Source organism: Pogona vitticeps, chromosome 5 (assembly GCF_051106095.1).
Source record: "Pogona vitticeps strain Pit_001003342236 chromosome 5, PviZW2.1, whole genome shotgun sequence".
Classification (NCBI taxonomy): Eukaryota; Metazoa; Chordata; class Lepidosauria; order Squamata; family Agamidae; genus Pogona; species Pogona vitticeps.
Genome location: NC_135787.1, coordinates 78,770,056 through 78,842,144, shown reverse-complemented (window position 1 = coordinate 78,842,144; position 72,089 = coordinate 78,770,056). Strand labels below are relative to the sequence as shown.

At 40.7% G+C, this 72,089-nt stretch overlaps 1 long non-coding RNA gene across 1 annotated transcript; it reads left to right on the top strand.

Moving 5' to 3' along the window:
- Window positions 1-30,263: 30,263 nt before the first annotated feature.
- On the top strand, window positions 30,264-62,048 carry LOC144589435 (uncharacterized). The gene is made up of 2 exons (XR_013545527.1): window positions 30,264-30,382; window positions 57,665-62,048. It is a non-coding gene; the product is annotated as an uncharacterized LOC144589435 (long non-coding RNA).
- Window positions 62,049-72,089: the final 10,041 nt, after the last annotated feature.

Genomic DNA, 72,089 nt, shown 5'->3' with positions numbered 1-72,089 from the left:
TCAGGCTTGTATGGCATAGTGTCCAGAGCAATTGAGGCTCAGCACCCCCAACTTTTATTTCTCTTGGCATTTGGGGAATGGGATTTAATCATTATAACAATAATTATAAGCAAGAAGAATAAGAATAAGAATTAATAAATACAAGGAATTTAATTTGTTAAGGGGCAAGATCGGAGAAGGGTCGGTGTGAGTTCATTGCAACAGCGGGCCTTTGCCCCCCCCCATATTGCATAAAGGCACCCCTCCTTCCTCCCCTTAAAAAAAGTTAATTTGGGCTACAATTTGGCAGGTTGAATTGAACAAGCTACTAGAGGGCATTTTCTAATATTTGCTTATATTTTATGGATAATTATAAATAAATAAATATATATAGATAATTAAATATATAAATAATAAATTAAAGTTGATTACTGGGCCTTAATATAGAGGTTCAGGCCTCTGCCTTGGGGTACCCAGGTCAGGGAATTTAGTCACCATGTGGGGGTGATTCATTGTAGGGGCTCGAGCCTCCTGATTTGGGGGTTTGGGTTTAGATATTCAGCACCTAATTGTTAGATATAAATATTTCATAGATAAACAAATAAAGGAGGATTAATTTATAGCTATGAGGCCTAAGAAAGGCCAGGGATGAAGCAAGAGCAAGCAGCCTGCTGTGAAGCACCCAATGCCCCAAGCTTTGCCTTCGTCATCTTCTTCTGACGAGGAGAGCTGGCCAATATGGCAGCAGTGACAAGCTAAGATTAGTGTGCTGGAGGTGGAGTGGATGTTGCAGCCTGCTCCAGCTGCAAGTGGTTCCCAGCCTCGTAGGTCAGATAGGGAGTCGAAGAGTTGTAAGAGATCAAAGCTTAAAACTGTGGCTAACAATTTGTTATTTTGTCTCACTGCACTGGAGGTGGGATGGCCAGCTGCTCCAGGGGGCAGTGGTACCAGCATCGGAGTCACAACCAGAGGCATCCCAGAGGGGAACAGCAGGAGCAGTGGGTTGTCCTTCTGATCCAGGGTTGAGACAGCAGTAAGCAGAGAAGGGGCAGTTACCAGAATACTCCAGGATTCAGCGGCAGCGGGAGTAGCAGGTGAGCTAGTGGTGGCAACAGCCACATGCAGGGCCTCAGCCTCTTGGCCTTGGCCTCACATAGGGCAAACAGGTGTATATGCACTTCTATCACAGCTACCTCCACAAGGATGGGTCCCACAATCCACTCAGGTTAGCTCTGCAGCTCATATTTTTGGAGCCTTGTGGAGCGAGGCAGTAGCAGGGAGTAAGAATGATGTGTTGCAAATTGCAGAGACAGGACATCTGGCTGGCCAATAACATTTTCATGCACATATGCAGATCCAAAGCTGATCAGGGAGGAAAGGGAGTTGACATTCCTCTTGGTAGATGCTCAGTAAAGAACATATGCCCTGTTAAAGCTGTTGTAGCCTATCTAGCACTATGTGGGGAGCAACACGGTTATTTGTTTGCCCACAGAGATGGTTTGCCATTAACCAAATACAAATTTTGGAAGCTGATTGATAGGACACTTCAGCAGGCAGGTGTTTCAAGCCTATGCTTTGGAACACATTCATTTAGAATAGGAGCAGCTTTCATGGCTGTGGCCTTTGGCTATAGCCCTGGAGCAATTAAGAAGCTGGGATGATAGGCATTGGGTTGCTTCAGTCGTTATATCCATGCTCTCCCACAGTTTTAGGTTGGTTGCTGGAATTGTTTCTTTCATTTCAGGTGTGGTGAGACTGCTGTCAAGATGGTTTGTCCTGCTCGTTGGTCACAGCTACATATTTTGGGTGGCACATTATGCAGCTGGATGATCCTGGGGAAGTAATTTAGATTTAGATGGAGCAGCTCAGTTACAATGGAATGGGCAGAGGGGCATGCTGTGGGATGTGTTCCTGCAAGCAGTGCCTCATGGCCCTCATGTTTCCCCTCCTGCTGTATTCGTGGTGCATTTAGGAGGCAACGACTTGGTTAAGCATAGTGGCAAGTTGTTGGTGATTGCTATAATACAAGATTTAAGCCTATTGAAGGCAGATCACCCAGGAATGAGCATTTTATGGTTGATGATGATACCGCTGGCAAGCTGGAGAACAGATTGCTCCCCACAGTTCATTAAACACAGCTCGTAGACTAGTTAATAGGGAAGTATATCATACAGTGTGCTTGGAACTGCCACAGGACATCCCGACATTCATTTGGACCAGCCACAGCTGTTCAAGAGTGATGGGGTGCACCTGTCAGATTTAGGAATGGAGTTCTTCCTTTGGGATCTTCAGAGAGGCCTGCATGCTGTTATAGATGAGGGGGGTGGGTAAGGGACATAGCCATGCTAGTTCCTGTGCCATGGTGAACAGTGCGGAAGGAGGTTCTGTTGGTGAGTCCCAGTGAGAACACAAGCAAGGATATAGCACATCCAAATTCCCAGCATTACAGCACGCAGGGGGGAGGATGTGCTGGGGCCACGCCCAAACCAAGGGCCACCAATGGAATTGGGAGCTTGAGACCTGGGGGTGGTCAGAACAAGGTCAGCTGGAGTTGTGCTGTCTTAGGACCACGAAGCTTTGGTTCATGGGACTTGCACATGTCCCTCACTCCTGATATTGAATGGGCTTGTCTTCAGTAAAAGAACAATCTTCTACATATCTCAATCTTGTACATATTCTCCCACAAGCAGCCTCCAGATTATGACTGCATGGACAGCCCAGCCTCAGATGGGTCAGCTACTGTGTCTACAAATACTTTCTTCACTGAAGAAAAGACTGTCCCTCATTGTAACATGTTACAAATAATACACATCTATCCTGAAGTTGTCCCCAGTGAGTTCTATGAGAGTTACTTCCCAAAAGGTGTGTACGGGATAGCAGTGGTTGCAAGGGTCAGCTCCCTGATAATGCCTGAATGTCCACTGCATCTAAAGGGAATCCTGCAAGCTCCTTCTGCGTCCCTATTTGAAAATCAATTAATGCTGTGCTCACATATGCAACAAAATTCAGCACACTTCATTCCAATAGTGTTCTCTAGAATATGTAGCAGATTTCAGCCCTAAGCTAATCATTTCCTGAAACTTATCACTGAAGCTGAAGTAAGTTGCACCTTTTACTGCTCCTTTCACAGGTCACCGGATCATGAAGGAAATTATTATTAATTCTTTAATAATAAATAAAAAGATTTTTCCCATACTGCTGTGTTTAACATTGGCTCCATCTTTACTCGCTTTCTACAAGCAGACAAATATTTTTCCCCTTCAGGCAGGCATTGTCTTAGTGATTGGCTGTCTAAGAGGGTTTTTCTAAAATAACACTACAGTGGACCCTCTACTTAAGGAATTAATCCGTATTGGAATGGTGGCTGCAAGTCGAAAAGTCTGTAAGTCGAATCTCCATTGAACTACAATGCATTGAAAATGGATTAATCCCATAACCAGTGGTTTTTATTCTATTTTTATTCCATTTTGTTTTTTTCTGGTCTGTAAGTCGATTATCTGGCTGCAAGTCGAATCTAAATTTTGCAGCCAGAGAAGTCTGTAACTCGAAAAGTCTGTAAGTCGAGCCGTCTGTAAGTCGAGGGTCCACTGTATGTTTCTCCTTTTAAAACATGTTTTACTACTGTTGTTATTTACTAGCTCCTAAAATTATTTTGGTATAATTCTTTTTATACTTTTGTAATATGTTATTCTTCTTAGCTTTTAATGATGTTTATTTTTAATATTGTAAGCAGTTATGAGACTTTTTAGAAGAAGGCAAGTTAGAAATTAGTAAATCAATAAATAATGCTAAAATATAGACACTCATTCAATAAATTACTTGGAATGGGAAAACAAACAGACAAAACCAACAGAGCAAAAAATAAAAGATTATATATTGTCTTGTTCTCATGTGAAACTTCTTCAGCATGTTGATGATCCACCATCAGAGTAACATTATGGCTGGCCTTATAAATCATTCCAATCTTGTAGAGAATTTCTGAGTCAGCACTCAATGTTCCATGAAGTACTTGTTATAGGTCTGGAGATTAGCCATGTGCTTGGGAAAATTTAAGTGGTAAAATGTGCTTGATGTGACACAGTGGGTAAATAGTTGTATAGTTGAAAACATAACCTTGACTGCAGTGCTCTGAGAAGACCCAGAAGTAACCCATTTGAAGCTCATGTCCTTTACCCTAAGAAGAAGACAAAAGAGAATAATGGGATTTAAATGGGGTGGAAAGGTGATTAATGATGTGGAAGGTACCTGAAAGTAAGGATGGGAGGATAGTTACTGTGATTTAGATCTTGCTTGGTTTGAGATACTATATATTATATTATTGAAGGAATAGGAGTCACTCTTGAAAGGCCAAAGTTTCCAGCACAAGAGTGTAGCAATCATTTTGTGCTGACAACGCAAATCAACATTTTATAAGGAAATTTAAAATAGGGGCAACCTAAACAAACAAAAACCCAGTACGTAAAAGAACAAACACTTCAGGTTTATGAATGTGGAATATTGTGCTTCTGTACCCAAGATATAAAATAGCAGGAAATGGCCTGATATTTCTGCACAATATCATGCCCATGTTGCCACTAGAAAAAGGGATGCCAAGATTTACATAGCAAAGGGCAGCCCGAATGGCAATGGCAGCAGTCATGATGACCTACAAGGTAACCTCTTCTGCTTGCCACCATTCACAAAGTGACATCAAGCAGGGGGAAATCCCAGAAGCTGACTCCTTTTTTCATCAGCTTACCACTTCTCATGCAAACACAAAGAAACTGCAGACCTGTTTTTCAACCAGTGTGAAAAGACAAGTTTTCTTTGAAGAGTAAAAACAAAACAAAAACAAAACAGGCTTGCTTTAAGCAATGGTGTGACAATCCAGGAAAGGACACATTTTGCAATGTATCTCCAGGGAATTAGCACACAATTTTGCAAGGCATATTCAAAGTATTTCTGCATTACAAAAGCATAACAGTAGTATTTTTCCCACCCATGAGCATTTTCAGTAAAATTGTCTCATGATTTCTGAGGGTTAGGGTTTTCCAAAGAAAAATCCAGAACTGCAGCAATCTGAACCTTTGAACCAGTCAATAGGAGCCAATTTAATTTTTAACTCATTCCTGACCAAACAGGGATTCATGCTTGCAAGCTTTTGCTCGTGGCTAGGAAAGGTCTTACTCTATGTGAGCAGAACTTTGGTGTCTATTTCCTGCCTAGTCTCAACAATTTCACCATTCTCCACTGCATCCATTTTTTCATTTTACATTTGTTTGGTAATTTTTAAAAACTGCAAAGATGTTATGTGCCATCATGTCAGTTTTGATGAGGAAATGCATCACCAAAACTCAGGACCACAGAGGACATTGATTTTCATAATATTGTAGTATTATCTCATTTAAGAGATCTCAGTCAAAATTTGTAAGTGAACCTTTACCTTTACCTTTACCTTTAAGTGGATGCTTTATTTGGAGAAAACATACATTTAAGGCTTGCATGTCTATTTTATTTCTACTATATAAAGAGATATACATATATTCTTTAAATGCATTGAAATTGAGGTAAAATGGATCTCGCAACACCCTAGCTTGATAACAGAGTTGAAAAAAAGAGCGTTGTCAAAAAACTTGAGTAAACAGTGTTGGTAATTAGATCATTTGCTCTTTTGCTGAGTTAACATACCTAATGTATGCCACTCTTGTGGCTTTGCTATGAATTTAGATGTCTTACAAATTATGGTTTAAAACTCTCATATGTTAATATAACTAGGGATTTGCACTGAAATATTAATTTTAATGATTGGTGATAAATATGTGGCTTAATAGCAGCTAATTAAGTATTTCTCTCTTTTAAGAAAAGAAAACTTTAACCCCATAGGAGAGAAACTGAAGAAAAATTCAGGTCACACTGTTCAAAAACATTTCTCACTCATTCTTACTTTGATATCTGAAATTCACACCTGATTATCCACAACCAGTACATTGAAAATGAATCCTTGAACTTCTTATTTGGAACACTCAAGGAATGTCCAGGTAACAGACAAGCACATTAATTTTATTTTATTTTGAAAATCATCATTATACCAGACAATCCTTAGATTACATTTATGTATGAAATATATGATAAGAAGTAAGGTAAAGGTTCGCCTTGACAAATTTTTTTTTGTCCAGTCGTGTCCGACTCTAGGGGGCGGCGCTCATCCCGCTCTTCAAGCCATAGAGCCAGCATTTGTCCAAAGACAATCTTTCCATGGTCACATGGCCAGTGTGATTTAGACACGGAACGCTGTTTACCTTCTCACCGAGATGGTACCTATTTATCTACAGTGGGGTCTTGACTTAAGAACGCCTTGAGTTAAGAACATTTTGACTTAAGAACCACTCTCATAGGAAAATATTGACTTGACTTACATACTTAGATTTGAGTTAAGAACTGAAAAAAACCCACGTGGGAGGCAGGGAAAGTGCAAAATTCGAACTTTCAGTTAACTGTTGACCAGTGACAAGGGTGCCTGTCTGCTTCCTCACTCCTCCCAGCGTTTAGAGAGTAGATTGGGAGACTGCCTGGTACTGTACTGCCTGGACTGTATTTTCCCTGCCTTCCCTGAACCTTTCTTGACCTAAGAAAAAAAGAAACAAAATATCCCCCTCTAGTGGTCGAAGGCGGAATAGCAGCTTCCCATTAGTTTCTATGGACGGAAAAGAGCAGATACGGATCAAATGGTTTTCAATGCATTCCTATGGGAAATGCAGATTTGACCTGAGAACTTTTTGACTTGAGAACCGTCTTCCAATACGGATTAAGTTCTCAAGTCAAGACCCCACTGTACTCACATCTGCATGCTTTCGAACCGCTAGGTTGGTGGGAGCTGGGACAAGCAACGGGCGCTCACTCCGTCGCATGGATTCGATCTTACGACTGCTTGGTCTTCTGACCCTGCAGCACAGGCTTCTGCGGTTTAGCCCACAGCGCCACCACGTCCCTTTATATGATAAGAATGCTTGACATATTTACAAACTACCTCATTTTTATTGAAAAACAGTGTGTTGACATACTGAAGCATCTTGTTTAAAAAGAAAATTGTCGAAGTATTTTTTTTGCTCTTGTGTAAGAGTGGAAAGACAGTGCTTCCTCTGACTATAGACAGAATAATAATCTTTTTTGCATTTTGTGCAAAGGTGTCTTTGTGTTGTGTGCAGACGAATAGCACAAAATGCAGTTTTGTATAGCGTACAACACTCTTTCATAAAATACAAGACATTTCTATACCCTGCACCCTTTTTTGTGATTTTGTAAAAAAAAAAAAAGTCTGGGCATGCAAAACTGTGAAAAACTATTGTAATTTCTTGCAGCATTCTAAATTGTTAAGTACTGTATATGAATCAGTGTTGATGCTTATCATGATCCACATCATAGGAAATATCTTGCACTCTGCAGAAGAGAGGTTACATCAAATGGGATAATTTCTTATAATATACACACTCCTAGAATCTGTTGGTTTCAAATGGTGTGATAAATTCTGCTCTTACTTAAGTGTCAGTTTGATGATCACAGCATGATAACATATCTCATTATTAGTACCATAAGCTATTTTTAGAGTCTGCTGCATTCAGTCACAGCTCTGCCAATCCACTCTGATACTGGGGATGTCAAATGAGGTGGAGGTGATTCATTTCATCAGGAAAAATAATATATTATTAATCCCTCTTTATATATTTTACATGGTGACAATTCACAGCTTTGATACCGAATGCAACGACACTTGAAGTTAAACAAAAAAATGTTTCTCAAGTGTCAGGCAAATAATTTTCTTTCATCATAAATTTTATAGCAATCCTCCCATGGGTGATTGAAACAGGATGAATAAAGGGGAGGGCAAGTCCTGATGATTTAACACAGGCTAAATTATGTTTTAACTTCAAAATGATTTTAGTGTAATATATGTTTTAATTGTTTGTAGATTTTATTAGAAGCTCAAGTACTATTCTTGGGAGAAAGAGGGATATAAATCAATTCCATGAGTGCAGGGCAAAGCTCAAATGGAGTGGATCCTTGGGTATGCAATGGGTCTTTTGATATCAAGAGTATTAGTGGTGGTGATGATGATCATGATTTGCTACAGTCCAAGCCAGCACTCCATAAGCTAACTCAAAAAATAGGGGGATTCCCCCCAATTATAACTTTGAAACTGGAACTCAGATCAGCACTAAATATGACACAAATATAGTAGATTGGTTTTCAAGTTATGATTTCTTAAAAGTAAAGCTATTTTAGCCCTCTGTGCAGACACCAGAAACCTTTTCTGTCTGCAAATGTAAAACATATTAAATACATTGGAAAGGCCAAACCAGCTTATCTAGAAAATAGAATGGTTATTCTACCCCCTTTTCTTCATTGGAAGGAATCCAGGCATCTGGGGCTTTAATACTGACTTTGAAAATACCCATTTCAAAGCAAGAAAAAGATTGAATTTCTGGCTTACTTTTTGTCAGGACCAAATCTCCCTAAGGGGTATGGGTCATTCAGTCAGGGAATTCCTCAGCCACAAATCTACCACCTTTACGCTTGGGCAACTCCTCAACCTCCAGAAGTGTGTAGCCTTTGCACCTAGAATAAGCCTTACCTTAAAAGAAGACTTTGCTTTTACTCAATAGTTTGCAAGTACAGAGACATTGGCTTTGTAGTTCTAAGAACTCAAAACAACTCAGTTAATTAGGACTTCTCTGTCAGCTAGTCAATGCCCATTACCACTCCTCTGGATTTAGCCAAACCCTGCTTATCCAAGAGATGATCCTTGTTGAAGGTTTTTATTATTTTTATTTAAAAAATATATAATTTCACGGAAACAGTTTGCTTTTGCTCAAGCATAGCCTAAAGAATATGTTCAAAAGAATACACAGTTAAATACAACAACTAATTCCCATTAAAATAACAAACACTAAACTGGGCTAAGGTGGGCTAGCCCTACCTCTTTCTTTCCATTACTTACATTCTCCTTCTCCTCCAAACTACATACTCAAACCACCAAGTTCACTCCCACTCCATCATCATGGATCTAGAATCGAATAAGAATCTCTCCCACATAACCCATTGTCCATTTTATACATTCTCTGGACCTCCTTCTTCTTCACCATAAACCAATCAACTTAAAGAGGTGTAACTGTCCACTCCACCCACCATTCTCATGAAGATGCATGTGGTTTATCTTCATTCCAGTAAAGAATTTGTTGGGTCTTCATGCTCTCTGTGCCTCTTCATCCTTGTATGCTTATCAGGATTCACGCTGTACCAGGCTGGCTATAAATTAAGAAAAACAACCTCTCTGCTTTTTTCACATTCCCATATCTTCCTTTCATTTTTAAAGCCTAACAGATTCCATTTTCTCTCCCTTTCATTGACTACAATTCCCACTCTCCTTTAATCTCTGACTACAAGTCCTATTCTCCTTCAATCCCATGACACTTTTAAACATAAATATTCTGCATAGTAACCTCTTCTGCTCACTACCATTCAAACTTGTTGAAATACAGCCTTAACAATTGTTTTGTGTTTGGGTGAGAAATGGTTAACTGATGAAAAAAGGAGTCAATTTTTTGGGTTTGTGTGTATGTTGTGTCACTTTGTGAATGGTAGTGAGCAGAAGGCCATCTCCTGTAGGCCACCTTGACTGCTACCATTGGTCTTTTCAACATTCAGGCTGCCATTTGCTATCTAAAGCTTGCATCGCCTTTCCTACTGGCAACATGGGCACAATATTGTGCAACAGTATCAGGCCATTTCCTGGCATTTTGAATCATGTGTACAGAAGCATAGTATCTCACATCCATAAATTTTATATTGTTGCAGGCAATAGCCTATGCAAGTAACAGATATTTGGATCTGCAAAACAACAACAAAAAAGCAATGTTGAAAGATGAAGCCATAACAAAGTTTTGTTAATTGCATTAGGGACATGCAGCAGTGATAACAAATGTGCAGTGGCTTTACTTTGCAATTAGCAACATGACATCACTAAACCAAGTGAAGATATTGTATGATGTATGACATAAGAAAACAGAGGTGTGCTTCCCGCATGAGAATACAAATCTTAGCTTATTTAATTCTAGCATGTGAAAATATTTTAAAAATATGTGCATATATCAGAATCTTGCTGGGCAAGCCTGTGACAGTTTTAAGGCATTCTTCATATTTAGAGGCTATGACTTTGGACAAATCATACAATTTCCTCTCACAAACTCCCACTTTTTTCTTTTTCCTTTCAAAGGAAAAAAAAACGTCCTGTTAATGTTAAAAATTAATAAAATACAATTTTATTCGGTGGGAAGAAAACAAATGTTGCTCATGATAAAGCCACTGCAGAGCCATGCTTCAGCAGCACGGCTTGCCTTTGCCTTCCTCCACAGATGAGATAAGAACTCACAGTCTTGTATGAGTAACTTGAGGGAAAGGAGGGAAAGGTAGGTGATTTAAGGGCTGTTTTCCCCTTCCTCTTCCTCTTCCTTTGAAGGCATTGAGAAAAAAGTAGGTCTGCTTATCGAACAGCATCATTGCTGAGGCTCAAGTGTTAACTGTTCCTGGAGAAAGGGAGGGTAGCATCAGCTTCCTCCCAGAACTATATTTATTTATTCATTCATTTATTTATTGTTCAAATATTTTAGATTAATTAAATCGTGTTTTGGGAGGACTGTGAAGCACGAACGGGGCTAATAATAATAATAATAATAATAATAATAATAATAATAATAATAATAATAATAATAATAATAATAATAATAATAATAATAATAGAAGAAGAAGAAGAAGAAGAAGAAGAAGAAGAAGAAGAAGAAGAAGAAGAAGAAGTTAATAAAATCATAGGCTGGGGTCGTGGTGCTGGTTGTAGATTTCGGGACCTTAATGGCAGAGGCTTGGCTCTAGCCTTTTTGAGCAACAGTTCAGTGTGAGTGGACTTAGCATGACTCCCAGGCCTTGAGCATTATTAATTTCAATTTATTAAAAAAACTTGCTTCTATTTGTTCACAGCGGCCTTGAGTGTGGGCCTGCAGTGGGCCAAATTGACAGTGAGGCCCATACTATACAGGGCCTAGCAGCTACAATAGGACTGCAAATATATATATATCAATTAATAAATTGAAATTAAATTATATAACAATTCAAATTATATGACTATACACAACTATAATAAATTAATTTTGGTATTAATAGTAATTAATTGATTGATAAACAATGAATAAAGTTGATTAACTTAATTTATATAATAAATAACAATAAAGTTGATTGCATTAGTTTAGTAAATTGATAAATAATTTTAATTAGGAACATGAGTGATTAAGACAATTGATTAATTGGGTAGCGAAAATCAGTCAAGAATTTGAATAACTCGGGTTCTAAATCTTTAGTAAACAACTAGGACCTTCTTTCTTGCTGGTGTCAAGTGGATTGGTAGGCAATTAGGAGGTGCTAATTTAAGGAACCAGCTCATAGCGATCATACTTAATTAAAGAACAATAATCATTATACTGTACTGATAGGAATCATCATCTGACTTGGCTACTGTACTTCTGAGGCAATTATGAGCACTTACCCACTGGGAATTTTATGTTCACAATGGCATAGCAGAAGGATCAGGACAAGAAGGGGAAATAGCTGGCCAAGAAAAGGCCAGCTCCCCACATGTTGCCTTCACAATCCTCTTCCGATGAGGAATCCTGGCCAGTATGGCAGGAACTGCAGGAAAAAAATTCTTCATTAGAAGCTGAATGGCTGGTGGGACAAGCTCCAAAGCCATGCAAGGTCCAGCCATGCAGTTCAGCCAGGGATGCCAAGGGCCACCATAGGGCCAAACGTAAGCCAATAGCCAACGATCTAATGGCTAGATTTGCTGTTCTTGAGGCAGAGCAGCTACCCGAGGTGACCACCAGATGCAATGCAGACAGGGCTTCTTCGACACCACAATCTCAGTGTACGGAGAAGGGTAGAAGGTCGTCAACTCCTGTGATGCTTGAAACAGTGACCGTGAACCAGGAGGTGCAAGCGAAAACCAATGAAGACGGCCCTGACAGGCTATACGCTGGGGAAGGACCAAGTATGCCAATGACTTTGTTAGAGCAACAAGTGGAGAGGACATCCAGAAAGGTTGCAGATGGGGTAACAGTAATGGCATCACAGCAGGGAACATTAACCCCAATCACAGCAGCGACCAGTAGATCAGCATGTGTCATGAGTTCTGCCGAAGAAGATCTGGATCAGTGTTTCTAAGATTGCTTGAAGCGTGGATTTTGTTTTGTCCCAAAAATTCTCTTGTAGCATTATATCCCAGATATCAAACAATTGTATTCCAAGTAAAAATTGTCCAGTTGCTTCATAGTAATCAGTCCAATTCCATCAATACTTGCTTCCATAGGTCCCTTTCAGTAGATTGGTCATCTTTAGGGTTAAACTTAAAATCTCACCAGTTCTGGGCTTTTTGCCAATGCTGTAGATAGTTATAGTCAAAACATATCCCGTATAACTCCAGAGTTGTTAGCTAATAAGAGAAAGATTTCTTAAGTTTCTAATGCCAAAACATACCCAGCTTCCTTCCTTGAAGCACAATTAAATATCTAATTAGTGTCCAATATATTTTCTTTGCATCTCTTTGTGTCTCTTCCTCTTTCTAGATCCACTGCTGCTCCGTGAGTGTTGAGGGCTAGATACACTGTTTCTGTTATCGGGAACTGTTTTGTCCAGGTATAGTCATAAAGCCATATAATTATAAAATATTTCTCACCCAATGATAGCGGACAATGTTAATTAAGCTGCTTTATTGCTTCTCAATTACCAGCTGCTAACAACTTGCAAGCAAGCTTTCCAGCTGCTTGTTTCCACCCGCTGGTTGATTGAGAAGTTTCCCAGATCAAAAGGGGGTAACCACTGTCCCCCCCATGATCAACAGGCTTCTCCCCATTTCACCACCTCTTCAGGGTCATTTTAATCCTGGGGGGGGGGGTCCCAAACAGGTCAGAAATCAGCCCAGGGGATGGAGCTCCATCCTCCTGTTGCTGTCTCATTGCAGTGTCAAGCTGCATCTCAAATATTTATCCTTTTTATTTGTCCCTTCATTAGGCCCATAGACAAGGTAGGCTGCTGGAATGGCAATTCTGGCAACCTAGTTTGCTGTCTCTACCTATGGCCCTGCTGAACAGCTGATCAGCATGCACAGAGGCAGAGAGAGCAGGCTAGGAACAGTTCTGGCCTGCTCTGTCTGCCTTTGCTCATGCTGATCAGCTGTTCGGCATGTACAGAGTCAGAGAGAACTCGCTAGCCTGCCAGAACACGAGTTTCCATTCTGGCAGCCTAGTTTCTGTTCCACTAGCAGTGGTGGCAGAGGCAGGACAAGGTAAGGAGGCAAAGGGTGGGTGGGAAGGAGGTGGAGGGGCATGTGGGAGGGCAATGGCAAGGGGTGGAGGGGCCAGTGGGGGCTTAGATTTTTTTTTAAAGACAGCCATGGGCTGCTTTAAAAACCCCCAGCAAGCAACAAACAGACAAATCAATTTGTGGTTCATCGGAAAAACTGGGGAAATTTGTGGTTCATGGTTCATCAACCTTGATGAACAATGAACCATGATGAACCATCATTTTGGCAGTTTGTCCCCATCTCTAATTAGCACCCAAAACTATCTAGGCATTCAAACAAACAGTCTGCTATAACAGAAACAGCAGAAACAAAACGAACATTCTTAGCCAACATGTCTTGCTATAGTTACTGTAAGCCATTTAAAGATCTATTTGCAAGGAGGTGACACTGTATTTTTGCTTAATAAATAAATAATAAACACACTGGATAGGGTGTGTGAAGTCTGTCTGATTGAAGAAATCTGTACCACCTTCAGTTTTAATAAAATTTTCCAGCCCTTTTCTATTTCATGTGTCCTTGGAAAAACTTCATAGGTTGCCAGATCTCAAGGCACCAGCTGAAGTCTCAAGATGCCACTATACTTCTCCAGATCTCCAGGTAGAAATCTGGAAAAGTAAAGCTTAGGGTTAAGTTTGTTTTGCATATAAGGTGTCTTAAAAAGAGTTGGCAAAATGCAGCCTTCCAGAATTTGCAGCTCCCATCAGTTGCAACAAAAATGGCCAATGGAGGAAGTACTGGGAATTGCAGCCCAACAACATCTGGAGAGATTGTTCCCACCCAATTTAATAACATGGCTACATTATAACGTTACTTTTTTTCTTCTCTTTTCTTCTTTTTGGTTGTCATTGTTTGTTTGTTTCTAAGCCACCTAGAGTGGCCACTCGACTAGATAGACAGGGTATAAATGCAATCAATCAATCAATCAATCAATCAATCAATAAAATAAATTTTCTTCTCTGTAATACTTGTAAATACTTTCCTAATGAACAGGATAAAAACAAACCAACATTTACTTATATGGAAAACTCAAACTATCTGCATGGAAGCTCTGTTTTTATTAATAACCAGTAAATTGTTTAGCTGTTACATTTTGTACCTATCTCTCTTCTTAGATTCAGGATGGTTAGTAACAACTTTGTAGTCATTGTTGTTACTATTACCCTAAGAACTGTGTGTCCCAAACATTACATGTTCTAAGGGTTAATTTCTGGCCTGATATGCATCCAATGAACTTGAATTTTGGTTTCCCCCATGCATAGATTGCTATGGCTTTCTAAGCTGTCTCTCATGTGTTTCAGCCCATAGTGTTAGGTGAAATTCCAAGCTAATACCAATAAGTGGAAAAGAATGTGTAATTTTAAATTATGCCTCTTATCTCTTTAAGTGTCAGCAGAGACATTTGTTTTCTGTTCTGCTAAATGAATCTGCAGACTGTGAATGCAAGCATATGCTGAAAAGCACAGTTAATACACTTCCTTTTTCTTTCTTTGACATATCAATCCTCTCTATCTCTGCTGCTGAAGCAAAACAAATCTTCCAAAATAAAATGATCAGCACCAGAATGTCTAGGAGGGATGTGAATAAGGATGTGAACAAGGACTGTCTTCATTATGAATAATGATCTATGAAGAGTAGACCGATGTTCAAGAGAAGGCAAACCTGTCTCACTTGAAAGGGAAGGGATACTGAATGCATTGCCAGCAGGCACAAAAAGGCCCCTGATGTTGTCAGAGATGGTAGTTATAATAACATAAGGAAATAGATGCAGGAAATGTTGGGAAATAGGATGTTGGGAAGCAAGCCAGAAATTAGATTTAACCAATTGTTGGTATATATTAATTTTTCAACTTTTTAAAAATGTGGGTTTTTTTGTAGTATTTGTATGATACTTGATAGAATAGCCTTGGTGAATGTTTTACATTAAAATCTAATACTTATAATGCTGTACCCTGGACTGTCAGAAAGACAAATAAATGAGTGCTAGATGAAATCAAGCCTGAACTTCTATTTGGAGACAAAAAAAAATTGAAACTAAGGCACTTTGGCCACTTCATGAGATGGCTGGATTCTCTGGGGTGAAAAAGACAATAATGCTAGGAAGGGTTGAAGGCAGCAAGAAAAGTGGAAAAAACAAATACAAGTTGGACTGACACCCTAAAGGAATCTACAGGCTTGTGCCTATGCGAACTGAAAAGGGCAGCTGAATACAGGACATTTTGGAGATTGCTCATCCATACGGTTGCCGAAACTTGGAAGCAATTTGACAGCACATAACAACAATATGATGCAAAACTAATCTCAAAAGAAAAAAAAAGAATAAAGATAATTATTTAAGAACATTTAAAGCAGCACACTTTTTAAAAGGTCAGCTTTCAAATCTTACTCCTTCACATATGTGTTACACATTTTTCTGAACTGGATTATTTGGTTACATTGTGGCCTGTGTATAGTGTTAGGTTGTAAGCATTCTTCCAAGAGACAGGTATGAGCAAAAGGGAGGAGGAAGAAGAGATAGGGGGTGAAGACTTTTAAAAACTCATGAGAGGGGGTAAAATAATATAAAAGAGGAATGATGTGTTTTAATGTAGGGAATATTGACAGTTTTTATATTTCAGCTTCTTGAATGTTAATTGTTGCTTATTAATTGATCTGAATACAGTTCAGAATAATTTAGTCCTTCCTAAATCTGTTTGAGAATAGATTACAGACTATGCTAGTTTTCATGAAATCATCATTAAGATGCTGTTTTATATCATTTAGATACTGGAGCTACTAGAGAGACATAAGATGTTATTTAGCACAGGCAGCAAAAAGTGACAGATGTTCTTAAGACACTTGCAATGTAACAAGCTTTCTGTAAGTAATTTGAATAATTGCTGAAGCAGGTCTTAGCAAGTGATGCCAGAAAATTATATGAGTCTGACCAGAGACATAAGATATCTTTGTGGCTAAGTTGCTGGATCAATGGAGTTTTCTATTCATTTGTTCCCATAGATAGTAAAAGTTTTAACCTCTTAGTGCTGCTGATTATTTGTGGTCCAGGCTGGAAGGCAGCAACTACAGGTGGGCAGAAATAATCACATGAACGCACAAATGTTTGAAGTAAAGCAGCCACAACTTTATTGATAAAAACTGTGCCAATTTGAAGCACAGGTCAGGTCAGATGGGTGGTGGGTAGGGTTAGGCAAGTGATCTTCCTTGGTGATTCCCTTTAAGCGGTGGAACAAAGGGCCATTGCATGGCCCAGCTAAGGAGACCATGAACTCTCCACTCTGGAAGTGCCAGAAACGTCCATGTGGTTAACCCTAGGTTGGAGTTAACCTGGTTCTAACCAGTTAGCATATGGGTTCACAGCTTCAAAATGACAGATCCGAGTGAGTAACCACCTTCCCACCCAGGTCCAACACTGCTTGCCACCAATTTCTTCATAATCCTCCTCATAATGCTCACCATTGCCAAATCTTTTGGCAACTCCCCCCACCCCCATTTTGCTGACCAGTCTGACCACCAGACAGAAGCCCTTTGGAATAGTGTCTGTAACTGAAGCAGATCCCCTCTTGATGCATGGAAGATGCTCAATCCCTTTTTTCCCATAAAGTTTTTTTCTTCCAACTGTATGTATGATCAGGATTATCAAAAACAGTGCCCAAAGGAGGTGGAGCAGGGAAGTCAGGTTGCTGCTTCCAAGTAGGCATCTGCCGGGAAATACGGGGCTTTGAAGTGCTGAAACCTGTTCAGGTGAGAAAGAAACTGGAAAAAACCACCATAGGTAGCATAGCAGGGCAACAAGGATGATCAGAGGGCTGGAAACCAAGGCCTGTGAAGAAAGACTGAAAGAACTGGACATGTTTATCCTTGAGAAAAGAAGACTGAGGTGGAGATATAACAGCACTTTTCAAATACTTGAAAAATTATCATACATGGGGGGGCAGGATCTGTTCTTGATCATTCAAGAGTGCAGGACCTGTAACAGTTACAGGAAGTGAGATTTAGGTTGAATATCAGGAAAAACATATTACAGCTTGTGCTGTAAATATGAGAACCTCTGTCATAAAACATGAATGGCGGAGTAAAATGAATGTTAATTAGATAGGCTACAGTATTTACAGTCATTGATGAACCTCACCACCACCATGAGCTTTCCTTTGTAATCAGTTGCAATGGTGTGTGAGGAGACCACAAGAGCAGAGTAAAGAATCTGTTTTACATATTCCCAAAGGCTTTCACGGCCGGGATCTGACGGTTCTTTTAGGTTTTTCGGGCTGTTTGGCCGTGTTCTGGAGGTTTTTCTTCCTAACATTTCACCAGTCTCTATGGCCGGCATCTTCAGAGGACAGGGGCTAGAACTCTAGAACATCTTCAGGGGACAGCAGCTAGAACACAGACAGAGTTCTAGCTCCTGTCCTCTGAAGATGTCGGCCACAGAGACTGGTGAAATGTAAGGAAGAAAAACCTCCAAAACATGGACGAACAGCCTGAAAACCTACAACAAGTAATTATTTTACTTTTAAGTTTCTAAAGTGGATCTGTTAAGGTGTGTGTGTGTGGGGGGGGGGAAATATCTTGGAGATACAGTACAGTATATTATTTATAGTGTTATATCTAGTAGTGCCCTAAAAAGCCTTGGCTTGTAATGAGTCCATTGATGTGTGTGTGTGGCATGCGTATATATTTTATCTCAGCTGTTGTTCTCTGGATTCTTGTCCTATAGTTTCTTTTTTCTAGGATGGCTATTTACATATCTGTGGAATGTCCTGGTAAATTAAAATGATATGAAACAGGTTTCCATGTTGGCATTCCTAGACACCACTGTAAAACTACAACATGGACACCTCATCACAACACTGCATCAAAAACCCACTGATTGATACACCTATTTGCATCCTTCCAGCTTCCATCTTGAACACAGAGCAAAATCCATTTTTTTTTGCAGTCAGGCTGTCAGATGCAATCACATCTGCTCAGAGTCACAAGATAGAGACTCCAAATTTAAAGATTTACAAAGTGCTACAATACCCACTCAATATGATTAAGGAATGCATTAATAAAGTAAGATAAATACCCAGAAGTAACCTATTACAGGACAGATCCAGAAGGGAAAATAATTAAAAACCACTAGTTGTCACTTTCAGTCCACAACTGACTCACGTGCATCATAAGTGAGCTCCAACCCATCCTCAACAAGAACAATTCACTCTCCCAAGCCCTTCGTGGCAGACATATACTGACCTATAGACAACATTCCAACCTCAAATGACTGTACAATGGACTATTGATTGATTGATTGATTGATCGATCGATCAATTGATCCATCCATCCATTCATTCATTCAAATTATTTTTACCCTGCCTTTGTCCTTGAAAAGGACCCAAGGCAGCTTACAAGAATGAAAGACAATATTTAAAGTTGAAAACAGTAAATTCAACGGTGGTTAACATATTTAAAAGACAATATTTAAAACTACAAACAATGAATAAAGAGTCATCTTGCATCATTAACAGGCAATAGTAAGGCAAATACCAATAAGTAAATAAAAATTAAAACATGCCACTCTGAGAAATGGAAAAACAAACAAAAAAAACCCACAAAAAAAAAAATGGAACGCACAAGTAGTACTAAAAATTCAATCAAAGCAATAATGCATAGCAATCTATCTAAAAAAAAAACACACATAGGTAGCTGGTTACTGAGAGAAGGCTTGTCTGAAAAGAAAGGTCTTTGCCTGCTGCTGGAAAGATAGCAAAGATGAGGCCTGTCTGGCTTCCTGTGGGAGGCAGTTCTAATGTCTAGGAGAAGCAACAAAGACCCTCTCCTATTTCTCTATCAAACACACATGTGACGGGACTGAGAGCAAGGCCTCTACTGATGATCTTAGCACCTGAGCCAGCTCATAGTAGGAGATATGATCTTTGAGCTAGCTTGGACAGCCGTTTAGGGCTTTATACTGTAGATTAAAAACATTTGACCAAACTCCAGGAGGCAGTAGAAGACAGGAGGGTCTGGTGGGCTCTCGTCCATGGAGTCACGAAGAGTTGAACATGACTTAACGACTAAACAACAACAACAAAAGATTAAAAACAGCACTTTGAATTGTGCCCAGTAACTGGTTGGCAGCCAGTGGAGCTGCTGTAAGAGGGGGGGGGGGGGTTATGTGATTCTTGTAACCAGCCCCAGTCAGCAATCTGGCTAATGCACAACACTGACACAGATGGGAATGAGACCCTCCTACAAACCCAGATGCCAGCTCTGCTTCCATATCTGTTCAGGCAACACAATTACTGCACGTAACAATGTCACACAAAATGAAAGGTAATTTTGCCTGTTCCTTTACCACTATTATTTATGCCATCTTTTGCTAACAATGCCTATCTGCACCCTACATAGGACAAACAGGACAATCCCTATGCAAATGAATTAATGGTCAAAATTAGATCTGAGGCAAAGTATGGATTAACCTAAGTATTGGGAATGTGATGGGTTTTCATTGCCTGAATGTGGAATGGCTCTCCTCCAGCCTTCAAGAGCCCTCCTGGTCAGGAATGACCTTCAGGAGTCCTGACCCCTGTGCAGCTTGCTAAAAAATGAAATGGCTGCCATGTGTGCTGTTGTACCCCTTGGGGCCCGACATTTGTCCTGCAAAGCAGCCATGTAATAAAGGATCTCATTTCTCATGCAGGCCAGCACCCAGATATCTCCACCCCCAAAATGGCTCTATCAAATTCAAGGCAATTCCTCCTGGCTGTCCTGTATGTCCTAAGTGTGGCAGGTGTGACTAGTTTCAATACTCCCTGAATTATGACTCCTCTGCAAGATCCTACAGCTCTGTCAGGAATCAGTCCAATATCCTCTGAGCCTGAATAAGGAGAAAGAGGAGAAAGAGATGTTAACCTTGAGACAGTTAAGTTCCTGACCATCCTCACAGGCCTCTTAGACTGTGATGTCTGTTGTCCTGACCACCACCATGGCGTCACACATAAATCTGATTTTTAAATCCTTTAGGATGTCCCTTCAAATGCACACCATTACCAATATAGGGAAGAATTTGAGAAATGTGAGATCCCTGAAAATTGCTCCCTGCATCCAGTGTCATGGATACCTCTCCATGCACCAATTCCTCCCCCCAGTAATCATGAAACCAGCAGTGTAAGCTGCAGCTGATTGGACCTTCAGTGTGTCCCCGTAGTCCATAATGGTCTGTCAAGCAGATATGCTGTTGTGCTGTTCTAAGGATTTGACCCAGACCTTCAAATCTTGTTTAATCCCCTTAGTGGTGTGCATACAATGATGGCACACCCATATTCCCAATGTAGCCCAGCTGAGCCTTACACAGAAGTGGTGACTCCCTGCTTGGAGCCACCACTCTGCAAGCAAAATTAAGAATGGACTCAGTCTCCTTAAAGGTGTACTTCTTCAGCTGTTCAAAACTCTCCCTAAGGGTCACCATCTTTTCCTTTGGCAGTACTGTTGTACTTGCCACAGTGTCAAGATGTATTCTCAGCTATATAGGCAAGTAGTCAGTCCTTCCATATTTTCTTCCGCCAATGGGATGCCCAGTTTCCCCGTGAAAGACTTGAATAATTGCAGCTCACCTACACATGCAATGAACCTGCTAGCATCAGTACAGTATATGAAAGTCATACAAACAGTTCATGACATGAGGGGAAGCCATCCGGTCCTTTATGACCCATTCAATGAAACTGCTGCATGTCTCAAACGTTGCACAAAAACCTTAGCAACCCATGACTGTAGCCTTATTGTACCACTGTTTGCTATTAAATTTGAAGCCCAGCAGGTGAAAATCTTGTGAGTGGACAGCGGAGCTGGAAAGCCAACTGTATGTCACATTTTGCCATAGTGTTGCTGATTTATTTACATACAAATCAACACATTTGTACTCTTACTCAAGCTCCCGACTTATCCAATTGCACATAAATTACTTTATTAGATAGTCTATAGGAATGTGGAAACAAATGTATAAATCTTTATCTGATTCACTCTTTTATTGCTCACTTTAACATCAGAGTAAGAAGAGACAGGCCATGCAGAAAGTCTTTCCCCTTCCCAATTTTCTGACAGTTATTCTTTTAGGATCAATTTACGCTGAACCATTTAGCATCCTCCCTATAAAGCTGTGCAAATTGCATACTTAAATGATAATGTCACCCGACACCTGATTAGTATTCTTGGTTTTTAACTGGCTGCCCACTCTATATATTGTGTTCTGAGTAGCTAGGAATAAAAAGTAGAAACAGTATGGCAAGAAGGGGCATATATGGACAGCATATTCTGTATATTGTGTGTCTCTTATATGACTCCAGCATGTTACCCATATATTTTGGATGAAGGCACAATGAAACACACTGCTTTCACTATTTGTCTCATAGTTGGACAGGGAAGGAATAAGAAGAGAGAGTGTGGGGTTTTTCAAAGGGAAAAATACATTTCAAAGTATGAATGAAACCAAATATTTTAAAAAAAATTTTACATGCTTCAGCCTACTGCTTTATTCTACATCTGCAAGAGTTTATTCAGTGCAAAATAGCTATTTGTCCTGGAAATTTAGTTGTCTTTGGCTTCCTTTGTCCATAGTTCCTGGCTTCAGAAGTGATTGCCCAGTAACAAAATCCCAATACATACTCCCTCCTCAAAAATCACAAATGCCAGCCAAGACTATGTCATGACAGCTGTCTAATCATCTGTCTATAAATCTATCACAGTACTTACTTGCTACCTTTTTGTCCCTCCTTTCCTTCTGGGAACTCAAGTTAGTGTCCGTGGTCATCTTCTGCCCAATAACCTGTTGTGCCTAACCCAGTGGAATTCATGACCATGCCCAATTCTCAATCCTGATCTCGCATGTCATGTCCAGCAATTTGGCCACTACACCACATGGGATGCAGTGCCAGAAGTAATGTGGTTCTCCATACTGATTGCAGAGGTGCATTATTGCCTCCATGCCCTGTGGATGGATTTTTTATAGACCCCAGATCCATCATTGCAGGAGACAGGATTATATGTTAGTGTTCTTTAAGTCTTTGGTTCAATTACCTTTTCAGATGTGAATTGAGTATTCATTTGTATCCACTGCTCAGCTACATCCCCTCTGTAATTTGGAGATATTAACCTAAAGCTGAAGCACTTCCAATGGATACACACTTGCAACTGGATGAGCATCCACATTCACACTGCAATGTTTATATGGGACTGGCCAAACTTCTTATTCAGCAGTAGCCTTTGCTGCAGACATTGCAATGTTCCTGTTAAATTCTCACTGCATTTCCCCCCCCCTCCTTCATAGATTTCACAGTGTTTCAGCAAAGTGAAGAGGTGACAGCTCACAACCTCTGATCAGTCAATCTCCAATTTAAAGATGTGTACCGTTGGCAGACAAAATGAATTCCAATTCATTAGTTGCTTGATAAGTGTTCAATTTTTCTCAGCTTGTATCTAAATAGAATGCCGGTCATAGCGTAGTGTCTCTCCTCTTTCTCATTAGTATTTCCATTTGCAATTTACCTTCTGTGCAACACCATATGTTTTATACATTGCTGTGTTAGCCTTGATGCTCCAGCCTCTGGAGTGTACTAATAATGTAGCCTAGAGGTGCTGGATATGATAGTGGCTTGATTAGTAAATATGATCATGTGAAAAAGCTACTTGGATTTTAAAAATGCACACCCACAAAACTGAGAGCTGCTTTTGAAGGTAATAGTTGCACTTGCCTCAGTATGATTGATCTCACTCATCCTGCTTGTCTATTGGGGTGTAAGAGTGAAGTATTTGATGTTCAAAATGTGCCCGTCCAGCAATTTCCAAGCAAGCCTCTTGATATTTGCTGTGCGTAATGATGTACTTGTTCTCTAGTAATTCCATTTTCCCTGCTTGATAAAATGTTTGAAGTTTCCAATAGTCCATGTCATTATTGCTTTTTTGCTATTCCAGGGAACAGTGACCTTGATAATTGTGTTTCTTTCTGCTGTCCCCCACCTCCATAAAAATGGGTTCACAAAGTTCTGAATATTTCAGCACCAGTCAGATCTCTTTTTAAAAAGAAAACTGACATTGCTGTTAGTCATAGTGTGGTGTCGTACGTCATTATTACCTTCAGTTTTACAAGGGATATAAACAGCTTTTACACATAGAGATTTCCTTTGTTCCAGTGATGATATTTGACTTTTTCCTAAAGTGAAACTCATAAGCAATAGGAGGGAGTTCTTTCTTAGGCAGAACAACACAAAACAAGCAAGCAAACAAAAACAAATGAAGGCAAACATATTTTTAATAAGATTAGTGACATTTCTTAAATCCCACATACTTGTATGAACCTGACAACATGAACCTGACACAACTCCGGGAGGCAGTAGAAGACAGGAGGGCCTGGCGTGCTCTGGTCCATGGGGTCACGAAGAGTCGGACACGACTAAACGACTAAACAAAAAAACATACTTGTAGGTTTAAAAAGAGAGATTTGATAAAACAAATATTGATTTCAGATAAAATGAAATTTGAAGCAAAGTAGAAGCTTTTGTCCTCAGAAAAAAACATTAGAGAGCCTTTGAAGAAACCAGGGAACAGCAATAGGACTCGTGAAATTTTTGAACTGGTGTAAATGTAAATAGTTCAAACATGATTACTTCAGTCCTGGTGTCTGCCACTTTCAAATGTTTCCACTGAGTTCAATGAGGAAGTGTTTTGAGCTTCTAGAATGCTTTGAAACTCCAAAAGTATGCCATGAGGATACGGCTATTTCACTTGCAGAAAAGACTCTTTTTTTTCCAAAAAAGGATTTTATTAATTAATAATCTCTAACATACAAGCAGCCATAAAACACTAAAAGAAAAAAAAAGGCAAATAGAAAAAAGACAAAAGTGGAGAGACAAGAAAAAGAACAAAAACCATACTACATATATAGGAAAGAAAAACCTAACTAACCCCTCTATTTGAAATGCCCCCACCCCCCTTTGGAGTCAACGATTCCAGCCTCGTTAGCCCCCTATTCTCCCTATATCTGTTTACAGTATATATTAAATTAATTCATACATATATCATAGATTTCAGCCTAAACTCCTGTCTTCTTCTGGGCCCAAGAATATATTAGTCCCCAGCTTTGTTTTACATAGTCTCTTGGCTTTCCCGTAGTGCTTCTGATAGAGTGTCCAACTCTGCCATGTCCCATAGCTTCTTTAGCAGCTCTTCCATCGTCAGAACCTCTTCTGTTTTCCATTTCTGGGCCCAGAGTAATCTAGCTGCTGTGAGTATATACATAAGACAATGCTTCAATTTATTATCATTTACTCCTGAAATGACATTCAATAATGCCATTTCAGGTTTTAGCTCTAACTTCTGCTGTGTAATTTCTTTTGCTAGATCCCATACCTGTGTCCAATAAATTTTGACCTTTTCACATGACCACCACATATGATAGTAAGTTCCTACATTTTTTCTGCATTTCCAACATATGTTACTGTTACCCTCTGAGTAACTTAGAGGTGTATAGTGCCATCGGTAAAACATTTTGAGTATGTTTTCTCTTAGATTTGCTGGTTTCAAAATCTTATAGCTTTCTTTCCACTTGCAGAAAAGACTCTTGACTCCAAGCAGACAAGTAAGAATATCTGGTGTTCTCATTCAGAACTAAAATCACCTAATATGTACGCAGGATTATAAACGCAGGCACTTTTGTGTGAATTAATTAATTAATTAATTAATTAATTAATTAATTAATTAATTAATTAATTAATTAATTAATTAATTAATTAATTAATTAATTAATTAATTAATAGAGTAATTAATTAATAGAGTAATTAATTAATTAATTAATTAATAGAGTAATTAATTAATTAATTAATTAATTAATTAATTAATTAATTAATTAATTAATTAATTAATTAATTAATTAATTAATTAATTAATCTTTTGTAGGCTGCCTTTCTCCTGTTGAAAGGAAACAAAGTCACTCACAATGCTAAAATAGGTAAACCTAAAACCACAATAAATTACTGATTTAAAAGTAGTAATCAGTAATTACTGGTTAAAAAGCAGTACGACTATGGAACCAGTTACCTTCAGTGAGTGCTCCAACACTGGAGGCATTCAACAAAAACTTAGATAATCACTTGGCAGGTATGCCTCGATTATATTCCTACATTGAGCAGGGAGTTCGACTTGATGGCCTTGTAGGCCCCTTCCAACTTCACTTTTCTATGATTCTATGAAACCACATGTCCAACTGAAAATTTCTTATGTAATTTAAAAACTTTTAAGACTATAAAATCGTACTCTAAAAAGTAAGAAGCCAGCATTCAGGACTCAATTATAGTTATTAAAAGTTATTAAAAGCCTGCCTGTGGAGGTCAGACTTCAAATGTCAGCAGAAGGATTAAAAGTAGGGAGCTAACCTAAGCTCCTGGGCGATAGCTTTCCACCATCTGGGAGCAGCCATAGAGAAGGCCCTTGCTCATGTCCCCATCAAATGTGCCTGGTATATCTTTATCCTTTCTGAAGCCTCATCATTTTTAACAGTTATGCAGCAAGGAGTTGTTATATGGTCCTTTCCATATTAGTTAACTATAATTATTACCTCTTTATTTAGGCCAATGAAGGTGAAGGATAATTTGATCTGGTTCCCTTTTAAAAATAACTTATCAAATTATCAAATGTGGGAGACAGCAAAATAACAAAATTGTCTATTCATAGTTCATGCTGAGGACACTGAAAATGGGAGTTGAGGTGTCCCAGAAGCAACTGCAGGGAAACAAGATGGGTTGAATCAATTTATGCAAAAGCTGTATGAATAGGGTTACACCTGGTCCAACCATCCTCGCCCATGGGAAAGTTATGAGTAGAGATGGGGACAAATATAAAAATGGATCATTTTTTCCCAATGAATATAACTAATTCGCCATATATTTGGTTGTTGTGGGTTTTTCGGGCTCTTTGGCCATGTTCTGAAGGTTGTTCTTCCTAACATTTTGCCAGTCTCTGAGGTCAGCATCTTCAAAGGACAGCACTCTGTGCTCTGGTGTAGTTGGCTTGGGAGTGGAGTATTTATGGCTGTGTGATGGGCTTTTGTCTTTTTCTGTAGATGGGTGATTAGTGTGTCTTGTTGTGGGTATATTGTTGTGATAAGAAGGAGAGATTATTTGTCACTGTGGTTGATGGGTGTCATTAGCTGGTCTTTTGTGTGCAGTGATCCCCGGTCCTTGTGGCTGGGTAGAGTTTGTTGACCTTTTGCACGCTGTATTTTTGAGAGCTGGGAGCCAAGTTTTGTTGAGTTTCAAACTTTCCTCTTTTTTGTTGAAGTTTTGCTGGTGCTTGTGGATTTCAATGGCCTCCCTGTGAAGTCTGACGTAATGATTGCTGGTGTTGTCCAGTATATCGATATTTTGAAATAGAATTTCATGTCCAGTTTGTTTTAGGGCATGTTCAGCTACTGCAGATTTTTCTGGTTGTTTTAGTCGGCAGTGCCCCCAATGCCTATGAAGACACAGTGAGTAAAATCTATTCATTTCTTAATTTAGAGAAAGAAGAAAGTGAGAAAGAGAGATTGAAAATAGTGTGGGAACAAGATATTGGAAAAAGAATAAATGAAGAAGATTGGAGGAAGATATGGAAAATGAGGGTTTTAAGATTTATGTCGGTAAGAATAAAGGAAAATTTCTTTAAACTTAGTTTAAGATGGTATTTAACACTGGTAAAATTAAACAGAATTAATACTAATCACCTGAATGTCTGCTGGAAATGTGAGAAAGAAGTTGGTACATACTTTCATATGTGGTAGGAATGTGAAAAGGTACAAAGATTTTGGAAACAAATCTTCAAAGTATTAAGCTATATGTGTGGAAAAGATATAGAAGGTAAGGCTGAGATTGCTCTGTTATCAATATATGAGAACGTGGAATATGATGAAATGACTAAAGAATTGATAACTAATCTAATAACAGCAGCTAGATTGATTATAGCTAGACAATGGAAATTAAAGACTGAATTACAAATTGAAGAATGGTATAAAGAAATATGGAATGTAGCAATAAATGATAAACTAACTTGTAATTTAAAGATTAAGAAAGGAGAGTTGAAAAAGGACAATTTTTATGTAATATGGGGCAAATTTCTGGAATATGTGTTAATAAGGGGGAAAGGGAGAGCTCCAAATCAAGAATCTATGCAGTTCTGGAGAAGAGGACAATAGAAGATTCAAACTGCTGAGCAATCTGATCAACAAGCCCAGTGGCTCAGCGGTTTAACCCACAGCACCATGGTCTACTTTTCTACCATGCTCCTCAGTGCCCGATGCGGCCATGGTCTATTTTGCTGCCATGTGCCTCAGTGCCCGATGGGGCCAAAAAGCCTACTTTGCTGCCAACTGCCTCAGCGCTCGATGTGGCCATGGTCTACTTTGCTGCCAAGTGTCTCAGTGCCTGATGGGGCCAAAAAGTCTACTTTGCTGCCAAATACCTCATTGCCTCCTGGGGGCAAACTCTACTTCACTGGGAAATGTGATGTTGCTGAAGACAAATTCAATGCCTCATGCCCCTGTGTGCCTGCCAGAGACGAACCAAGCTACATCAGTGCCAAAGATCTCTCATTCTCCTGGGGCCAAATAGAACAATGCCATGGACTTCTACAAACTTGGCGGGCATGTTCAGGAAAGACATAGAAAGCTTTGACGTGATTCCGGATTCTCTAAGTACCTGGAGGAGCTTTCCTGGGGTCATCCTCCTTGTGACTATATAATTCTGGAGCCCCATACCCAATGTTAACCAAACATTCTGGACTTGTAGAAAACCATCTGAGGAAGCTTCCCTGTAAATTTTATATCTCTAGGTGCTTGGGGGCCAGTTTTATAGCCTTTCAAATTGAAAATGAATTGACAAATCGATTCATCTATTTGTTGGAGAATATTCATAAATTTGTATTCATTGGTTCATTAACCTTGATGAATCATGAACTAAAGAAAATTGCCATGTTTTTGATTCATCCCCATCCCTAGTTATGAGGAATAATAACAGAGGATTGTCTGGGTTCCTTGCTTGCCTCCCTCCCACACCATTTCTAGCTGTATCCACTCAGTAACTCTACTGTCTACTGTATGTGTTGGGGACACACGTGTGATACTCAGTCCCATTAAAGCTGATTGCCCTTGCTCCAGTCTTTGCAACGGAAAGCACAGGGGAAAAACACATGAAAATGCCATATTTTCTCAACATTACTCTTCCTTGTGAAAAAGTTGAATGGATTGAAAATATTGCATTTATATATATTGATGCATAAATGCTGGTAAGGTCACACCTGGAGTATTGTGTACAGAGTGGTCCTCACCGACCAGATAGGTGGGGTATAAATTAAATAAATAAATAAATAAAATAAAGTTCTGTTTGCTGCACCTCAAAAAAGACATCATGGAAATGGAAAAGGTGCAGAAGAGAGCAACTAAAATGATGACTGGGCTGGGGCACCTCCCTTATGAGGAAAGGCTACAGCCTTTGGGGCTCTTTAGTCTAGAGAACAGGCGCCTGAGGAGGGACATGACTGAGACTGTAGTGTTCACCCTTTGTTAGGTATAAGTCATGTATTATTCATGTCTATGCTAATGTGGTTGAGAGGTGGAGCCGAAAGAGGGTTAAAAGGCGGCGCCTGAGAGAAGGAGAGTCAGTCAGGAGTGAGTCAGAATGAGTTGGTGAGAGAGAGTCAGAGAGAGAGAAAGAGTCAGAAGAGATAGAGATAAAGTTAGAGACTGGTTAAGATAGATAGAAAAGGTGGAACAGTATGTCAAAAATAGTATGTACATCTGAAGAACTTCAGTGATTAATAAATTTGGCTTCACTTTAAAAAATAAGTTTTGTTTGCATTCACAATACAAGTGTCTGATCAAACATCATTTATTTTGTGGCTTGAGGTAATCCACTGGTGGCAGTGAAAACACGACTGGAACCTTTGTGAGGGCACAAAATTTAGGTGCCTCAAGGAGGTGAACAACACAGAGACGTATATAATTATGCAGGGGATGTATAAAGTGGATAGAGGGAAGCTCATTTCCTTCTCATGCAATGCCAGAACAGAAAAAAGAAAATATTTCTTTACCCGGCATGTTGTTAGTCTGTGGAACTCCTTGCCACAGAATGTGGTGATGACATCTGGCCTAGATGCCTTTAAGAGGGGACTGGACAGATTTCTGGAGGAAAAATCCATCACAGTTACAGGTAGAGATGGGGATGACTCACCATTTTGGCGAGTTGTCCTGCTTTGTGAGTCGTCAAAATATGACAACTCACAAAGCACAAATTTATTTGTCCATTCATAGAGGGTTACTAAAAAAAACCTGCCTCTTTTTTTATTCTCCAGAAAACAAACAATATATCAAAGTAGTGACAAATATGCCTCATAGTAGCATGACAACAGTTTCGCAGTATGTATTGCTGAATATCATCACAACTGTAATCAATAATGGCATTCTGTTACTTTTGAATTTTGGATAATGAATAACAATAAGTAGTACATATTAATACAAATAATCAATCTTACAAAGTAGTGAGCTCACAGAATCTAGAGTTAATCTGAAGTTCCAAGATGGAGACTGTAAACTTAAAGAATCAATATAAGTTATACTGGTATCAGATTTTGCTTCAGCAAATATAGAATCAATTGTCTTTCTCCACCCCTGTAGACAAAGGGCAAACAGTCATTCTTTTGGCCTTGTGTACTGTCCGAAATCAATCACCAGCTTTTCCAGTATAGGGACCACCATGCCCTCCAGCACCTCTGTTTCCAGCTAAAAAACAGGAGTCATGTACCTCAACAAAAGGCAGTGGAGAGTATACTGTATGACCATCTGCCCTTTGTCTATATAAATGGAGTTAGGGAATTTTTTAGGTACTAGAAGACTCTTTGTTTTTTTACCCAAAGAGAGCTCCTGTAAACTTCAATTGCTGCAAGGCAGACAGAAGGTCAGCCTGCAAGATCCCTCACAATACAGGAGAGAGGAATAAAATTCCCCGTATCAAATTTGTATTTGGCAAACAGGTAAGTGGAGTGAAATCCTATACATGTTGACTTAGAAATAAGTTTTATTGTCTACAGCCAGGCTTACTTTATGGAAAGTGTACTCAGGATTATAAACTAAGGCACTGTACAGCTTGGGCACCACATAACCTTATCACTGTTTAAGGTAGTGGAATTTGAAAGACAAATATGAAACACCATTCTGGGCTTGGAACCATTCTTTTGATAGTATGTTTAGATCTACATTTTATTTTGCATAAACTTTAAAGAAATCCCTTGGAAAATGAAAATCTATCTGAGGAAACAGAAATAATATATTCTCTGTTTAGAGTTTGGCATTTGTTTGTGTGTGCATATGTGTACATGTATGTGTGCATGTTTGTGTGTATATGCAGATATCTGTGTGTCAAAGGAAAAAAAGTTAGCATTTTTCAAAAGGGCCATTTGTGGATACAATAAATGTAGAACCATGACAATTACATCTTTCATACCCTTCATTTTTGTTTCAGTACAGTATATATATCCACAGATAATACAAGTCATTGTTTCTTTTGTTCATTATGCAACTTTATGTTCTGTACAAATTGGTTCAGAACAAAAGAACAATTAATAAAATACAATATGTTTTCAAAAACAAAAGTAATATTTTCAGAATATTTCTAATGAACCTCTCCCCTTCATACCTTGGAATGGGTACAAAAAATGTTCAGGGTGGTTATGCTCAGGATGCTCCATTCTATTACCTCCCTTATTTAGCTTCAAAAAATTATTCACCCCACCGAATGAGTCAGTCAGCTTTCCATGTTTTGCCCCCCCCCCCGCTTAAGTTGTGAATGTGTGTGAAGGAGTGCATTTTTATGCATTATTTCAGATCTAGCAGTTTCCCTAAGTCTTCCAAAATCTTCCAAAAAGAAGATTATCTTCTTTTTGATGGCTGGTGCCATTTTGGCTACTTGAACATCATCTCCAGGATTTTTGTGTAGGATAACAGATACAATAGAACATAGCACAGCAGCAGCTCTCTGCACGAAAGAAAGATTAACATCTTGAGAGAATTAAAAGGACTTGAACCATCTGTGGTATAAGATCTATTCTCTCATTGGATAAAATCCAGTTGTAACTGAAGTTTTGCCATTGAATCAGTGGAACTTCTGGAGTAGCTGATTCACCAAATCCTCACTGATTCAATGGGCCTACTCTACATGCAATTTAAGTCATTATCTATTTCAGTGGTTCTTAACCTTTGTTACTCGGATGCTTTTGAACTGCAACTCCCAGAAACCCCAGTCAGCACAGCTGGTGGTGAAGGCTTCTGGGAGCTGCAGTCCAAAATTCCTGAGTAACTCAAGGTTAAGAACCAGTGATCTATTTCATTATCTGTTCATCACATGTAGAGGGGAGAAGTGCAGCCCCAATCCTCCTTCATAACTTCCATCCTCCTCCTAACCCACAATGAGAGCCCGCATAGAAAGCAGAGCTCTCCCTCTTCAGACACATTATTCTTCATCCTGTAGGGCAGTGATGGCAGAGGAGGGGGAGGTGTTAGTGCTATCCCTACTATGTGTGGCAAGTATACATAGACACATGATGCATGACCAGACCCATGGTTAGGTTGAGAATGTTTCATCAGGTACATGGCAAACCTTTGAAAACATTGCAGTCTGGATGGGTTGTATTGATGCAAAGATGCAGATCACAATGTACATGCAATGCACCACTGTAGTTTCTAAGGCATAATGAATGCATGGAAATGCTATTTATATGTTCCAGCCTGTGTAGCTGGACTTTGTTATTGTTGTTTAGTTGTTAAGTTGTGCCTGACTCCATGGACCAGAGCACGCCAGGCCCTCCTGTCTTCCACTGCCTCCCAGAGTTGGGTCAAATTCACATTGGTAACTTCAATGACATTGTCCAACCATCTCATCCTCTGTCATCCCCTTCTCTTCTTGCCCTCACACTTTCCCAACATCAGGGTCTTTTCCAGGGAAGCTTCTCTTCTCATGAGATGGCCAAAGTACTGAAGCCTCAGCTTCAGGATCTGCCCTTCCAGTGAGCACTCAGGGTTGATTTCCTTTAGAATGGATAGGTTTGTTCAGGTCCCCTTCCAGGGGACTCTCAAGAGCCTCCTCCAGCACCACAATTCAAAGGCATCAGTTCTTTGGCGGTCAGCCCTCTCCATGGTCCAGTTCTCACTACCATACAGTACATCACTACAGGAAAAACCATAGCTTTGACTATGCAGACTTTTGTCAGCAAGGTGATGTCTCTGCTTTTTAAGATGCTATCTAGGTTTGTCATCGCTTTCCTCCCAAGAAGCAGGCATCTTTTAATTTTATGGCTGCTGTCACCATCTGCAGTGATCATGAAGCCCAAGAAAGAAAAAGCTGTCACTGCCTCCACATCTTCCCCTTCTATTTGTCATGAAGTGATGGGACCAGTGGCCATGATCTTAGTTTTTTTGATGTTGTGCTTCAGACCATTTTTTGCGCTCTCCTCTTTCACCCTCATTAAGAGGTTCTTTAATTCCTCCTCACTTTCTGCCATCAGAGTGGTATCATCTGCATATCGGAGGTTGTTGATATTTTTTCTGGCAATCAATTCCAGTTTGGGATTCCTCCAGTCCGGCCTTTCGCATGATGTATTCTGCATATAAGTTAAATAAGCTGGGGGACAATATACAGCCTTGCCGTACTCCTTTCCCAATTTTGAACCAATCAGTTGTTCCATATCCAGTTCTACAGTAACTGTTGCTTCCTGTCCCACGTATAGATTTCTCAGGAGATATATAAGAGGGTCAGGCACTCCCATTTCTTTAAGGACTTGCCATAGTTTGCTGTGGTCCACACAGTCAAAGGCAGTAGCTGGACGTAGGGCTGGCCAAAGACATTTTGTTGCCTGAAACAGAGAAGCAAATAGACCCCTCCTCCAGTTAAAGTGCATAGTATCAAAGCCAAGTAAGATATTTTGGCACAGAGGCAGACAAATCCCTCAAACACCATTTCTAGCAGTACTTATGCACTGATAGCAAATTAAATTATTCACAACTTGCTTCCTCTTCATGACTGCCTAAATTTTGTTTATGATATGGTTACTTCACTCTGTCTAATAGTAGAGCTGCCCTTGAAATAACTAGGAAGAGGAAACTAACCTCCTTCCTAAATGGCATTGCTCTGTCTGCTGCTTTTGCATGTTTTTAAGAGGGGAATTATTGTTGCCTTCAAATTTCTGTTTCAGCGAGCACATTCCTTGACTACAAGTAGCCCAAAAGGGGGGTGGTGGGGATTTAATGTAAATAAAATGTCACTCTAGGTTTTCTGTTGGCATATGCAGAAATTTAGTTAAGAAAGAATTCAAAAAATGAATTCAGACAAGGCTGGCTACATTTGATGTTGAGCCACTGTAAGGAAAATGAGGATTTTATTCTTTCTCTCCATGCTCACTTTTAACATGTTTTCAGCAAGCTTTCAAAGTCTCACTGATCTTTATTTATTTTGAAAGAACTGATGAGACGAAGTCAAAACCTCCCTAGAAAGAAACATAATATTTGCCTTACCATTACAAGAGAGAACAGAGATGCCATATAATTTGAAGCAAGAGCTTCAGGTACGTAGGTCTGAGCATTAACAAGACTTGAACACAGAAGGCTGCAGCCACTGCTGCTCTATTCTATGCAAAACCTTCCTGAACACTATACAGTCATATATAAGACAGGTCTATTTGGAACTCTTAATAGAAAACAAACAAACATAATATGATGGGTGTTGTTGTTGTTCATTTTATGCATCATTTGAAAATAGATTGTTAATTAGTTAATAAGCTACATTTACATTAATGTGGTCCTTAAGGCAGCAGTCAAGCGAGCTTGGTTTGCCACTAGCGGAAGAGAAGGCAGAAGGACCGGCTACGTCCCTCACCTTACTCGGGATCAAACTGGATACGAGGCAGCAAAGTTCAAAGCTGCCTCATAATAAATTGACGGATCTTGGGCCAGAGTGACCAACTTGTTAGAGAGGAAAAAAGTAACTCTTAAGGAGTTACAAGAGGGCATTTAAAATTCATGTGTAAGGTAGTAACATCGGGCCGGGCCTTCTTAAGGCCGCTCTGTAGTGCCATGTCAGGCCTTAAACAGCCTAAGCACAAAACTAGAGTAACTAGGGGCATGAAGGAGGATCTTAAGGTGTGGCAACAATTCCCTGAGAGATCCTATGGGGTCTCTTTTTGGAAATGGGAAATTAGCTCAGGAGCAGATTTTTGGGTGAATTCCGATGCCGCCAGGGCATTTGGATTTGGAATTTACTTTCGTGGCAGATGGTGTGCCAGTACATGGCCCAAGGAATAGCACAATGAAGACATCATGAGAAAATTTTTGGAGTTTTTCCAATTGTAGGAGCCCTTTGGCTCTGGGCCAAAGAATGGTATAATGCACTAGTCTGTTTTTGGTGTGACAACTGTAGCGAACAGCCCTGCCCTCACCTGTTTGTCATCGCAGAACATTGAAGAAGGAGCCAATGAGTGGACGGAAGGCAGAGCCAAGGTGGGAGGGAGCTGGGTATAAAGACTGGTGGAGATATTCTGAGAGAGAAACTGCGTGTAACTTGAAAGTAATTAGAGAGTGAGTTAGAGATCCGTAAGAATATAAATTGGAATAGAGGGTTAAAAGAGTTTTGAAGTTGTATCTGAATAGATTCAAACATAAGTGACTGGCAGCCTGTGATTGATCTAATGAATATTTATCATCTAATAACTTCCCTGATCAAATAAAAGCCTTAAGTTTTTAACAGCACACTTGTCTCTATACGTGATTGATATTAATATCTGGTGGCAGCGAAGAAGGAAGAAGAGCGAGAACCTCGTGAAGGCCTGGGGGGATAGGGACTTCAGAGGAGATCACAACAACAACCAAGTGGTTGTCTACATCATCAACAACATTACATCACATTCAGAGAGGGTAATGGACTTGGTTAGGGCTTTTAATTTATGAGCATTGCAATTTAACATGATGGTGCATGCCCGACATGTCCCTGATATCAACAATAGGTTAGCTGATGCTCTCTCACACCAACAGATCGCGCGCTTCAGGGAGCTAGCCCCAGAAGCCAAGGAACTGTTAGAAGTTCTTCTAGCAGAGGTCTGGCAGATTGGCGTGAAGAAACATTGAGAGCAATAGGTCTGTCAGGACACCCATATCTCCAGCTCTTCTTGGATGCTTATGAGAGCAATGGGTGGTATTATGTAAGGACCAATATGAGGTCGCATTATTTGAAGTTGCTGCCCTAGTAGCCTTTTTTGGTGTACTTAGAATTAGAGAGTTAGCAGTAATGGGAAAGGCAGACACCTCTCAAATTGCCTTACAGCAGAGAGATGTTACAATTCAGGATAATCATTGGAAAATTAAAATCAGGCAATCCAAGGCAGATTAGACAGGTAAAGGCAAACTATTGATACTGGGGCAATGCAGCATCAGGCACATTTGTCCAGTGAAGGCCACAATGGCTTTCATGGAAATTAGGGGTCAAGGCTTAGGGTAATTTTTCCAGCATGCTGATGGGTCACAGTTGACCAAATATCAGTTCTGGAAACTTAATGACATGGCGCTAGATAGAATAGGAGTGAAGGATGTGAGATTTGTCACACATTCCTTTAGAATAGGAGTGGCATTGACAGCAGCAGCCCTAGGTTACTGTACAGACCAAATTACGCAGTTGGGGTGATGGTCTTCAAAGGTACATTAGGCCTTTACCTGATGTGTAGTTAGGGGCCATTTATGTCGTTTCAGGTGCCATGAATGTCGAAGGTCGAAGGCATGTGATGATCATCGGCCACAGCTTTGTTTATTGGGCAGCACGTTATGCTGCTTCTTCCCCGTGGGGGAATGCATCTTACTCGTGGGGGAATGATTTAGGGCTTGGTGTCCATGCGTATATTAGAGGAGAGGCATGCATGGCATGCAATTGATACAGCTTGGCAGGATGACAGCCTTCAACTAAGCTCCACCTGATGTTTTGGTAATTTATCTGGGAGGCAATTATCTACCTAGATCACCAGGTAAGGCATTGATCCTGGACATTCTGAGAGACTTTAGGAGGTTGAATGCCAGGTATCTGGCGATGCGGACTGTGTGGTCCACAATCATTCTGTGGTTAGCTTGGTGAGGCGCCCAGAATATTGTCAATTTTAACAAGGCTGGGCGGGGCATTAACACGGATGTTTGTAGAGATGTCTGCAGCAGTGGCTTCAGATCCGTGATTAATCACCATAGGATCCAAATTAACAAGACTGAATATTTTTGTAGTGATGGTGTCCACCTGTCTGATGCAGGTTCGGACATATTTTAGAAGACATCAAAGGGGGCCTGCTTTCCGCGCTTACTCTGTGGTGGGCATGGGACATAGCAAGGCTAGTCCCTATGCCGTGGCGGGTAGTGCAGAAAAACAGGTAGTATTGGTGTGTCTGATCTCCCAGCTCTGCGGATCGTGTGATTATAGGACCAGTGTGGGGAAGATACGCTGGGCCACTTCTGGACCAACAGTCATCAATTAAAGATGTCTTGAGGTCTGGGGTGTTTATTAGCAGCCGACCGGGTTCCTGCTGTCTCTAAGACCACTGGAACCTGGGGTTGGGGAATATGATTTAATAAACTGTGGCCCATATTTAATCTATATTACTGTCTTGCATCATTATTCCAGGACTGGGTGGGCAAATGTATGTCAGAGATAGAGTGTCGGGAAATTCTTCAACTGCTGATTCTGTGTGATTGTCACAGCAGGAGCTTTTCCCACCTCACACAATTTGCAAATTAGTTTGCTTTCTTTTGTTGTTAGTTTTCATACTTAATTTACAAGTCTAATTCACCAGACACAAAAGACTACCTTAAACACTTCTCAGGAATGCTAGTGTGATCTGACCTGCAAAGATAGTTTATCTGTAACATATAACTTGATTCTAAACTGGAATAGAAATGAGAAGGATTTAATTGGGTAAGATTCTCAATGGATACATCATTTGCACACTTCCACAGTTGTGAGGTAAAACACATCTTATGTTGGAAATGTATACACAGGTGAGGCTTGCCGTGCATTTCACAGAACACAGCAAAGCATGTGGGACTTTTTACTAATTGTTCATTCAAGGCATGTTTTAGCAAGTGGAAAAGTGTGCACAGAAATGTATAAATTGGGACAAATGTTAAAACATGAACATTGAGAAAAAAGTGTATGGGCTATATGTACAAATTTGCATGCAGAAAACTAAAGCAAGGTTTTTCAGCCCAGTATGAACAACAGTTGGGATAAGAGTGCACATGAGATACACAGGAAGAAAACAAATTTGAGGCAGAGAGTTTTTCATAAACCAATGTTGGAATAGATTTAGCCTTGCAGAACAATCCATATTGCAATTGCTTTTTAAAAACAGGCCTTTAGAAAACATGATTCATAGAGCTGTGTGATCTTACATCCCAGGTTTTTTTAAAGGTACTCAGGAATTCTAGCCAAATTTCTAGCAGAAAAAGTATAATGTTCAATCACATCAATTCTGCATTCACAGTTGTTAATCACATCTGCTTAGAGGAGTTTTTGCACTTTTGAATCAAAGGGGAAAATGCTGTTCAGCCTACAATTAAAAATATACAGTACATGAACTGTGTTTACCCTTATCAATACATGTGACTTCTTTACTTGCCGCATAATATTCCTTTAAATACATCTCCTAATTGATCGTGATGATTGGGGGGGGAACAACGCTAAATATCTACTGATACTAATTAAAATATTTCATTGTCATACGATAATACACTATTAGTACCATCTCCAAAACATGGTTTGTACATTCTTTGATTCTTGAATATGTAATAGCTATACAACTGCATTGGGAGTACCTGAAGCCCTGCATTTTCAACTGCATTTCTGATTTCAGTTACAATGCTTGCCTTTCCTCGTGACCTTGAAACAGCCAATTTGTTTCACTTATTTTACCTTCCCCACTCCTGCTTTACTCCTGCCAAGGCAGGGGTGGAGAGAAGGCACAGTTCTGGCAGCTTGCCTGCAGCTCTGCCATTGCACCCACATCAAGGGTACAAGGACAGAGCAGCCTTTAAACCCCTGAGGTGAAATGAATGCCTGTTGATATCTCGGTGTGCCCAGCCCGAAGCTGACCTATGATACCCAGCAACTTCTCTGCCAATCAGATCCTGGCAATGTATTCTAAAATAATTCTGTGGGTGAGGTTGATGTACTGGAGCTTTTATATTGTGCCTAAGATCATAGGTACATGCTGAGGCTGCATTACACTTTCTTCATTTGTGTTTTGCCAAAGATTTGAGACCTTTAGTACAAACCTGTTCATACAAGAATTGGTGAGGATTTTCCCTGGTTGACTAGATTGAATGCATTTAGCAACTTAAATGACAAGGTTACTAAATTATGTGAAATACTATTCCTTTTTTATTCATTTATTATTTTAGCCCTATTCAAGAATGGATGTGGAGAATTCTAGAATGACTCCCTTCTTCATACATGCAGGAATGTCTGAATATGTCTATTCATGTTTTGGATCCAACAACGAAAGAACAAATGGGGTGTCTCCCCTATGTGAAATATCTGTAGGAATAGTGAGAAAAGTCAAAAGGAAGATGTGAAATGTTGGAATAAAGTCATGCATGCTTCCAGATAATGGGATGGGTGAGCATGGAGGCCTACCCACACAACTTCCCTCTGGTCTCCCCTCCCAGAGAAGCAATGGTTCTTTTTTGATGGTATTTTCCCAGACTGCTAACATTTTTATTTCATGGTGGAAGAGGTGAAGCCTATTTAATAATGTGTTCTATGCATTTATTTAATTGTGTTTGCTGCCCTTCTTATATTGATGATCTTATATTGACGATCCCCCTCTCAAAATATTTAGTTATAATCCTATACAACACTCAGCTGTTATTTCTCTAAGTTCCATTGAATAAAATTTAAGGTTGATTCCGAAGGGCTCTTTTCAGGCAAAACATATATAAACATTTTAAACATTAAAAATATTAGATTTCTGTGATGCAGGAAGAAAGAGGGATCTGTACCATGTCTTTTGTATTTAATGGTATCTTTCTGCATCCAGTAATGATCATAGCTGTTCTAATTAATCTACCTGTCATGGCACATATTCACATAGTCTGTATGAGAAAACCTTTGCCACAAGGCTTTTTCTTTTTCTTCTTCTTCTTCTTCTTTAACGTATTTATTCTCTCTATCTCACTTTTCTCCATTTAGTTAGGTTGTGAACTATCTTGTGATTTAATTGAAAGGATCCTAATTAATCTGCAAACAAAAATGGGAAGAGCTGGAGTAGGTGTGCCCCAAAACACCAGAGGAAGGTTTGTTAAAATGCAGCTTTATTGAATACCTTCACCAGGTGTCTAAAAATGGAAGCAGTTCACTAAATGAACATCACAGCTGATACCAAATGTGAAGTAACTAAGAACATTAATGAGGTTAAGAACAAAGAAAAGAATAAAATAAGACTTGTGGTATCTATCTATCTATCTATCTATCTATCTATCTATCTATCTATCTATCTATCTATCTATCTATCTATCTATCTATCTATCTATCTATCTATCTATCTATCTATCTATCTATCTATCTGTCTGTCTGTCTGTCTGTCTGTCTGTCTGTCTGTCTATCTATCTATCTATCTATTTACTTACTTACTTTACTTACTTACTTACTTACTTACTTACTTACTTACTGTATTAAAAAAATCTCTAGAACTAATGGAAATTATATTTTTGGAGAAATACTTTACCCTAAACATTATAGCAAAGTCACAGCTTAATCATATTAATATTTTGAGATGCTTTTGGTCCCTTCTTGGGAGAAATGCATCATCATCATCATTGGGTCACACCATTCACAATGATAAATTTCAGCCATTTGCTGTATTCTTAAGTCTGCTTGTTTTCTAAAGAGATCAAGGGGATCAATAGGAATGAAATAGGATTATTCATATTTATCCTCAAAAGCTGTCCTACGGTGCTGAGCTACCACTTCTTTCCCCTAACAGGTCTCTTTAAATGTTTTAGTGTCATGGGAGGGAGGAATACCATGTAGAAGTTGTCTTTGATGCATGCCATTGCTGGGATGATGCTGTGATCTTCCTTCACTTTCTCCTTCTTCATTCATTCAAGCTATTTCTTCTATTTATTTGTTTGATTGATTGATTTATGTGCCACCCTTTCACATACAAACTCAAGTTTTCTCTTCGATAGCCTATGTAGGAGCACTTGGAGCCACCGCTCAGCAGTAATAATGCATTTTGCCTTCCAGCTCTGAAAAGAGTAGGCTGTTTTGGGAATACATAATTTATGCATTTTGGAGAGGGTCCATATGGCTGGCGTGTGCCCCAGAAAAAGGTAATGAAATGTAAATGGCATTTCTTTACATTCAAGCAAGAAGTGCGTGACCTAATCCTTGCTTCACTTGCATGGCAGGGAAGACTGATACTTTGATTTTTATGAGCACTGGAAATGACATCTGGATCCCCCCCCTTCCCAGGAAACCGAGCTTTTGAATGACAGGATGAATAGCACTCTGCAACACAATCTTTTCCTGTTTAATGCAACCTGAGCCTATCTGCATCCTGAAAGTAGTTTGATTTTTCTTCCCTTTTTCGTCTCTGTGCAGTGCAATTGGACACAAAACTAGCTCTCCTGGGATGCCATCTTTCCTGAAACTGTACAGAACACTGATTGAACTGCTGAGTCAGTCTGTAATCAATCTTACATCCTACTGATATCCTTTGCTATTTTCTCTTTGATCACAGCCTAATGGAAAATAGAGCACGTTAAGGAATAATGAAGTTTTCTCTAATTGTATCTATGCTGAAAGAACTCTAGGATAACTTTGTGTTGTATTTGATCAAACAGTTGGATGTGAATTCATATTTAGGAGTCAGATATTACTGTATTTTGCAATCTTTGCCCACACATAATTGGACTGCACTGTTTGGAGCATTTCTGACTTCTGGAGGAGGTTCTCTGAACATTTGCCATACACTCTCCCTGTGAATCTCTGGCCTGTGGACCTCCTCTGGGCTTCTACCATCTTATAGGACTAGGGCCTCCCTGTAGTCAGCTGCCTCCACCTTCCCCTCTTATTGACACTTGCCAGCTGACCGAGTGAGGAGAAAAGGACTTTATAAGCGGAGCTTCCTTGAGGGAAGACCCACCACCAAAGAAAGCAAAACCAAAGGGGAAGACATGGGGGTCAGATGTTTTGCCCAAAGTGACTAATTTTTTTATTTGCCTGCCTGATATTGTTTGTTTTGTGTAAAGGTCACAGCCAGAAGAGGAATAGTCTAATGAGTAAAAGGAGTGGTGAATGACTCTATGCAGCAGAGTAGGATCTCAGCATGTTTAAAGGAAGCAGTAATAAGACCATTATTGAAGACTGGATCCCATTTTACTGGACAACTATTGGCCAGTCTCAGATATTTAATTTCTGGACAGGTTACTAGAATCTATGGTGGATTCTCAGATCGAAGAATTCCTGGAGATTATCTAAACCCATTTCAGTCAGGTTTCAGGCAGGCCTGGCTAAGAGATAGAGACTGCTTTTGTCACCTTGTTTTGTTTATCTAAGAGGTTATGTATATTTCTCCATTGTATGCATTGCACTCACTCAGACTTTTCCTGCACCATTTCATGAGGTCAAAAACAAAATGTTTTTGGCAGAGGACTGCAGCAATATCCCAGCTTTTCTTGCTTCTGTCTTCTCTCAGCCACAACAGTACAAATTATGTGCCCATCTTCTGGGATTCACTAGCACTACATGAGAAAAGTTGATGTCTGAATTTTTGTGTAGTTTATGTACTTAAACTTCCATTTTAAAAAGCCAGAAATTAAATTCTTCAAAAAAAAAAAAACTTCAAGCCAGCCACCTGGGTTTGAGCCCAGGTTGTGAGCAGAGTTTTGGCTGCAGTACTGCAGTTTAACCACTGCATTATGAGGTTCTTATACTCTCTGTTGAAAAACAGTCTTTGTATTTTGGTGAAACCTGGTTAATTGGTGAAAAAATGAGTCAGCTTCTGGGATTTCTCCTTGCTTGTTGTCACTCTGTTGATGATAATGAGCGCAAGTGGGTGTCCTCTAGATTATCTTGACTGCTGCCACTGGTTTTGTCAACATTTAGGCTGCCCTTTGCTATGTAGAGCTTGGAATCATTTTTTTTTCCTGCTGACCATGCAGGCACGATATTGTGCACCTGGCAATCATGGATACAGAAGCCACAATGGGTGTTTGTTTGTTGTTGGGTGGTTTTTGTTTTTGAAAAACTGGGGGGGAAGAATGTGTCATTTTCAAAAGAGAGAAGAAAGCTTCCGGCACTGAGTGAGTGGAGGAGTGGTTTATAAGATAGTGGAGGGGGCTGAAGTATCACCAGGAAAAGAAAGACAAGGAAACAATATAATAGAGCTGAGAGAGAGAAGAGGAAAAAACAGGGAAAGAGACAAGGCATGGAGAGAGAACAAAGTGGTTTCTGATGTAGGTAAAGGTGGTTGAATGGGTACTGGGTTGAAGGGAGAAGAAAATTCGATGCTGTGGAAGAGATTGTACCAGATAGTTGTTCTGCATATTTGTACTAATATGCATATTTAAATGAATGTCTCTGTGCAGTTTTTCTGTGAAACTTTAGGTGCATGTGGACACAGGATAGAATGAATACATGAATTAAAACATGTGAAATGGCATGGACAGCCAGCTGGAACTTATTCATGATAGCAAATTCTTTTCTTCCAATAATGTAAGAGGGCAATTAGGCTGTAACCTGGACTTGATATTGGATAGTGAGCTTATAGCTGAACAGTGTGTGAAGATTATCTGTACCCCAATTCTGTACCCCAAAGCAAAAAAGAACGGGTAGCTTCACACAGACGTCAGTGTATTCTATGTTCCACAACAGGTCCTAAGGAAAATTTGGTGTTAGATGCTCCAGGTGCTCTTAATGTCGAACATAATTAGGTGAAAATTATGTGATATATTTAATACTTGTACTTTGGTGCTTCTTAAATGAGTGAAGAAATACTGTATGGCCCAGTGATGTTTTGAGGCATCTGAGATACTATAATAAGCAAATATTTCAGAACAATGGTAAATTATCAACAATTAATGTTGATTTTTGCATATGATGGCATCACCAACACTTCCTCCTAATACTACTAAGATATGATGATGATGATGATGATGATGATGATGATGATGATGATGATGATGATGATGATGATCATAATCATCATCATCATCATCATAATCATAATGGGTAGTGTGGGCGGCATATAAGTTAAATAAAAATAAATGAATAAATAAATAAATAATAAACAGGAAGGCTTTATGTAGCGAAACATATAGAAAGCTTTCTCATGAATTTCCTCCATAATCCTTGGTGCAACATCCCTGCCAGGTAGATTATAAGTATTATCTGCATGCAGCAGATAGTGCACTGAAGACGAGTTTTGAGTGTTTTGCCCAAAACTACCCAACGTGTTTATGGCAATGTAAGATTAGCTCAATTTAGATTACAGCAAATCGAGTGAGGTTGTAAACCTAATAAAAACAAGAGAAGATGATATGATTTTCCTTGGGTGTTACAGAAAGGCTTTCATGAAAAAAGGGATCTTTCCTATGTTCATGAGATACCACAGAAACATCTATTAAAGGTAAAGGTTCCCCTTGACAATTTTTGTCCAGTTGTGTTCGACTCTAGGGGGCGGTGCTCATCCCCGTTTCCAAGCCATAGAGCCAGCGTTTTGTCCGAAGACAATCTTCCGTGGTCACATGGCCAATGCAACTTAGACACAGAACGCTGTTACCTTCCCACCGAGGTGGTCCCTATTAATCTACTTGCATTTGCATGCTTTCGAACCGCTAGGTTGGCGGGAGCTGGGACAAGTGACGGGCGCTCACTCCGTCACGTGGATTCGATCTTACGACTGCTGGTCTTCTGACCCTGCAGCACAGGCTTCTGCGGTTTAGCCCACAGCGCCACCACGTCCCACGAAACATCTATTACCATGCTTTAAATATTTTTTTATTTCTTCTTTTGCTTCATTTTTCTTTTCTCACTTGATCAGCAAATAGGCTCTGCTATAGCACTTCCATGTAAGTCATCCATCCCATCTAGTGCATTTTATTGTGTCCTTGCTGATACTTTTGACTTCTAATATCTTTTCCGTCCTCCCCCTTCATCTTCTCTGCCATTGATTAATGAGTGGCAATCATGTAATCCCTTAGAAGAATATTGTGCAGGAGTAATTTGTCTCTAGTGCTAAGTAGTTCTCCTCCTTAGCTCTTTTCTGGGCAGCTTTTGTGTCCCTCTTTAATTTTTCAACATAAGCTAGTAAGAAATACTTCAGGAATAATAATATAGGGGAAAAGATTTTAACTGTTACCTGATACCACAATTTCTTCAAGGCCAACCAATTATACACTAATGCCCTAAGAGAAAACCTTGAGGAATCTTTCAGAGCTATTCAGAACCTAAATTGGATTTTGCAGCTTGAACTGCTTTGTGTAGATTTAGTTTCAGCTCTAAAATATACAGGATTCATCTCACAGGTGATAGATCTACTAATTAAAATCACTCCTGATTGTTTGGTGTAAATCGAAAGCTTTTCTCTGGCATAGTCTATTGAATCATGCCAGATTTTGGCATGTGGGAGAATTCAACTCATAGCCTTTCAGGTCTGGATCTATATTAGGGATGGATATAGATGTGTTTGTCTCTCTCTCTCTCTCTCTGTGTGTGTGTGTGTGTGTGTGTGAATCATTATAGCTGCACAACAGTGTGACTATGCTGTTGTTCAGCAGAGCAAATCAACATTCTTCAAGACAACTTTAAAAATGTGGGCAGCACCTACCCAATTGTAACTTCTAAATTGGAAGCACCAAAGTTGTCACAGTTTTAGCAGATAGTCTCTTGTTCTTGCCCTGTGCCAAATTTGGGAAAACATGGACAAAGGGGTTTTGACTTACGACTTTTTAAAAGTAAAACTATTTTACCTCCTGTTCAAGAATCAGTGACCCTAAGCATACCTAGATTTAAAACAGATCACATAAATTTGAAAGACTAATTTTGCTTATCTTGAAAGAGAATGGTTAGTCACAACCACTTTTTTTATTTGGAAATAATTCAAGCTGCAGAGGCTAAAATATTTATCCTGAAAAAAGGCCTGTCAAAGTGATCTTGAATACTACAGATTAGCCAGCAAGAGTTTCACAAAATGAAACATTGTTTACTTTCGTAGGTGGGAAGTGAGATATTTGGAGGAAAAGGTCACGAAAACAAACTAAAAAGACAGGTATTCTCAATAGAAAGTAAGCGACTCATTATTTCAGAAAGTGGGACATTTAACCTTATATTATCACTGAATCAGAATATAATTTTGTAAGACCAATTCAAAATGTTTCTCCTTACCTTAGAAAAACAGATAGCAGCAGTGTCTTTCAGTAAACTTTATCTCAGGATTTCTAAATCCAATCAGTTCTTTTCACATAAGTTTTCAAGGGGGAAATCCAGGTCTGGAGCAATCTGAGCTTTTGACCTTGTCAGTCAGGACCTAATTAGACAACTCTTAGTTAAATTTTTAACTCCTACTGGGGGGAGGCTTATCAGAATCATGCTTGCAAGAGGATTCTGTGTCTTTTTGTAAAAATGGATGCACAAAAAGAATACCAATATTGAAAATATTTTTAAAATATATATTTTCTAAAAAAAATAAAGAACAAATATTCAGAAGCTCACTCATTTAAGTTATGGGATTACAGTTTTTCATTTGTGGCTGTGGATGGCCTCACTGTATGTTAGCAAAGCTTTGGTCCTTATATTTTGTCATGGTTTATGTCAAAGTCTCAATTTCAGTTCTATTTTTAAAAGCTAAGAAATGCAGTTCTTTGACAAACTTCCAGTTTATGAATGTGAGATACTGTGCTTTGCATTTATGATTCAAAATTTCAAGATAAGGCCTGATATTGCTGCACACTATCATGCCCGTGTTGTCAGCTAGAAAAGAGATGCCAAGCGTTACAACATGGGCATGATATTGTGCACCATAAGGGCAGCCATAATGTTTAAAAGTTAAACCAAATGGCAGCAAGTAAGATGATCTACAGGATACCCTCTTGTGCCCATTTATCATTCACACATAAAAAAACCCCAGCCCTGACAATTGCTCTGTGTTTGAGTGAAAAGAGATGGCAGAAAATCTTGCCCACAGTTTCACCCCATGTTACTTGTCAGAGTGTCCTTCCTTAATGTCATCTGCCCAACCCACAAGATCAGCCCAGTCAAGGGTCCTCCAGGTGGCTACCCCAAGGGAGGCCTATAAATCCTCTAAAGGAGGTAGGGTCTTCTTTGCAGTGACTCCAACTTTATGGAACCAGCTTCTGGAGGAGCTCCACATAGTCCTCTACCTGTTGACATTCAGAAAACAATTGAAGACATTGCTTTTCAAAAAGGCTTTCTACACCTACCCTAGCTGATTATCTGCCCCCCCCTTTTCTCCTTCCTCTTCTTCCCCCTTCCCTTTTTAATCCTTCTGCTCTGAGTTGAAATGATTAGTCAGTGCCATCTGGTTTTTAGGGTTATTGTGACTGCTTTTAATGCTTCTGTTTTTGTCTCTATTAAATGTGTTGTGTAACCCACTCAGAGTAGTGCCTCAACTAACTAACTAACTAACTAACTAACTAACTAACTAACTAACTAACTAACTAACTAACTAACTAACTAACTAACTAAATAAATAAATAAATAAATAAATAAATAAATAAATAAATAAATGTATTCCCTGGAGATAATGCTGAAACACATGTCTTTGTCACTGTTTTGTAGGCATTCAAATGTGTTTCTACTCCCGATTGTCTGCTTAATTGATCCTTCCTATATTCTATGTAGGTTAACTGAATGAGCAAGGGGTCCTAACAATGCAGACTGAGATTTTGGCAGAGTGAGCTGTCAGAAAGGTATTGAGGATATCAAACGTAAAATAAAATCCCATTTTGCACTTAATGATGGATCCTACTTCTAGAACAGCTGAAGACTACTAATGTACATTGCTAGATCTTTCATTCTGTGACTACTGGGACTGAACAAAAACATATCTCAAGGATCAGCAGGTTCAGGGATGACCACTCTAACCAACCAGCCACACTACCCTGGTTATCCTGGTGTGTGTGAATCCATGATGGCCATATGTGCTGATGGCCGGAGGAATTTGCCTGCCTGGCACTCTCTCAACACTTTAGTCTGACATGACTGTGCAGTGCTCAATGAGCCAAAGGTTAACCACTTGACTCTTATACCGACTCTGCAAGGTAAAAATGCCACCACATCCCTAAAATTTGCAGGTTTCCAATAGATGATCAAGGAAAGATCTGGTTTTAAGTATCACAAACCCTCTTAAGCAAAAAAGGTCAAACAAATGTATGAAGAAATTTTACATTTTATTCAGTTCTTTAAAAAATAAAAAAACCCCTCCAGTATATGGATATGAGATATTGTGCTTCTGAGTCCATGATCCATAATGCTAGGTCATGACCCAATATCACTGCACAATATTGTGCTCATGTTACCAGCAATAAAAAGTATGCCAGATTTTACATAGCAAAGGAAAGCCTGAATGTTGACAAGACCAATGGCAGCAGTCATAATTAGAAATGGGGAATTCATCTTCATAGACTTGTCATCCTGCCCTCTTGCCAGATTTGCCAGCCAAGCAGGGAGGTGGAGCTGCAGCAACCAGACTACTGCTGCAATTGGCATGCTGATGATAACAACAGCTGCACAAGCCACAGACCACAAGGTAAATGGATCAGCAAGTTCTAAGTGGGCATAAATCAGGCTGACCACCTGTGCCAACAGGATTTGTTATCATCTATGAATTTCCTTTTACATGTATGCAAAATTAAAATGATGTGAAACTGGTTTCTCTGTGTTGAGATTCCAATCATCAGGTGCTGTGATGAATCCTCTGCTTTGTAGAGGAGGGGGATGCAACTGATAGGGGCTTACACATGCAGATGATCAATCACAGTAATGAGTGAACTGGTCCTTAAACTGATTGCAGATGTGTAAGGACAGAGGTGGCTTTGAATTCATTGAAGTTTTCCCATGTACACAGGAACCTTTGCTGAAGCATCGTATCAGTTGAACTTGATCTTTGCTGCTGCTCTTCTTTTTTTTTTAATCTGGATGCTGCCAATGTTTCAAAAACAAAGTAATGATTCATGAATTCTGATATTAAGGTGAAGCTGGAGGGAATAATTGATAGTATTTGCTTCTCCCTTCATCTTGATGTAGAGCAGAAGGCCCCAAAATACAAAAGAAAGGGGGGGGGTTGAAATTGATTTAAGTTTTTTTAGTTCAGAGAAGAAAGCCAATCAGATGCCCTAAAAATTTCACTTCCCTCCCAAAAGTTCAAATAAACCCTGTGACACCCGTGCCCCGGGTCATGAGGTGATGTTGGGAGTGCCGTCTCGCCCTAGGTCCACTGTGGGCACCCAGACAGCCCCCGTGCCTTTCCCACCCCAGATGCTTCATCAGGCAGTGGACACCTTGGACTTAAACCGGGGCCTGAAAGGGTTAACAATATCTACCCAGACTCCTCGGGTTTGGGCGGGAAAGGAGTGGAGAGGTCCAGAGGAGGGGGCTGTGGGGGAAGTCAGTAGCTGGAGAGACGTGGACGAGGGTGGATGGGAATGGGTGTCCATCCAAGACCCTGGGACCGGCCAGTGGGAACAGGTGCGTCTCACTAGGAGGGAGGCTGAGGAGAAGAGAAGGAGAGAAATGGTAGTACGTCCCTCTTACTGGGGAGAAAGAGAGACCAGAGAGTGGCGGCGTAAGTTGGTTGAGGAGAATAAGAGAGTGGAGAAAGAGAGAGAGGAAAAGAGACTATGGCATCTGGAGGAGTTGAGGAAACTGGGTTGCTACCAGGACCCTGGGGCGTCTCAGGGGCGGAGAACCATGTACCCTGGGGATATGCAGGGTATGAAGAGGCAACCCCACTATTGATGCCGGAGCCAGATGATTTCGAACCTGAAGAACCCTCACAGGTTCAGGCCAGTCCATGGGCTTCAAAGTCAAGTAATCCGTTTGACGAAGATTGGGTGCCCCTGATTGAGCCGTTGCTCCCTCAGGAGAAGTTTATTCCCAGCTTAATAGACACTTCTATACCCTTTCCCAAGTTAATAAATGAAGACAAGTTGTTTGGTATAAAAGCGTCTCCTGTTTTATTTGGTTCGGGGGAGGTGAATAATAAAGAACCCTCACAAACCCCTAGTAAGCATCAGTTTGCAAAGAAAAACTCACACTACATACCCCTGAGAGTGATATAAAATGAAGCTTTGCAACATGTATCTGTACTGAACAGCCCTGCCCTCACCTGTCCATCACCTCAGAACATTGAAGAAAGAGCCAATGAGTGGACAGAAGGCGGAGCCAAGGGGGGAGGGAGCTGGATATAAAGACTGGTGTATGGAGTCTGAGAGAGATTCTTAGAGTGAGAGATTGCATGTAATTGAAAAGTGTCTGAAAAGCTCTAGGGAGTTACTCACTCCATTCGCTTCAGATCCCCCAACTAAATATATATATTTACCTCATGAAGAAACCGGAGAAGGAAAACTCCGATTTCAAACCTCCACTGCCTTGTGGCTATATCCACCGATGGAAAAGGCTTCAGGAGTTAACCTCGAGGCAAAATCCGGAGCTGGAGTCCCGAAGGCAGCTCGTGTCATTCTGCCAACTCCTGTGACGTTGCTGGAACCAGTCGTATTGGCTCTTGCCTTTCCATTGGACCATTTCAGCAACGTGGAGAGGGGGGATCTGCTGCTTGGGTAACAGCCTATCCTCCATATTACCTTACCCGGGCTTCATGCTCTGGAGAGGACATTCCTCGATTCAGAGCATGTTACCATAGTCTCTCGAGACTGAAGGATGCCTATGATGATGAAGAAACCGGGACCAGTTGGCTAGCTTGTCCTGAGCACAAAGGACAGAGTTCTGAGGGGACTTAGTGGTGGCCAAAGTCAGAGAAGCTGAGGTGACTCAAATCAGCAAAAACTGGAAAGAGTAAAAGCTGATATTTCTGTCTATTTGGTGCCTAGAGGCGAGGAGAAACTTTGTCTCAGGAAAAAAAGGCCTGGCTGGGAGCTAGAGGTCTAAACACAGTATCCTAACAGTGGATGATCACTGGGGAAGCAACTTTATTGCACAGACTCTAACTCACTGAAAAAAATGTACCTTTTAAATTTGAGGCTTGTAAATTGAAGCAGAAGCCTAAATAACTAAACATGCCTTCCATGTGGGGGGAAAAGGTGGAAGAGTTGACTCCTGAGGGTGCAGATGACTCAGATCAGGAGGGGGAAGAAACTCAGGAGGGGATTACCTCAGAGAAGGAAACGGAGACCTCAAGAGGAGAGGACTCTATAGAATTAATAAAATGGAAATTGGAGAAGGAACAGGAACAGGTAGTCAAGCTCAGACAGCTAGAAATAGAAAAGGAAAAGATTGTGCTGGAAAAGGAAAGAATGTCATTTGAACTATGGAGATTAGAGCTGACAGTCCAGAATAATAATGATATTAATAATAGTAGCCAGTCTAATTCAGAAGAAAGTCATTTGTCCAAGGCAGACCTTAAAAGAGTCCCTGTATTTAGAAAGGGGGATGATCCTGAATCTTTCATTATTCTATTCGAGTGTGCATGTGAAGATTTTGAAGAGAGGGATCAGAACAAATGATTGTGATGAGATCTCTGATAAGTGGCGAGTTAGCAGATATATACACCCAGATGTCATTGGATTTAGTGAGAGATTTTGAAGAATTTAAAAAGTTCCTATTCTTGTGGTTTGGCATCAATGCAGAGCATTTGAGGCGGAAGTTCAGGGCACTGACAAAAAAAAACCTGAAGAATCCTAGCGGATCAATTGCCTGTGCCCTGTTTAATTGGGATTGATCTCACTGAGCATGTCAAAAGTGTTTAGTGCAGCCTCGCTCCCAGAAGAAAGTGGAAGAAAAAGCAGAAGGTAAGGGCAAAATTCAAACAGAGCTGGTGAGGGGAAAGGATTCAACAACTGAATTAATACATGTTAAGGTTCCTCTAGAAAGTACATTTAAAAGGGAACAGAGACCAGGTCCCACACTGGATTCTCACCTTCCCCAAAACAGCCAAGAGAAGTGAGGGCCTTGATGATGAGTACAAGTGCTGAGGTACATGGGGGCCCATTGCCTTGTGGCTCCAAGTAATAAGGAACTCACTAAAAAACAGCTTTGACTATTGCTTTGTGTTTGGGTGAGATGTGGTTAGCAAATGAAAAAAGGAGTCAGGTTCTGGAAATTTCCATTGCTTGTTGTCTCTTTGTGAATGGTAGTGAGCACAAGACAGTATCCTGTAGACCAGAGGTTCTTAACCTGTGGTCCACAGACCCATGGGGGTGCACAATGTCCTCACAGTGGGACTGTGAAGGCTTGAAGAAATGTTATGATCTTTTCAGTTAGAATAGGAAGGAAGGAAGGAAGGAAGGAAGGAAGGAAGGAAGGAAGGAAGGAAGGAAGGAAGGAAGGAAGGAAGGAAGGAAGGAAGGAAGGAAGGAAGGAAGGAAATGCAAAACAAAATCTTAATTTCCCTTGTTTGTTTGTGTAAAACTTGGCTTCTATAATATACTGCTTCCATTAAAATTGACAAAATTGAAAATCAGTTATGAAAATAACTGTTTGATAGCAAATAAATGTTTGGTATTTCTGCATACAGTGAGAATATGCAAATGAGTGACATTCAGTGGCTGAGAGATAGTATTTGACATTTCTTGCTGCTGCACAGTCAGAAGCCATGGAATGATAGAGTCGGAGTCAGTCAGAGTTAGTGTGAATGATTGTTCAGACAGATTTTGTGATTGTGTTTCTTCTTCAATTTTTGCTAATAAGACCATTTGGTTATTGTCACATACAGTGATTTTTCAATATTATTGCAGTGAATTTCATAACAATACATTTTGGCTGAGTCTCAGAATGGTTTGCTGGCTGAATTTGAAACGTAAAAGAACTGATGCGGTTGATGAGAGTGCATCCTGTTCAAAGCAAAATGAAGCTTCTTCCAGTCATCTTAAAACATGTTGTTACAGTAAGGATTAACTGTTGATGAGACCTTCATAAGAAACTTTTAAATAAATATTTGATGCACCTTAGAGCTTTAAATCTTGAGTTAAGTCTTGGTGGTCCATGGCAATAAAAGATATTTAAAAGGGGTCCATGCTAAAGAAAAGGTTAAGAACCACTGCTATAGACCATCTTAACTGATGCTATTGGTTTTGTCAACATTCAGGCTGCCCTTTGCTATGTAATTTTGGCATCATTTTTTCCTGCTGGCAATGCAGGCATGATATTGTCCAGTAATATCAGGCTATTTACTGACATTTTGAGTGGTGGATACAAAAGCAAAGACTATAGTACCATAGCCTCTCGAGAATGAAGGATGCCTAATATAATCTGAATCTGAACAAAAGCACAATATTCCACATTCATAAAATGGAATGTTTTTATGTTTTTTGTTTGTTTGCTTTTAAAAACTAAATCTCAAATGCCAGTGTGGAAGACAGACACAGCATGGTCATCTGCACCCTAGGATAAAAGCATCAATTGCATGTTTATCATGTATAAATCTGTGAATTTAATTTCAACATCAGGATTCTGGGTGCTAAATCCAATTGTAAAGTCCAAATAGAACAGACCTAAAACAGGACAGGTTACGTCAGCAACATGTCAATGGGTATCAATCGGTACAATTGACTTCAGCCTGAGTATTTAAATCTCTGAGAAACAAGAAGTCCCACATTGAACTATTACATTCTTAGGAGATGCCCACTATTAAGATTAGATGTGGAGACGAATATAAAAATGAATATTCATTGAATATCCCTGATTTGTCAGCCCTATGGGCTCTCTAAAAAAAAACGATCCGATGAACCAACAAATTAATTTGTTGCTCGTTGGGTCACTGGGGGGCAATTTGTGGTTCATGTGTCATCAAGTTTGACTTCATCCCCATCTCTAATTAAGATGAGCAAGGAGCAGTATGTTCAGAAGATGTCTGGGTTTTCCAGAGATCCCAGAACATGTAAAACTCCTCTTTGTATGTAGTATATCTTGCATCCTTCTACTCTGAATCTGTCTGACATGAGATCAAAAAATACTTCTTGCCTCATTTATTTCTAATAGCAACTTTAAGCAGGCTTTTAACAATTGACTGGTGACTTAGGAAGTGTATTTTCTAATTTTTAAATTTGTTTTTAAAGTCTGCTATTTTTATATGATAAACTCTTTAATTCTAGTATTAGTATTAAGATAGTAATACTAAATACATTGAATAGTTATCTATTTTATTAATCAAGTTGTGAGATACTTTGGGACCCAGGATTGAGAGAAAGATGTGGGGGGGGGAGAAGTAACTACTTTAAAGCTGCTTATTAATTGTCCCTGTGATATGTACCATTTTTCTTAAGAGTTTCCTCATCTGTATGGCAACTACTACAACATGATCGTGGTCTTTGTGTGTAATATTGATACACATGGAATTGGACTGGTACAATTGGACTGGAATTGGACTGGTACATTTTAGAAGTTCTTGTTTTAGAAGAATTTTCAAACATTTGCACTCAACATATTGAAGGCAAAAGGGACAAAAGGGACATTTCAAAAAAGTCAAGCATAGATGAAAGGAAATGTAAGAGATTGCCCCATCCCTGTTTTCAAGGAATATTTTGGAAGGTTTTTTGGGGGGGAGGGGGACACGTTTGCTAGTCTAGGACTCAATGCAGGATTTGGCCTCTCTGTCTTTTTGTGATCATGCAGGAACCCTTTCATTTCATTGTTTGAGATGCAATGAGTTATTCCTCATCCTGAAACAGTTATCATTAAATGCTACAAGTGATTGCTCTCAGCAGTAAAGCCACTACTGTCTATCATTCATATATCAGGGCAAGTGTGATCTATCGTTCACCTTGGTCCCCGATTTCTAAAACCAACCTCTTCCCTTTTGCTTGTAGAAAGAAAATCATGAGGTATAGAACAGAGGCGAATCAAGATATCATCAATTGCACTGTTGCTGGGAAGTCAACTGTGACTTCTTGCTGAAGAGGAACGTTTCTTCAATAGGCAAAGAGCAATTCTTTAGCAGACAGAGACCACTTCCATCCCTTGAACTTGCTGATGCACAACCCTTAAAGAAGTTGCTCCTCTCTTTTCAGCCATCTATTTGACATTAGTTTTGCTCACTTTCTTCCATCCGTAGCTTGCCAGTGCAGTTTTTCACAGATCAATTTATCCTCATTGCAGCCATGCTGGCAGTACTTAATATCAGGAAAACTTTTCAAAGACAGAGGAGATGTATGTGTTAGGAAACTAGTAGCTGGTGTTTTGATGCTGAGATGTTGGAATGCACTGTGGGGCAATGACCTGATAGGTATAGACAGAAAACAAACAATAATTTCCAATCCTGCTACACCCTGTTTGAGATGCTAGTGAAATGTAAGCTCAAGCAGTCAGTACAGTAGGTATGAAGCATACCTTTGTTACTTTTGTAACTGGTATTCCTATAGAGACCCATATATGGGAGAGGCGGAAAGAAATGAGTGACTCCTTCATTTTAACAATGAAACTAGCATTCAGTACAATTTAAAGTAAATGAGGTGTCATGCTCATTCCAAAAAGTAACTTCCCCATGCCCTGGGACAGAGTTTACTTAATGCACCATCTTTTGAGACCATGGCACCCTAGTGAACCATCAAACCCACCCAGGGGCACTGCTGAATTACCTCTCACCTCCTCCCACCACCAATGTGATAACCTAGCTCTGCCATCTCCCTCTTGTCCAGCTGGCCCCAAGAAGCCCAGACCACCAGCCTCTTTTCTTTTTCCCCTCTCCCAGGCAAAGCAAGGTGCAAGCCTGGCAATCAGCTGGGTTGGTATGGATACCAGGAAAGGCAGGAAGGGGCAGAGGAAGGGACTGTGGAGAACAGAGATGGCCTGTGCTGATCTAATCTTGTGCATGTTTTCCTGGGAGTTCTGCCTCACTGCCTGGCAACTCTAATGGATGCTTTGTAAGACAGAGGGAAAAAAAGAAAGGGGGTGACAGCATTCACCTCATAGACTGAGCAGGAGCTGCTGCTGCTGCTGCAGGAAGAGAAGTCTGTCTGGGGCAGATTTTGGCCCTGCCATTGTTCTTCATGCAAGAAGGCAAGAATTTGGGCCTGTCCCCCAACTAGGCTGGGGGAAAGAGTGGAAGGAGCTTTTCTTTATTCTCCACGTCCAATGTTGGCTGGGAGGTAAGGGAGCAAGTTGATGTGCTTCAGGGTTTTCCCAGTTATTTGGACAGGAAGATGGGGGCAGCCTAGTTGTTCTAAACCTGTCAGCTAAGAAACCCTCACAGCCTTCCTCTCTCCCATTTGAGGTGGTGTGGTAGAATTTGGGTTAGCCATACTCACTCCTGTGGTGAGGATCTGCCTAAACCTGGTGATAGCAGCATGAGCACGGGAGAAAACCCCAGGGTAGAATTTAGCTGGTGGTCACAGAGTATCTTAGGGGCTCCCCCTCCCCTCCTTCAGGTTGCCAAGGAAACAGTGGCTGCCAGGATGTGGGTGGGCAAGCTCAACAGCCACCATCTTCGCTCACTTGGTATCTGCAGCAGAGCTTGATGGGGGAACCAGCAAAGGTCTGCCCTCACAGCCAGCACCTTGATGGGGTTGCTTATGGTATGAAGCCACATGTTTAGACTGCAGAGAAGGTCAGAAGGGAGAATGGGGGCCCTGGTAGCAGCGAGAAGGGCAGGGCTTGTCCAGCATGGGTAAAGACAACAGATATGACACCATGTGCCATGGGATGGAAGGGATTATGGCCAATTGGCCAACCAGCTGACTGACAGAGGCCAAGCCAAACTGCAAACTGACACCAGCCTTTGGGAGCAGACTGGAGGAACAGGCCAGTGGTTCCCAAACATTTTCAACTCACAGGTCCCTAGACTTACTTGACTTACTAGCCTCCTTTCTCCCCCACAACCCAAAGCATCATATTGGGGAGCCAGTAAGTCAAGGGTGCCACAAGTTTAAAAGGTTTGGGAACCATTGGCTTATATCCTTAAATATTACATTGGGCCTACTTTTTCCCCTTGATTCAATATGGTACATACTATTAAACTGAAACAAGACATGTCAAGCAATCCTTTGGTTCTATATATTTAAGCTTGATAACAAAGAATCCTGTGAAACCAGCAACTGCTTGTTCATAATACTACCATAGCAGATAGGTTTCTTTCTGTCAAAGTAAGAACAGTATTCCAGGTTTTGCTTCATGATATCTGTACACCGCATACTTTTAAAGCATTTTAGTTACAACCAAGAATGCTTCAGTGGGATTCTAGCTCTGAGGCTGTATGCATAATGCAGGATTTCCTGCATAAATACTGGACATATCTCAGGTACGGAATGCTCATTCAGTTTATTCTACCCACAAATGGTGAAGCCTGCCCATGGTTGCTTTAATTTATGTTTTAAGAAAAATTGGCAGTTACGGTCAAAATATCAAACCAAACCAAATGAAACTAAGCTGTGGTAAGCTATATAAACAAAACCATAAACTAAATTAAACTGTTATTGAATATTGGTGTCAACAAATCCCAGCAGAAGAAATCCTCTGGTCTTCAAAAAATGTAAATTGTTCAGACTCATTCCATTAATTACTCATCCACAAATCTGGGCCCCACTAAACATCTTAGTATCCTAGTTCTATCAGTGCTGCTGGTTAGAGAAGTATGGCAAGTTGATCCAAACTTATTCCCAATGACAATTTAATCTGTCTAATCTTGTAACTATAGTCTCCACCAGAGGAATCCTTTTAATCACAACTGGAGAGAAGTGGTAGAAGAATAATGAGAGAGGAACTAAGAACTGACATAAGGTGTAGTGAGGAAACTATTTTCTATCTGTTTCCTTTAGAAAGAAATGCCTCTTGTTTTCCCCCAGTTTCATTATGTTCTGCCTGTGATCGATATCCATGGAACAGTATTCTCACTCTCACCATCTCACACTGCTAAGAACACTGTGTAGGTGAAGCTGTGTTCACACCCCTCTAAACATGCGTTTCACTGACAAATTATTGCACAGGGTTGATGACAAAGTGTTTCTCTAAAGAACAAAGGAAATAAAAGTCAAAGTAAACCAGAGAATGTGATTAGAATAAGTGATATCCTAAAAGAGTCTTATCCAACTCATTCTTTCTATTCTCATTTCAGTGGCCAGGAATCCTTATTAAACCCACAATCTCAACTATCATCCAACTCAAGGCCAGCTCAAAATATTTTGTTACCTGAGGTGGAAAAGCAAAATGGTGGTACCACCTAACCAACTAAAGCTGCTTTTGGAGAATTTGGAAATGAAATCTAGTAGTAACCCTCTTCCTATGTGAATGTTATATATGATGTCTAACCAATGTAATAAAGTGTAATAAATTGGGTCTTTATTTCACTTAAGAAGTTAGTTTTGCTGGAATAAGGCAGATTTCTATCCTTGTAGTGCTTAATGCTTAGTGTTAATTATAATGGAGGGCATTGATTTGGGCAGTTGCAGATGCATGCAAGGGGCAGTTATTATTATTGGGTGCAGAGGGTCCAAAATAGGAATGTATTTATTAGCTGGAGATAAGTTTCTGGAAAACAATAACCTATCAGGAAGTATAGAGTAGTAAGAGAGAAAATGAATGCCATGTTACACTTAGTAAAAATGCAACGTTACTGAGAGGGTGATGAACTTATATGTTTCCATGTAGTAGATACTTGGGTTATGCACTTAGGCAGGAGAAATCAGATGCACAGGTACAGGACTGGTGGTACCTGGCTCAACAGTAGTACTTGTGAGAGGGGTTTAGGTGTCCTGGTGGACCACCACCTAAGGATGAGTTAGTGGTGTGCTGAAGCTGCCAAAAAAGCCAAAATAGTTCTAGGCTGCATCAACAGGACGATAGCATCAAAATCACAGGAAGTGATGGTACCACGCTATACCATACTGGTGAGGCCGCACTTGGAGCACTGTGTCCAGTTCTGGTCACCACAATACAAAAAAGGTGCTGAGGCTCTGGAAGGGGTACAGAGAAGAGCAACAAAGATGATAAGGGGACTGGAGACTAAATCTTATGAAGAATGACAAAAAGAACTAGGTATGTTTAACTTAACAAAGAGAAGACTGAGGGGAAACATGATAGCAGTCTTTCCAATATCTGAAGGGTTGCCACAGGGAAGAGGGCATAGATTTATTCTCCATTGCACCCGAGTGTAGGACGAGAACCAATGGGTGTCATCAGAGGGAGATCCAACCTGGAAATAAGGAGGAATTTCCTGAAAATGCAAACCAATAAGCAGTGGAACAGCTTGCCTCCAGATGTTGTGGGTGTCCCATCGCTGGAGGTTTTCAAGAAAAGATTGGACAGCCCTCTGTCTGGGATGGTAGGAGGTCTCCTGCCTTGGGCAAGGGGATGGACTAAAAGACCTCCAAGGTCTCTTCCAATCCTACGACAATTCTATGATTGGTGCTTATGCTTATGACTGGTCAACCAAAGTGTTTTATGTTTGGTGCTTATAATGGAATGAATGTGCATTTGATAGGTGCCCTTTCCCTGGATTTAATGGATATGTTTTGTTTTGTTTTGTTAATTGACTAAGACCCCGATTTAAGAATTTCCCCAACAGGATCCAAAGCCAGAAAAGTTGATTTGAAATAAAACATGCTTCCTGAGGTGGCTGCCTCACTCTACCTGATGCAGGGCTGATCCTCTTCCATTTCTCTTAACATTCCATACTTCAATTGATCTCCTTCTTCACTCTCCCCTAAACACAGACCTTAAACATGGTCTATAATAGCAGAGTTTGTTGGAACACAATTTGTAGACCACTTTAGTCATAACACCACTCTCCTTCTCTGTATTATGGAAATGTAAAGCTACACGTGTGAGTATTCATGAAAGATGCCCCAACCTCAGTAAGAAATCAGCCTGTGATTTATATATTATCTTTCACTAAATAATCTGTAAACAGACCGAATGGAAACATGTTGATCTTTACCGTGATAGGTTCCCAGGAATATATTGTAGGTGTCTGACCTTTATGTGATACTATATATCTTTGGATGCCAATAAATGTCTGGCTTTGCAGGCTCTCCTTATTGTTATCATGTAGTACAAGCCAGAGCACGATGAACTACAGCTTTGTTTTAAAGGAAAAGCTACTATATATAGTGGATGTACACAGTATGTCCTTTTGAAATATATATATATATATATATATATTTCAAAAGGACATACTGTGTACATCCACAGGGACAGCCACATAGCCTCCAGAAGAATGGAATATGTCCGTGTGCACTGAAGTGATTAACTGCTACCTTGGGAAGCAAACGATATGTCATTTCAAGAAATAATCTTTTCTGAAACATCATGTTCTTCTGAAGAACAAACACCACGCTAGGCATATTTTTTCTCAAGATCTTATGACTTATGGATGTTTGTGTTCACGCATTTCAGGATGGTGTAATTCTAAGAGGGACACAGACAATATATTGTGAAGACATGTGAAAGGTTTCTAGTATCTCAGGCCTTGCATAGGAACATGAGAATTGCCTTGCTAGTGCACTTCAAAGTCTACGGGCAATATGGATGCTTTAAGAATTGGATAGATTTTCAAACTGTAATGATAATTAACTTGACCTGTGTCTTCTGGACAAATGTGGGGATCCACTGGCTTTCATACTGACTAAATGTTTCGTTGTGGCTTAGGGTGAAACAAAATGAAATAAAACAAAACAAAAACATATCGTAAGATGTTTAGAAATGCAGATTTAGGTGGGGTGGGAATTGCAGATAAATGTATAGCAGTGTTCCCAGACTCCCAAGCTACCTTTAAACCTTCCTTTTCTGTATGGAAAGGTTAGGAATGGAATGATATGGATGTGAACCTGAGCAAAATTACCTTTTCCTGCACAACAATCCTTGTGCAAAATTTGGCAGCTTTTTGCACAAAGGAACAGGTGGAAAACAAAACAAACAAAAAAAATGGGAAACAAAACTGATATTTTCTAAGAAAGCTTGCTGGTGCAGAGGGGAAAACCCGGGGAGAAGTCCCAGTTTGATGAGATAAAGAAAACCAACAAGAAAGAGACATTTCCTGAATATTTTTTACATTCCTGTTCAGTGAGGATAGGAGGGGTTGTTGGGTCAGCACTTTTTGCACAAACCAATATGGCCCTTTCCCTATTCCACGTACAGTAGCCAACTAGTCTGCAAGACTCTTCTTCAGCATAGGAGAAAGGAGAACATCCTCCATTATACTTGAGGGCAGCAGGCTAATGTAAGGATGCAAAGCTGGTTACACACTCAGCTCTCTCCTTCAGTACCTTGTTATCACTGAATGCCCCTCAGTGTCTCTTCCCTGTAGAGCTGGAGCAGTAAATGGGGTCCTTCCCCAAGTCGATATTCATAGCATTCATTTGGTTAGTAAATCAAAAGCAAAGTTGTCTTCATGTATGAACCAGAAAAATCCCACATTTACTTCCTCCTTGTCCTTGGCAGCAAAAGTACAATGGTAATGAAGTAAATCAGAAGATAACTTTCTTTCTTTCTTTCTTTCTTTCTTTCTTTCTTTGATTTATATCCCGCCCATCCCTTTCATGAGCCAAAATTTGTTGTCTGAGGTATTTACCTAACTGCCTAAAAGCTGAGCTGCCTTACTCAGATGTCCCTGAGTAGGGTGAAATATAATTCTGAGAAAAATGATAACACCAAGGCCAAAATCATATTGCCCTATGGATCACGTCATGGCAATTGTGTGATGAGGGAAAATACGTCTTTCCCCAGATGTCTATTTCACAATCAGTTCAATGGCCTCTTGTGTAACTAGCCATGTGATCGGAAGCTCAAGTAACAATGAAATCACTTGTGGGATTGCCATGCACATACTCCCCCTCACCTTAACTGGATTTTGATTCATGAATTAATTTACTGTAGTAATACATGGCATCAGACACATTAATCATGGTTATTGAAACTTATATTTTGCAAGTGCTCACCAAACTTGTTCACATATACAAACACATATACAATATTTATGAAGTGTGTATTATACAGATGTTCTTGCCAGGGAACCTTGCTGGTCCCTGTTGACAACAACCTTTTGGCTAAGCCCAGATTTGTCCTTCCATAATACATGGAACAGATGTAACTTGAGAATGGGAGAAAGTTCCTTTGAAAAGAAATGTGAAACACAAAAACTAAAATGTTACTAAGAAAGACTGAGGCTGTGGTCACACCAACAAAATGTTTTCCAGTTCTCTTCCTTTGATTTTGCAAATTAAATTTGCAGTCACATGATGCATGGTCATTAGTGAATCATTTGCCTGGCAAGCATGTTAACTGTGGATAATTTCTTGGTTGGCTAGGGCTTCTACTTTTTTTGTTGCAGATCTTTAAAAATGTTGTGCTGCTTCGTGTGTGAACTATCTTACTGTATCACAACTTTTTTGAACTACTGTCTGTGCATGTCCTTTTAAAAGGTTTTATTTTATTTTAAAGTTTTCTATGATGTTTCTGTTGATGCATTGATTAACTTCTGTCAAAGGGTCTGAACAAGAAACTCTAGAGACTTGTTGAATTGGAAGGAAATTACTTGGTAACCGAAAAACACATTGGGATGCATGTTCTCGAATAAATACTACATTACCTGAAAGTATGACAGGAACATGATTAAGTCATGTAACCACAGGGAGACATTTTGCTGGTGTGACCACAGCCTAAGCTTCAAGTAACTACGGTATTTCCTGCCTTGTCTGAGCATTAAGTTTAGACAATGCAGAACACCAACCTGTATTTCAGTAGGGCCAGGCATTTAAAAACTTGCAGTTACACATGTCTTCATTTCTCCTCTGTCAACAAGGACAGAGCTGGCTGCTGAGCTTGATGAGTAACAACAATAGTTTCCAGGTGGCTTTCAGGCTTTTCAGAATTGGGTAAATGCTTGAAAATTAAAGTACCTGACAATAGAGAATTTGCACAGCTCTGGCTATTAGCAACATGGAAACTAGAATATAGCTGCCTTCAACATAATTGTCTCCTGAAGAGCAGAACAAACTAACCATAGTCCTGTTGCTAGTTAAAACTAGAGCAGATCTATTGAATCAATTGCTGAAAATTAAGTCTATATTTATGCAAATCCCATTGATTGACATAATAGGCCTATTCACATTGGAACTAGCAAAAGGATACTAGCTATGATGTAGTCAAATGTAGAGGTCTCATTTAGGGAAAGCAAAGGAATGTTTCCATATGCCCATTCTTTAGGTCACACCTATATTTCTTCTCAATTCCATTTATATCCATAAACTGATTTACTGTTTTCATTAGATATATGACTATCATCAATCAATGCATGCCAAAGATACACATGTGAAAAGTACTAATTCCCTTTCATTGCAGATGTAACGGAAACATGTTTAGTAGGGTTTGTAATCACCCATTTCAATATTTTTGTAACTCGGAAGAGGATTTATATGACATTTCACATTTTCTCTGCTACCTACATTTGAACCCATAAGCAAGTTCAAAAATATTTGTGATTAATCTAGCCTTTCTCACCAGATTACTCATAAACATGTTTGAACCCACCCATTAGCTCAAACATAGGTTGCAAAAAAAAAAAAAAAAACAACTATGACATGTCATAGAAATCCTCCACTTATTTATAACTAGAGATGGGGACAAATATAAAAACGGATCAGTTTTTCCAATGAATATAGCCGATTCATCATATATTCGTTGATCTGTATTTGTAAAATTTTAAATCAGGATGAATATGGCTTGACAAATATTTCCTTGGTTTTATTTGGCGATCCATTCATATTCGTCTATATTTGTTACCCCTTTTGGGGGCCTCTCTGAGCTTGCTGGTGCCAATTTGAAGCTCTGGCCAATCAGGACAGAGATCCTGGATTGGCATGTCCAGCATCCAATAGCGCTGCTGAAAGGTGTATCTACTTTTACAGACACTTCATATAAGCTTTTCCCGTCAAGCCATTCCCCACTTCCGTTGGTGCTGTCCGGACTGAGAACAGTTGCTGCTTGCTGGTGATCTTGTGGTTTCGCTTTTGCGGCAGCAAAGCAAAAACATATATTTTTCTTTTTCATTATCATTCATAATTCATCATCAACTTTACTGGGAATTTGGGGAGGGATTTCAGGTAGCTTAGGCTATTTCTTCGGAAGGGCCTAATTTAATTTCAAATTCAAATCAATCAAACCTTTTTTTTTCCTGGAGGTTTGTGTGTATCATCTGGTGTTGGTGGTGGGAATTGTCATTGTGTAACTGTGGAATCTCTTTTCCTTTATATTCAGTTTTCAAAAGTTCATTTTAGAGAGGCTTGTGTCTCTCAGGGAATTTGGTGGGTAACTGGATCCATCATTCCTTTTTCTTCCAAAACTTATTTGGGTGTGGGTGTGTCTACGTGGGAGGATTATTCACTTTTCAAAAGTTCATTTTAGGGAGGCTTATGTCTCTCAGGAAATTTGGAGGGTGGCTGGATCCATCATTCCTTTTTCTTCTAAAACTTATTTGTGTGTGTGTGTGTTTGTGTGTGTGTGTGTGTGTGTGTGTCTGTCTGTCTGTGTCTGTGTCTCTGCGTTTGTCTGACTGAGACTTAGCTGGCAGGGCTTTTCTTTTTGGACTTTTTGGACTTTTCTATCACAGAGGGTTGGGAGGGAATTTTCCTAATTACATTATACTGAGAGGGGGCTTTGTTTAGGCACGCAGGTAACATTTTAGCAAAATAATTTCACCACCATTATTCTAAAAATAAACTTTATACACACTCTCTGACCGTTTATTAGTTTCTTTCCTCAATCTCCATTGCTTTATTTGTTTAGTTGGTTTCTTAAGCAAGCAGTAGAAAATGAAGGGATTTCTTCAGGGACAATCCAAGGGGAAGAAGGCTGTGAAGCAATGCCACCAACTGGTGGGCCACTTCTCCCACAGCCTCAAAGCTGCCCGCCAGCTGCGTGAGAGGCAGGAGGAATTGGGTTAGGAGACCCACATTCTCCTGACAGACCTGCCCACCAGGTGGAACTCCACCTATATAGTGATCACGAAATGAAAAAGCTAATAATTTAGGTGATCACAGAACAAAGAAAGTGGTTAACTTTAGAGAGGAGAGTTGACACAAATGTCCACCAGTGGAGTTCATAGTGTGATGCCCTGAGAACCCCATTTTATTAACATTAACATGCTTACGGATTGTTGACAGAATTAAGATAGGACAACAGTTACCTAATGGCCATTTAGGACTGGACAGAGAAAGCCTTTGAAGTTATACTCTGACTCTAAGGGAAAAGAGGCAGAATGAGTGAGTCATTCCTCCCTCATCAGAAGCTGCTGTCACTGTGCCAGGAGAGTGTGCTCTGCACTAAAGAATAGGTGTCAGCTTTAGCGGCCTTGAGAAGAACGCTCCCACATACCTACGCCATGGTGTCCCACCTAGTAGAACAGAGGGCCGTTTTGGAGGACATCATGTCCTCCATGCCCATTCTGCCTGGAGGGAGAGAGGTGGACATCAGTGCCACAGATTGGCTGGCCCTCTCCCAGATGGTGGAGGTGCTCAAGCCCTTCCTGGAAAACACAGACATCTTGTGTGGTTATACTGCAAGCCTGGGGCAGGTCATCCCTGTGATTCATGCCCTCAATCGGTCCCTGGAGACTGCTGTGGCACCAAGATCCTCCCTCCTTCCATGGACCAGGGCTTTGATGAAGAGGTTGCAGACAGGCATGCAGAAGCGACTCCATCCTGTCTACAGCGACAGAGCCCACTGCATGGCCTGCCTGATCCTCGAATCAAGGGGGGCTTGGCAGCACGCACCTCAGACTCTGAAGAGTGGAGAACGGAGCTCTCCACTGAGGTCCTCAGGGCATTGGGGGCACGTTTGCATGGGGCTACAGGAACGTCAGGCCACGAGGGGCAGGGTGGTTTGCCCAGACCACAAGGAAGGACTTCACCTGGTAAAGGCTCCATTCACCACCAAAATTACTGGAGCTCTGTGGTGATCTTGGCACTTGCCTCAGAGGAAAGACAGCCATCTGAGGAGGATTCGGCAGAGATATTGGTGCGGGAATATCTGGCTGAGCTCCCTCAGCCCCACCAGTCCAATCCCCTCCATTACTGGGCTAGGAAACTAGTCATGTGGCCGGAGTTGTCCAATGTGGCCATGGACCTCCTTTCCATTCCCCCTCACCAGCATCCAGAGCAAGCATGTTTTTTCCCATCTCGGAGACATACTCTGACCACGCCGTTTGCATTTGGATCCCGTTAATGTGGAGAGACTGTTGTTCATCAAGGTGAACCTTCCCTTGTTGGGCTTCCCCTCACTGACCCCAAAGAGGTAAGGTTCCGGTGGCAGTTTCTTCCTTAACACATCTGCCTGCCTGCTTGCCTACACCCACCTGCCTGCCCACCTGCCCACCCTTTCAAGTCCTCTTGAAAAAAAGAGACCTGCCTGCTTGCCTGCCAGCCTGTAAACCTGCCCCTCAGTCAGAACTCCAGCTGCTGATTCCAGTCGCCTCCTCAGGCCAAGTTCAAACCAAGTTGTACCTGCCTGTCTGCTGGATCAAGTCAGACCAGCAGGCCAGGAACTGTTGAACTCTTGCCTGCCTGCCTACCTGCTATGTTACATAGTCCCGGCTGGCTGTTTGTTCCACCTTCTGCCTCCCTGCCTGCCTACTGGGTTACATAGTCCCAATGGGATGTTTGTTTCACCTTCTGCCTCCCTGACTGGGAGGAGAGACCTCCGGCCTGGCATGAGTTAAACCAGTGGTTCTTAACCTTGGGTTACTCAGGTGTTCTTGGATTGCAACTCCCAGAAGCCTTCACCAACAGCTGTGCTGGCTGGGATTTCTGGGAGTTGCAGTTCAAAAACACCTGAGTAACCCAAGGTTAAGAACCACTGAGTTAAACCATATCAGCTCTGCAAACTGAAGCCAGTCAATATGGTGATGGGGTGATGCACAGACAGCCTTTGTTTGGGGCAGACCCAGGCTGGCCCTCTTGGCATCCAAGCCTAAACCCTCTCTTGGCACACCCAAAGCGTGTCCAGGCATCCCTTGGTGCTCCCAGAGCCTCTCCTGGCACCCCGAACATGACAAGAAGGCCAGACAACCCTCTTGGCACACACAAAGCCTGTCCCCATATCCAAACGTGGCAAGAGGGCCAGCAAGGCCTCTTGGCAATTGGCACAACCAAAGCCGGTCCTGGCATCCTGAATGTGCCAAGAGGCTAGCCTGTCTCAGCACCCCAAAACCTCCGAGGGCTATCTTTATCATATCTGAGCTGTCTCAACAGCTAAGTTGCAATCCCCCCAGCTTTCTAGTTCTAAATGAGCATCTTTATTTCTTTGAAGGTTGTCAGCAAGTCTAGTTAGACGTTGGTGGTGACAGGTGAGTTTCCTAGGCCTGCCTCAGACCTACCCAAAGCCTGTCTGGGTGTTGCCCCATCAACCAGTTTCAGATTGCAGAGCGTTTGTTTCTGACAGCCCCACAGCCCCGTGGATTAACTGTTGTTACTAGCACCAGGCTTGGACCCTTTTCTCCTGTTGGTGCTACTGATTCCCCGAGAGCCAGGCTCTGCCACTCAAGACTTTCCAGGTGTCCCCCTTAACAAGATGGACAACAACAACAACAACAACAACAACAACAACAACAACAACAACAAGCCCAGTGGTTCAGCAGCACTGCAGTTTAACCCACAGCACCACTGTCTACCTTGCTGCCAACTATCTCAGTGCCTGATGGGTCCAAAAGTCTACGTTGCTGGCTACATGACAACTTTCCAAGTCCTGCAGCTCCTTCCACTTCCAAAAGGCCTGCGTGCTCATTCCAGCTTCCTCAGGCTTGAGTCTCAAATGCTGCTTGCTGACTTCAGCATCCTACCCTCCTCAGGCATCCCCATTCCAAGAGGGCCAGGTTCTGCCCTACCCAAACCTGACCAATATGCTCCCTCCTCCTGATATGTGCTGTGTGTGACATGTCCGTCCCTATCTCCAGGATCAGTATCCACTGATTCATTTATTCTGAAAAATCTCAGAAATGCATATTTATACTTATTTCATGATTCCAGACTCCTTGGACTTTATTCCAATTATTTGTGCCTGTTCATTCCAGCCTCCTAGCCTTCTCTACTGTCCCAGAAAGCTGGCAGAAGCTGGGTGAAAAGCAATGCGACATAGCTCATCCTGTCGCATGGATTCAAATTGCAGTGCTGATCTTCTGATGGACAAGCCCAGTGGCTGAGCGGTTTTACCCACAGTGCCACAGTCTATGTTGCTGCTACGTGCAATCTGTGTGGGCCTTCCCCCCCCTCACCGGGCATCAATTCCAGCCTCCTTGGGCCATGCTCGCCCCAAATCCTGCATCCCTGTCCAGCTGCCTTGGGCTTGCCTGCTGCTGATTCTGTGCCAAGAATCGGGCCAAGGGCCTTCCAAATCTTGACTGCTGGTTGAAGATGCCTTATTGGCCCAAGTTCTTTCTTCCATTCCTGCCTGCCTGCTTACTCAAAGGGCTACACTAGTGCTGAAAAGTCCACTTGGGCTTCATTCCAAATTCCTGGATGTTCATTCCAGCTTCCTACTGCCTCAGGTAGGCAGAACCTGGAACAAACTATGGGAGCTCACCCCATTAGTAGCACCATCCTATTCATCTGTTATTGCTGTTTATGTGAAACCTCAGTTGCCTCCTGTAGGCAAACTGAACTATGCAGGCTACTGTGATGTTCCCAAAAAAAGGCAAGAATCTCCTTTCAAACCTGTTTGGGCATCCAGGCGTCAACCAGGCCTGTCTCAACCCCCCCCCCCAACTTGTCAGGTCATCCTCTGTGCCAAAGCGGGCCTGTCTCAGGCCCACCCAAAACTGGCAGACTGTTCATTCCAGCTTCCTAGCTGTTCTACAGCCTCAGTAGGTAGGCACAACTTGGAACAAACTAGGGGAGCTCAGCTCACCAGCATCCCCGTGGATCAACTGCCATTATGTTAGCAGCACCTTGGACCCTATTCATCTGCTGTTGTTGCTGCAGTTGTGCAACCACAGTTGACTCCTGGGGGCAAACTTAACTACCTTCACATTGAAGAAGACAAGAGTCTTCTTTCCTTTTGCTTCCTTCCTTTTGCCTCTGTTTCATACTTTTCCTCTGCACCCCCCAAGCCTGTCCAGCTGTTCCATGAAAACATGGTGCCCAAAATCAACTCGGGCTATTGCCTGAGTAGGTTGGCTGACCTTCCGATCAACAAGCCTAATGGCTCAGCAGTAGTTTAACTCAGCAGGTAGGCAGAAGAAGAAACAAGGGACAAGAGTTCAGGTCATCCCATTGCATAGATTCAAACTGCTGATCTTCCACTCAAGAAGCCCAGTGGCCACTCTGACTAACTACTGTTAGTAGCATCTTGCAGTTGGATCCTATTCTCCTGCTGTTGCTGCTGCTTTGACAACCTCATTTGCCTCCTGGGGACAAACATAAATAACTTTGCAGGCAAATTTGATGTTGCAGAAAAAGAAGACCAGAGCCTCCTGCAGTTTCCTTTTGCCTCAGCGCCCCAATGGGGCCCAAAAACCTGCTTTCCTGCTGCCATGTGCCTGAGTGACCGATGGGGCAACACACTCTACTTTGCTGCTGCCTTTTCTCTCAGTGCCCTGATGGGGCCCCAAAGTCTGCTTTCCAGCTACCGTGTGCCTGAGTGCCTGATGGGCAACACAGTCTACTTTGCTGCTTCCAACTTACCTCAGTGCCCCAATGGGGCCCAAAAGCCTGTTCTCCTGTGGCCTTGTGCCTAAGTGCCTGATGGGGCAACACACTTTACTTTGCTGCTGCCAGCTGACCTCAGTTACCCTATGGGGCCAAAAAAGCCTGTTTTCCTGCTGCCTTTTCCCTCAGTGCCCCGATGGGGCCCCAAAGCCTGCTTTCTGGTTGATGTGTGCCTGAGTGGCCAATGGAGCAACACACTCTACTTTGTTGCTGCCTTTTCCCTCAGTGCCCTGATGGGGCCCAAAAGCCTGCTTTCCAGCTGTCGTGTGCCTGAGTTGAAGACAAACTTCATGCCTCATGCATACCTCTGCCAAAGGGACCTCTCATTCTGCTAGGGCTAAATATAACTCCCTCAATGCCATGGGCTTCTGTGCTGTGTGGTAAACTCTCCAATTTGTGGGTGTATAATTCAGAGTTCTGATATCCAATGTTCACCAAAGTTGGCAGGCATGTTGGGGAAAGACGTAGGAAGCTCCTTTGTGATTCTGGAGTCACTAGTTATCTGGGGGGAGCTTTCTTGGGGGTTCCTCTTTATGACTATATAGCTTGGGGGTCCGTGATCCAATGTTCACCAAACTTTCAGGCATTGTAGAAATATATCTGAGGAAGCTTCGCTGCAAATGTGGTGCCTCTAGGTCATTGGGGGCCAGTGCTGTAGCCATTTAAATTGCAGATAAATCAACTGATTTGTCAGTTCATCAAATAATATTTGTATATTCGTATTCGTTGATTCGTTAATCTTGATCAAAACAAATCACCATTTTTTTTTGTTCATCCCCATCTCTACGTATTTATAACACTTAGCTTTGTTACTAAACCAACTTTCAGAACGTCTCTAGTTTGACATGGCAAAAAAGATGAATGTTTCCGTAGTTTTGAACAGACCAGGCATTAACCAACCTCCGGTGCAGTTCATATTTCCTCACAAGCAGACACAGATCCAGATGGCCAAAGGTAGCTGACACACTCAAAAGCAGCCTTATGCTTGTGACCGGAAGTCCAACATTGGATAAAAATCAGTACATGTCTGTGTGAGAGAGAGAGAGAGACAGAGAGAGGTGGGGTGGGGAGAGAGAGAATAAGTATATGCTACCCTTTCATAAAGCATCCTGGACCTATTCTTGAGATTGCATCTTCTCAGAAGGGACAACTATCCTGGGAAATGTCATTAAATTTTGTCAAGAAATGAATATGTTTTCAGCAGTTCCCTTTCCAATAAATATGTAAGGGACTACCCAGCCATTTATCCTGCTGTTTGGTCTCTTGCGGGGATTGGCTTGTTCACTCCTTTTGCTTGTGACCTCATGATGTAAGTAAGGATCCAAACCCATCCATCAACAGAATGGTGTTATCTGTATCTTCTGGGTCCCTGGCAGGGGCAACTCTTTTTTAGGTGCAGGTAGGATTGCTCCGTTTTGGTTCATTTCCAGCATGTGCCATCACTGGGATTGAACTCGGTGGAGCTTGCTGCTTTAAATTTCCCTTTTGCTTTCAATTTCTCAACATTATTAAGTGGCTTTAGAAGACAGGTTAACCACTTCACAGTATTCAGAAATTAAAGACTTTTTCTGCTCCTATGTGGAGGGGCAGATGATGAAAGCAAAAGGGTTTGTTTTTAAGAGTATTAGGTCAGCAGTGATGCCCTGTATCTTTTAGAAAAATGTGAAGAAGGACGGGGGGGCATGGAGAGAAATTAGAAAAAAGAAAATATGCTTCTGACTTTACTTTGACTCCTGGATTTAAGGGGAAGTTAGGAGAAGCAAGGTGTGATGGAAAGGATGGCTTTTGAGCTTCAGTGTTTCAGAGCACAGAAACAATGTTTTTCATCACACCTTGTTTCTCAAGACCTTCCCTTGAAACCACCAGTCAGATGAGGAAGTGGAGGTGCAACCTTTTCTTTTTTATATAGCATGCACTACTGGAGATTTTCTTTCTTTCTTTCTTTCTTTCTTTCTTTCTTTCTTTCTTTCTTTCTTTCTTTCTTTCTTTCTTTCTTTCTTTCTTTCTTTCTTTCTTTCTTTCTTTCTTTCTTTCTTTCTTTCTTTCTTTCTTTGGCATCCAGAGATGGCTGAGCATGGCTTAGTGGGTGAAACATGACAAGGGGCTTTAGTCCCTGAAACAAATGAGGAAGTTTGGGCTGCACAGACACCTGCCTTTAGCTCCTTGCTGTCAAAGAAAATCCACAGAGGAAAGGACAATCATGATGCTCACACGCTCTAAACTTGTCCCATGCTGAAATTTGGTTTTGTCTTGTTTTCCTGGGATACTAAAGTATTAGTTATAGCTCTGCAGAATCCACAAGGGAAAAAATTGAATTAAAAGACAGAGAACTGTGACGCTCACAGAGCAAACATCAATAAATGTGTGGTGTTCACTACCAGAAGAGATTATTTTTCCTCTCATACATTTACCACATGACATGTCAGTGTTTGCAGAGTTTTACTTGTATGATTTACAGTTTCTGTGTAAGAGAGACACATCAACTATGTATTGACAATTCTCTTTTAGAAAACACTGCTAGCTATTCTTCATCCTGTGTATTTGTGTTGTTGCTCAGTTTCTGACTAAGCTTTAGGCCTGTGAAATGCCCTTCTCAGATGTCACTGTGACATTTGCAAACCTTTTTAAAAAAGGTCTAAATCTAAAAGCTGGAATTATCTCAATCTGAGTTAAAGCTCTTGATTGAGTTCTATAAATTATACTCCCTCTTTTTAATTGAAAACATTTTGACATCTGTCAGGTTTGAACTTTGACTCATAATTTTAAATAAGTTGCATCTTTGCCATGTTTCAGCTTTTGGAGGGGACCACATATTTTTAATAATGAAATCCTTTTCAATTCATGCTT